General features: G+C 44.1%; 1 protein-coding gene across 2 annotated transcripts; it reads left to right on the top strand.

Annotated features, from left to right (window-relative positions):
- The first annotated feature begins 27,989 nt into the window (after positions 1–27,989).
- Positions 27,990–67,401, top strand: LOC309361136 (U3 small nucleolar RNA-associated protein 14 homolog A-like). 2 transcript variants are annotated; one of them, XM_081896091.1, is made up of 14 exons: positions 27,990–28,315; positions 29,192–29,265; positions 32,787–32,851; positions 36,358–36,500; positions 38,321–38,476; positions 40,998–41,117; positions 41,587–41,681; positions 42,824–42,947; positions 43,491–43,568; positions 44,732–45,029; positions 62,332–62,687; positions 64,888–65,078; positions 65,167–65,266; positions 66,076–67,401. In XM_081896091.1, exons 1-14 carry the CDS (start codon positions 28,244–28,246, stop codon positions 66,364–66,366), a joined length of 2,163 nt encoding a protein of 720 aa, XP_081752217.1. In that variant the 5' UTR covers positions 27,990–28,243; the 3' UTR covers positions 66,367–67,401. The 2 variants fall into 2 exon arrangements, with proteins under 2 accessions (XP_081752217.1, XP_081752218.1); XM_081896092.1 differs by lacking the exon at positions 36,358–36,500 and having other exon boundaries at positions 28,254–28,315.
- Positions 67,402–71,915: the final 4,514 nt, after the last annotated feature.

The raw sequence follows: 71,915 nt of genomic DNA, 5'->3' as shown, positions 1-71,915 counted from the left end.
TTGCTGCAGCATGAAGAAGAGGACCCCCAGACCATTTTCAAGCTCCTAAAAGCTGAGCAAAAAGGGGGAGAAGGGGGAGAACTTCTTCGGTGCTAGTTCCTGCAACCCTCCGCTGACGAGAAGCCCGAGCCCGTGGGTATGTCTGTGGCTACACTTCTAACAAACTGAAGCAAACCTAAACGATTAGCCTATTTTACTTACTGAACTTGCTAATTTACGATTAAAACAAAGCGTTTGAACCTAAAACAAAGTGTTTGAACCTAAATGGCTTTTCGCAACTGACCAAGATTTACTTACAAGCTATATCAGACTGGTTTTTTTAAAAGAAGACGTCTATTCCATTAATACCTAAGACGTTTTAGCCATCTTTTCCTGCTGGAGTTATGAACAAAAAGAATACCTGTGGCTTCATTATTGTTGCGACAGAAATAAACCAAGAAGTCATGAAGAAGAAATAAAATAAGACCTTTCCCAAGTGGTGGAAATATAAAGAGGTTTCCAAACTCTTCAGTACAAAATTAACTGTTGTTCACAAGTTAGTTTGCAACTTTCTGTTTACGCTGGCAAAGAACCAGAGACTCTCACAGAACGGTGGTGAATGAGAGGGGGATTGATTACAAAGTTATAAAACTGTCACAAGACTGATAAGCATCGCCTCCCCTCTCCCACGAAGTGTTGCTATCTTTCCTCTCCGGGGATTTCTGTTTGTCTTTGGCTGTGGACTGCTACGGACGCTCAACGGAGTATAAATCAATTTTACAACGGCTAAGAGTACTTCTGCTGACTCACGCACTCCGACATTTTCATAGACCGACATTTTCCTGGTTTGAGGAACGGAAATGAATTGTATAAGACTGACATAGATTATTATTTATATATACTTTTCGTATTTTCTTCCCCCTCTTTATTCCTTTTCAAATTATAAATTATAAATAGCATTATTATTATTACTTTCTCTTGCTTTATTTCTCTCCCCCCCCCCATCTTTTCTTTGTTTCTTTCTTTGGGGATTTTCTTTTGGGGTATTTTTTGTTTTGTTTTGTTTTGTTTGTTTTGCTTCTCTGTTTCATTTTTGTTGTTTTTCTGGTTGTGTTTCTGTGTGGTTTTCGACTTGTGTGGTTTTGTCTGGTGTTTTTTTTGTTGCTGTTTTTTTTGTTTGCTTTGCCTTTCGCTATCTATTGGTAGCTAATGCAGCTGATATTAGCATTAGATGTCATTAGTTTTGCTGTTAGGTGCTGATTAACTGAACCACTAACCTGTTTAAAGATTTATATATATGAGCTATCACCCTAAATGAGTAAGTGAATGCAAGGATTGCAATCATTTATTATATTTATTTGATCTGATGAATTTGTGATTTTGCTGTATTGATGATTGGCTGTAACTAATTAGATAATTGTTCATAATCAATTTTAAATATATTTAGTGAAACTGGTGTATATAAAGAATTAGTGGATACATAGGCCGGAGATTATTATCAGACTGGTAAAACTGTCGTGATTGTATTAAGAAAGATTGAATTTAATTGACATTCATTAATTATCACATTGGAAATATTGTCACGGTTGCATTAAGAAAGATTGAATTTAATTGATATCCAATCTGTAAGACAGAAAGAAAGAGAACAAATTACCTTATGAGCTAATTGAACTTCTTAGTGATGTATGGTAAAAAAACAACTGTGTCAGGTTCTGCGGCAGTTTCAGCCTCACAAATCAGGAGAACTTCTGTAATTGACATGGCTCAACCACTAGATATGAGAGATTTGATTTTAAGTTTGAAGAAACATATCCAAGATTTTAAAAATAATGTAAATGAAAAGGCAAAAGCAACAGAAGAAAAACTTATTTCAATGGGTGTTAAAATAGATGAAAATGTGAAAATAACAGCTGAGTTATCAACTCAGGTCAACAATTTAGTACAAAAAAATTCAGAACAGACGAAAATAGTGCTAGACCTTAAAGGTAAAACACAGAACCTAGAGGAAGCTCAAAAAAAATTACAAAATGAAAATAGAGAGTTGAAAAGATAATGTGATAAGATAAGGAAAGAAACAGCAGATCTGAAAGCACAGCAGGATTCAACTTTGGACTCTATTGTGATGTTGCAAATGCAGAGAATGGAGAATACCCTAAGATTCAGAGGACTAACAGAGGACGCAGAAGAAATAATTGAGAAAAAAAATCTCAAAAGAGCTAGCAGCTTGGTTAGACCTAGAAGAAGCAGAAGTAGCACAAAAAATAGAAAAAGCATTCAGAGTCAAATCTAATGTAGCAAAAGCAAATAACTAGCCAGCTGACTGTTTAGTCTCTTTTAACTCCATGGATTTCAGAAATAGAATTTTACAACAACAACAATCTTTATTACGGTCCAGAGACCAACAAAACATTACAAATCAATACAGAGTTCATACAGCCTACCTCCAGGTTAATCAAGCACTTTGTTTGGAATATAGGGCTCATTTGTTCTTTCAACCACCGATAAAAACTTTGCCACTGCCAAAGTTCTAGCTTTTGTCCGGTCTTCCAGTAGGAACCTGACATAGTGAGCCTCTGACTTTCCCGGGAAAGGCACCAGCAAGGGTAGTATCAGTTCAGCCCTGGCCTGCTCATACTTTGCACAATGTATGAAATCAAGGCCTCTAAACCGCTTGGAAGGGGACGACCGAGGGGGGGCCTAGTAACTCTGGTTTCCACTCAATTGACGTCACAAGTTATTGAGTGCTCAGTTTTCGAGCAGCTGGCACTGGGGATCACCTTGCATATGGAATCCAAGAGTATTATTTTTGTTTCAGTGTATATTCCACCATATACAGTGCAAACACAGATAGAGAGCACGTGGCGTAAAATCCATAGTTTCCTTTATTCCCTACAAATTAGGTACCCTGGCTCGCCATATTACCTAATGGGAGATATGAATGCCAGAATAGGCTCAAATGATGATAGCCTGGAAATAAAATTCCCAATATTAAGAGATCTAAAGGAAAATAGCGCCCTCTTGCTAAACCCACCCCCACGTAGACATTCGAAAGATTGCCAAATCAACTATGCTGGATTCTGCCTGGCTTTTTTACAAATAAGTCTGGATCTGATCATTGCTAATGGGGCATTCCCCGGGGACAGAGAAGGCGAGTACACATTCATAAATTCAAATGGGGCCAGCACAGTAGACTACTGTCTCACTAACAGACAGGCCTTCGAATCAATTAAAAAATTCACAATAGATAATAGGACTGAAAGTGACCACTTACCTCTTATCATCTCAATTACTGGCCAAAATTCAATTCAGCACTCTCACATAGAACATGAGGAGATAGACAAAGCAAATGATCCAGCATTGCGTAGGAAAAAATGGACACCTGAGATAGCAATTGCAGTTGAGAATAGATTGAATTCACAAACTGCAATTAAGTTAAGATCAATTATAATAAACAACTTATCAATAGACTCCTCCCTGACAGCTTATGAAAATCTCATTGAGTCCTTGCAGGATGTGGTCTCGGTTAACATAAACTCAGCCGGCAAGCCACGCACTGCGAAAGGGCGCAGTTGGTTTGACCAAGAGTGCCACACAAAGAAGGAAGCCCTAAGGAACGCCTATTTGGCCTATAGAAACGCTGGATTAAGCTACTTACCTCAATCTTATTTCAAAATAAAAAAAGAGTACAAAGCCCTTTTGGCCTCAAAAAAAAGGCAGTCCGAACAAAATTCCTGGTCCCTACTATTGAATGCCTCACTAAACAATGAAACTAAACTCTTTTGGCAACTGGTCTCCGACTCAATGAGAAATAGCTCCTCAGCCCCCAGCTGTGTCATTCCAGCTCAGGTTTGGGAGAACCACTTCAGAAATATATTTATGGAAAATCCAAACCTCCCTTCCAGTTTACAGGAGGATGACAGGGTACAATTGTCACTGCTCCCTAATTGGAGGCCGGTAACTGTGGAGGAAGTCCATACATTAATTGGGAAGCTGAAGAGCGGAAAGGCTCCGGGGAAAGACTTTATCCCAGCTGAGGTGATTACATCAAACCAGCACTGGTGGGCCCCGCTTCTGGCAGCACTCTTTACGGTAGTAAATAACTCTGGTAAGGTACCATATAGCTGGAAACATGCTATAGTAGTCCCAATCTTTAAGAGAGGCCACCCAAATGTACCTTCCAATTATAGGCCTATTAGCCTGCTCTCAATAATTGGGAAACTATATGCCCATTTCCTCAGTAGCAAATTGACAACTTTTCTAAATGAACATAATATACTATCTGAAGCCCAGGCAGCTTTCCGTGAGAATCATTCAACAACAGACCACTGTCTAATGCTGTCCTTCCTAGCTGAGAAGTATACCAGACACCTACAGGGTAAACTCTTCGTGGCCTTTATGGACCTGAAATCAGCATTTGACTCCATCCCCAGATCCCAGCTATGGTCCAAATTGAGTCTGATCTTGCAGGACAAACGACTTCTCTTTCTTATAAAAGCCCTGTACAATGGAACCAAACTGCAGGTCCGATGCGGTCGACAGGGACAGCTATCGAACAGCATCGAGATGACTAGGGGGGTGAGACAGGGTTGTATTTTGGCCCCCACATTGTTCTGCCTATTCCTAAATGACCTAGAAGAGAACTTAATGGACCCAGATGGACACATTCCAAAAATAGGAATGAGAAGGACCCCTTTGTTGTTGTATGCTGATGACGCAGCCATCATCTCGCGTTCCAGGCCGGGCTTGAATTATCTGTTGAGGAAATTTTCTGATTACTGTTCTGGAAATGGTTTATCCATTAATTATGAAAAATCTAAAATCTTAGTCTTCGAAAGAAGATTCTCCCAGTCTAAATGGGTGCTGGATGGCCATAACCTCGAACAGGTAAAATACTTCAGTTACCTAGGGCTCACATTCCATCATACAAGATCTTGGAAGCACCATTGGCAAACCTCCCTTCAAAAGGCGGAGATTACAAAGCTAGCCATACATAAATTCTTCTTCACAAAGGGCGGCAAATATGTTCCAGCAGCCTTAAGGGTTTTCAACGCAAAGCCCGTTTCCCAACTCCTGTATGCAGCAAATGTCTGGCATAATGGGGACCTGCCAAAGCTAGATGGCTTTCAGGCAAAATTTATACGATCTCTGCTGCAGGTACCTAACTGCGTCCCCAACTCCGTACTTCTGTTGGAAGCTGGTGAATGCCCAATTTCAGCTAGAATTTTACAAGCTAGTAACAAGAAGAAATTCCAATCGGAAGGAAATGATATTATCGTCCACAAGATTATCCCAAATCGATTGATAAAAAAGAGAGAAGCTTATAAGCCTCTGGCCGAGGCACTAAAGGCAAAGGCAGTGGACTATAGGTGGGAGTATCCTGAAGGCATCTCCTTTTTCTTTAAAGGGAAACGTAGAAAGTGCTTGTCGGCATTAGATGTGGACAAGTTCTGAAGAAAGTACCGGAAAGAACACGGAGGAAAAAGGCAATTGTTGGAAGAATCAGAGGAAATTGAACAAACAGTTGAGAGTTAGGAGACAGATCTAAAAAGGGAATTTATTAAACGTATACTGAGACCTTGAATGTGTAAATTTTTTACTTACTTTTTTAACCCGTTGATGTATCATAAGAAATAAAGTATGGATTATAAATTTATTACTTGGAATGTAAATGGTTTAAATGAAAAATCAAAAAGGAAAAGGTGGAACATATTCTGGTTAAGCAAAAATATGATCTAATCTGTCTGCAAGAAACCCATGTAGCGGAAAAACATAAGAGTATTAATAAACAAAAGATTGGGGCTTGAGTTTATTACATCAAGTAAAGAAAAAAAGAGAGGGGTGGTAATCTTTGTAAAACCGCAGCTGGAGCCAAAACTGCTTTACAATGATGAAAAAGGTTGAACAGTGAGTATAGAAGTTAAGATCAATAATGAAAACGTGATAGTTATTGGAATTTATGCACCAAATGAAAGAAAATGAGAATTCTATCAATTCTTGGAAGAAAAAGTCATAGAATATTTAGGGGGGGGGGGGAATTATATTATTAGGAGATTTTAATGGAGTAGTCAATCCAAACATGGACAGAACAATAAAGAAGAAAGAAAAGAGGCAGAACAAACTCCCAACTACATTTTCCCAACTAATAGAACTCCTGAATTTGTTTGACGCTTGGAGGTTTAAGAATCCAACAGAGAAAGAATGTACACATTATTCAGAGCCACATAAATCGGCGGGACGAATCGATGCAATCTGGACAACAAAGGATTTATTAAATAATATTACAAAAGCAGAAATCCATCCAAGGACAATTTCAGATCCCAGCGCGGTCTGGGTTAACTTTAAAGGAAAAGAAGAAAAGGTTAAAAGGTGGCAACTTAATGAGAGTATGTTAAATGATGAAAAAACTGTACAGAAGGCCAAGCAAATCTTAGAAGAATATTTTAAGTTTAATTTAAATCAAGGAGTAGATCTAGAGATGGTTTGGGACGCAAGTAAAGCCATCATAAGAGACTTCTTTATCCAACAAAACACATTCCAAAGGAAAATAAAGGAGAAGAAAATGGAGATCTGGGAGGAAATTAGAAAAAAAGGAAAGGATCCTTTTCCAAAAACCAGATGATGAACTAATTAAGCAAAGTATAAAAATTTTACAGACGCAATTCTCCATGATAATAAACGAAGAGATAGAATGGAAGATAAAATGGTTGAGACATAGAAATTTTGAATTTGCAAATAAACATGGCAAACTTCTGGCCTGGCAACTAAAGAAGAAAAAGGAAGATAGAATTATCAATAAAATTAAAATTGAAGACAAATGGATTCAAGAACCGAAGGAAATAAGTAAAAACTTTGCTAGTTTTTTCGGAAAATTATATAAAGAAGGTCCAGGGACTCTAGAAAAAATAATTGATTATTTGGGCAAAAATAAACTACCAATAATACCTAAGGAAAAAACTGAAATTTTGAACTCACCAATAACAGCTATGGAGGTGCAACAAGCTATACAGAGAGCAAAAGTAGGAAAGACACCGGGCCCAGATGGTCTCCCAGCTAATTACTATAAAAAGTTAGAACAAGCATTATTTCTTCCCATGAAAGACCTAATGAATAATATTCTGACAAATGGAAAGCTACTGAAAACCTGGAAGGACAGCTTTATTACTCTTATCCACAAACAGGGAACAGATGCCTCAAACATGGCCAATTACAGACCCATTGCACTGCTAAATAACTATTACAAGATATTTGCAGACATTCTTGCAAATAGATTAAAAATGGTGCTGAAAGAGATAATTCATAAAGATCAAACCGGATTTCTTCCCAGACAATTTATGCAATCCAATATTAGATGTGTGATTAATGTATTAGAATATTTGGATATTAAAATTGATAAACCAGCAGCTATTGTGTTGGTAGACGCTGAAAAGGCTTTTGACAGCGTATCCTGGAAGTTTATGAAAAAAATTAATGGAAGAAATCGGACTGGGAGAAAATATTTGTTAAGGAATAAATGCCATCTATTCGGAACAATATGCAAAATTGATCAACAACGGAAGAATTACTGAGGAGTGCAAAATAAACAAGGGAACCAGACAGGGCTGCCCACTGTCACCACTGATATTTATCTTGGTGATGGAAGTCTTGAACAATCAGATAAGAAAGGACCAGCTTGTTAAAGGCATCACTCTGGGAAACAAAACATATAAAATTAAAGCTTTTGCGGACGATTTACTTGTTATGACTGAAAACCCTAAAGAAAGTCTGAAAAGAGTGCTGGAATTGATTAAAGAATTTGAAGAAGTGGCAGGCTTTAAGCTGAATGTAACAAAAACAAAAATGCTTGTTAAAAATGTAACCACGGAAGAAAAGGACGACTTAGAAAAAATATTGGGCTTGAAAATCTCCTCGAAAGCAAAATACTTGGGTATTTGGATCACCCCCAAGAACATAAACTTATTTCAGGATAATTACACCAAAACTTGGTTAGAAATTAGAAAAAACTTTGTAACCTGGAGTAAACTAAAATTAACATTTCTGGATAGGATTTCCATTATAAAGATGAATGTGCTTCCAAAATTAATCTTTTTATTTCAAATGATTCCAATACTGGGCGAAGCAGGTTGTCTCAAGATATAGCAAAGAGAAATTTCAAAATTCCTGTGGGAAGGGAAGAAACCTAGGATTAAACACCTGATCTTAATAGACATAAAAAAGAGAGGAGGCTTTTTTCTACCTGACCTAAAACTTTACTACGAGGCAGCCTGTTTCACCTGGCTAAAAGATTGGTGCACGTTGCAGGATCCGGACGTCCTGGACCTGGAAGATTTTGACTACCGTTAGGAATGGCACGCCTACCTGATATATGGAAAAGCGAAAATCAATAAAATTTTTACCAACCATATAATAAGAAAGTCACTCTTTGCTGTATGGGAAAAATATAAAGACCTGATGGAGCCTAAAGTCCCATGGTGGACTGCTCCAATAGAAGCCATAGCAGTAAAACAGAAAAATACCCAGGAAAGCTGGCCAACATATAAAACACTTCTAAAAAATGAAGATAACCAAATAAAATTTTTAAAACTTTGAGGAAATAAGAGAACACATCTCAGACCGGTTTCAATACCATAGGTTATTTGAAAAATTTAAATCTGACAAACAAAAGGAGTTCTCAACAGAAATTTCTCGATTCGAATCTGATCTTGTAAATTCTAAAAAAAAATTAGAAAACTCTTTCCAAAACTTATTGACTCCTCCTTGACTGTACAGGAGGAGATAACAGTGGCAATGGTGAGGTGGTCCCAGGATTTTGGCCATTCAATAACCATGGCCCAATGGGAAAATTTATGGAAGATCAATTGGAAATTCACAAATTGTTACACGATTAGAGAGAACTTTCAAAAAATGCAACATTGATGGTATCTAACACCATGGAAACTTTCAAAAATGTATAAAAACTTGTCAAGTAATTGTTGGAGATGCAGAGACTCAGGAACATTCTACCATATGTGGTGGACATGTAGGAAAATACAGGTATTCTGGGAGAGTATACATGCAGAACTGTAAAAAATGCTAAAGATCTCTTTCAATAAAAAACCAGAGGCCTACCTCCTGGGAATAACAGATTTGGATATTCCACAAAAGAGGAAGGGTATCTTTTTATATGCGACGGCGGCAGCAAGAGTTTTGATCGCAGCAAAATGGAAAAGTAATGAAATCCCCTGTATACAAGATTGGATTCAAAAGCTGACAGAATATGCCGAATTAGATGGTTTATCAGAAAAAAATAAAGAATAAATCAAAACAGGAATTTGTTTCAAAATGGGAGGTTTTCAAAGAATATCTGAAAAATAAATATAGTAGTTTAAATTCTGTCGCAGCATTCGAGAAACTTCAGTAATAGTTGCAAGGTAGATATAAGAAATTAGATTTATTAAGAATAAGTTTAACTATGATAAAAGTGTGTATTGGCAATAAGTAATATGAATTTGAAATATGGAATAGACGGGAGGTTGGGTCTTTAGTGTTAAGACCAATAGATGTTTTATTATTTGCTAAGAAAATTATGTGTTTACAGTTATTCTTGTGTGTAATTTGGTATTTTTGTTCTTTTTCTTTTTTCTTGTTGTATCAATAAACTTTATTTTTTTAAAAAAAAGTCTAATTAGATGGCTAGGGTTGGGAACGAGGGATCACCAAAGAAGAAGCATGTGTAACTCAGGCAAGTGCTTCTCTTTTTTTATGCTTTATTATACTTAAACAACAACAAAAGAAAAAACCATGCATTGACGTCATCTGTTCCACAAAAGACAAAGTTAACAAAAAGCAGGTAGGTAGCCGTGTTGGTCTGACGCAGTTGAGAGAGATATATATATATTGTCCAGTAGCACCTTAAAGACCAACTAAGTTTGTTCTTGGTATAAGCTTTCGTGTGCATGCACACTTAACAAACTTAGTTGGTCTCTAAGGTGCTACTGGACAATTTATTTATTATTTTATATACTTTAACAAAAAGCAAATTCATATGTTCTTTTCCCCCCTCAATGATTTTTATTAGTTTTCTTTTCTCAAAACAAGTATCATTACTAAACATACCTTTTCCACCCCTCCCTCCCGCTCTGTTGACTTCCCTCAACTACCATTTCTGGTATATTACATCCAATGATATATTCTGCTGTTTGAATGCAATGTACTTCTTGTTCTCTGTAACTAAACTTGTAAATGCTCATTTAAATCCTGCCAGCGAGACCATTTCTTTTTGCTGTTTCTGCAAATATATCGTAAAAGGTTCCCATTCTTTTTCAAAGTCACTATTGCCCCTTTCACGCAACTTGTCCCTTAACGGAAAAAGGTAAAAGGCGGATCTAGACGGATCCTCGTGAATTCATATGATTTTTTCATTCAAATTAAATAAAACCACCATGATACTGTAGACCATGTCCTACACTGTAGACAGCATCAAAAAAATCATGCATCCACTATTTCGTGGGGCTGCAGGGGCGCAAAAACATGGTTAAAAAACATGGATCCTCATGGACCCTCATGATTTTTGCACAAGACCAGCCCAAAGTCACCATCAGATCAAACATCATGGCCAGTGGCACAGCATCCACCACAAAAATCACAGATCCACGGCTTCCTGGCCATACCGTGGCCCAAAAAACGTGGTTCCGAAGCACGGATCCTCATGGATCCTCATGCTTTTTGCATTGGGCCAAACCAAACTCACTGTCAAATCACATATCATAGCCAGGGGCACAGCCTACACCACAAAAAACTCGGATCCACACCTGCCTGGCCATACCGTGGCCCAAAAACGTGGTTCCGAAGCACGGATCGTCATGGCTCCTCTTGATTTTTGCACAAGACCAGCCCAAAGCACCATCAGATCAAACATCATGTCCAGGGGCACAGCCTGCACCACAAAAATCACGGATCCACGGCTTCGTGGCGATACCGTGGCCCAAAAACGTGGTTTTGAAGCACGGATCCACATGGATCCTCACACTTTTTGCATTGGGCCAACCCAAACTCACTGTCAAATCACATATCATAGCCAGGGGCACAGCATCCACCACAAAAATCACAGATCCACGGCTTCCTGGCCATACCGTGGCCCAAAAACGTGGTTTTGAAGCACGGATCCTCATGGATCCTCACACTTTTTGCATTGGGCCAACCCAAAGGTAAAGGTAAAGGTACCCCTGCCCGTACGGGCCAGTCTTGACAGACTCTGGGGTTGTGCGCCCATCTCACTCAAGAGGCCAGGGGCCAGCGCTGTCCGGAGACACTTCCGGGTCACGTGGCCAGCGTGACAAAGCTGCATCTGGCGAGCCAGAGCCGCACACGGAAACGCCGTTTACCTTCCCGCTGGTAAGCGGTCCCTATTTATCTACTTGCACCCGGAGGTGCTTTCAAACTGCTAGGTTGGCAGGCGCTGGGACCGAGCTGCGGGAGCGCACCCCGCCGCAGGGATTCGAACCGCCGACCTTTCGATCGGCAAGTCCTACGCGCTGAGGCTTTAACCCACAGCGCCACCTGCGTCCCCTGGGCCAACCCAAACGCACCGTTAAATCACACATCATGTCCAGGGGCACAGCCTGAACCACGAAAATCATGGATCCATGGCTTCCTGGTCATACCATGGCCCCAAAACGTGGTTTTGAAGCACGGATCCTCATGGATCCTCTCGCTTTTTGCATTGAGCTACCCTAAACTCACTGTCAAATCACACATCATTCCCAGGGGCACAGCCTGCACCACAAAAAACTGAGATCCACAGTTATCTGGCAACGGCATGGCCCAAAAACGTGGTTTTGAAGCACGGATCCTCATGGATCATCACACTTTTTGCATTGGGCCAACCCAAACTCACTGTCAACTCACATATCATGTCCAGGGGCACAGCCTGCACCACAGAAAACTAGGATCCATGGCTTCCTAGTCATACCACAGCCCAAAAACATGGTTTTGAAGCACGGATCCACATGGATCCTCACGCTTTTTGCACTAGATCAGCCCAAACTCACTGTCAAATGACACATCATGTCCAGGGATACAACTTGCACCACAAAAAACTAGGATGCATAGCTTCCTGGTCATAACACGGCCCAAAAACGTGGTTTTGAAGCACGGATCCTCATGGATCCTTACGCTTTTCGCATTGGACCAGTCCAAACTCACTGTCAAATCACACATCATGGCCAGGGACACAGCCTGCACCACAGAAAACTCAGATCCACGGCTTCCTGGCCGTACCGTGGCCCAAAAACGTCGTTTCGAAGCACGGATCCTCATGGATCCTCACGCTTTTTGCATTGGGCCAACCCAAACTCACCGTCAAATCACACATCATGGCCAGGGTCACAGCCCGCACCACAAAATACTCGGATCCACGGCTTCCTGGTCATACCGTGGCCCAAAAAAGTGGTTTTGATGCACAGATCCTCATGGATCCTAACGCTTTTTGCATTGGGCCACCCCAAACTCACTGTCAAATCATATGTCATAGCCAGGAGCAGAGCCTGCACCACAAAAATCATGGATCCACAGCTTCCTGGTCATACTGTAGCCCAAAAACATGGTTTTGAAGCACGTATCCTCAAGGATCCTAACGCTTTTTGCATTGGGCCACCCCAAACTCACTGTCAAATCACACATCATAGCCAGGGGCACAGCCTGCACCACAAAAATCATGAGTTGCACTGCGAAGATCACAAAAATGCCCTTAATTGCACTGTTAATGTCACCACTGCAATATTATTATGAGAGCCGATAGGAGAATATATGATTACCGTATTTTTCACTCTATAGGACACACTTTTTACCCTCCAAAATTAAGGGGAAATGTGTGTGCGTCCTATAGAGCGAATGCAGGCTCCTTGGCTTCAGAAATAGCAGCACGAAGCCCCCGAAGCGCAGAGGGAGCGCTCCCTCCGCCCTCCAGAGGCTATGCGTTGCTTTCGCTGAAGCCTGGAGAGCAAGAGGGGTCGGTGCGCACCGACCCCTCTCACTATCCAAGCTTCAGGGATAGCTGCCTGAAGCCTTTGGAGCGCAGCGCAAGTTCCCGCTGCGCTCCGAAGGCTTGCAGATAGCCAACTGAAGCCTGGAGAATGAGAGGGGTCGGTGCACACCGATCCATCTTGCTCTCCAGGCTTTGCTTCGCTGGAGAGGCGCTGAGCGGATAGGGGGAGAAATCCCCTCTCCCTGTTCTCCCCCTCCTATGGTTCGGTGCGTCCTATATAGCGAAAAATACGGTATATATTGTACCAAGATATGGCTCATCTTCAAGAACAAATCAAATACATGCCAAAGCATTAAAGAGGAGAAAAAATATGAAACTGCTTACATACTGTCAACTAATATACAGATTCAAGAAAGACTGTATGGCAAACATTTAAATCAGTGAAAAGACAGAATTTGAGTCGATCATAACAGAGTTCTACCTTTTGGGTAAAATTTATAAACTATTACTCAAATATGACACCAAGCCCGAGCAAGCAAAACCTTATATGACAAAATGGATGCAAAAAATTTAAGAGCAGTTCACAGTGGAACAATGAGAACAATTATGAATAAAGGAATAAAATTTACTGCAAGTTAAGCCCTAAAACAAAATTGGTACAGTGGAACCTCGGGTTGCAGACATAACCCGTGACTGAGGCACGTCCGCAACCCACAGCATTCGCATCCTGAAGTGCCATGTCTGTAAGGATTTGTATAATAGACCTTAGTTACAAAAATATTTCCTGTTTAAAAATAGAAGTTTTGTGTGTATATGATAAAGAAAGAAATATATAGTAGAAAAAATCTTGTCTGTCTGATCTAGAAATGAAATCATATTTTAAAATAATTCTTGCTTTAGATTTTTATAATCATATATGGTATTTCTCCAATAGCAAACTACCTAGAATTGGAAATAATATTTAGTACACTAACCTTTGATTAACTCTTGATAAATGTCAGCTTGCTGAGTTATTTTGTACGATTGTGATTCAATGTTATATTTGCGCTCAACAAGGGAAACCCACATGACCTGAAGATGTTGCTGTGCAATGCTAGGTCAATGATTCATAAGACCACTGCCATCCATGACTTGATCGTGGATGGAGGACTTGACCTCGCATGTGTAAGAGACTTGGTTGGATGAAGCAGATGGTCCTGTCCTAGCTGCTGCTTGTCCACCAGGTTTCTCTTATACACAGCAACCCAGGTCATGTGGGCGGGGGTGGTGGGTTGCAGTGATTTTTAGGAAGTCACTAGCTTGCATCAGGCGTCCTACTGGGAAGACCCAGTTCTCTGAGTGCATGTTCTGGAAGTTGGGCAATAGGGGCAGTACAGGATTCCTTTTGGTGTACCAACCTCCCCACTGCACCAAGGATTCCCTGCCCGAGCTGCTCCAGGTCATGGCGGATGTTCTCCTGGAGATACCTAGTTTGGTTGTCCTAGGGGATTTTAACATCTATGCCAACATGACCTTACAAGGGGCTGCTTGGGACTTCGTGGAAAGCATGGCCCCCATGGGGCTGTCCCTGAATAAGTTTGGCCCAACTCATAGTCACAGACATGCCTTAGACCTAGTGTTCACCTCTAGTGACGTGGGTGATGTGACACTAGGTAAAAGTGAAACAAAGAAGTGCCATGGTCAGATCACTTCCTGGTGCAACTGGACTTCTCCGTGACCCTTCTCCTCTGCAGGGAGGTGGGACCAATGCGGATGGTCTGCCCCCGCCACTTAATGGATCCAAATGGTTTCCAGAGAGTGGTAGGGGATGCTTTATCCCATGTTGATGATTTCCTGGTGGCCCGCTGGAATGCGGAGTTAACCATGGCTATCGACTGTCTGGCTCCGAAGCGCCCTCTCCGACTGCATGGAGCCCGGACAGCCCCGTGGTTTTCTTTGGAGCTGAGGGTGAGGAAACAATCGCTGAGACGGCTAGAGCGCCGGTGGCAGAAAACTCATCCTGAATTGGACCGGACACAGGTTAGAGCTCAATGTCGAGCCTACGAAGTGGCGATAGCGACGGCGAAGAAGACTTTCTTCACCGCCTCTATTGCATCTGCAGAAAATAGTAGCAGGAGACTCTTTCAAGTGGTTTGCAATTTAACGGAACCACCTTTACCACTGGGGCCTTGTAAAGACCCCAAGATCTCCTGCAATGATTTTTCAAATTTTTATGCAGATAAAGTTGATAATATTCGGAAGGAGGTAGCAGGGTCGGGGCGGGAGAGTGCTAGAGCCCTGTCTGGTCAAGTTGCATGGAATCAATTTCAATCCGTTAGTCCCGAGAATGTGGGCAGGTTGCTTGGATGCGTGAAACCAACCACCTGTCTCCTTGATCCTTGCCCATCCTGGCTAATAAAAGCAAGCCGGGAAGGGCTGGGCGATGGGCTCTGCAGGGTGGTGAATGCTTCCCTCCGTGAGGGAGCCTTCCCAGACCTGCTGAAAGAGGTGGTCACTAAACCGCTTCTTAAAAAAACATCTTTAGACCCGGCCAGTATGGCCAACTATCGCTCAGCCTCAAATCTTCCATTCTTGGGCAAGGTGATTGAGAGGGGGGTTGCTGAACAACTCCAGGCACGCCTGGAGGATGCAGACCATTTGGATCCCTTCCAATTGGCATTCAGGCCTCACCATGGGACTGAAACTGCCTTGGTCACGCTGGTTAATGATCTCCGGTGGGCTAGGGACAAAGGTGAGAGCTGTTTCCTAGTTCTACTGGATCTCTCAGCGGCTTTTGATACAATCGATCATAACATCCTTCTGGACCGTCTAGAGGAGCTGGGAGCTGAGGGCACTGTTATACAGTGGTTCTGCTCCTTCCTCCTGGGCTGTGTCCAGAAAGTGGTGGGGGGGATGAGTGTTCAGACTTACGTGTGGGGTGCCTCGGGGTTCTGTCCTCCCCTCCATGCTTTTTAACATCTACATGAAGCTGCTGGGAGAGATCATCAGGGGGTTTGGGCTTGGTGTCCATCAATATGCGGATGATACCCAGCTCTACCTCTCTTTCAACTCAGAACCAGTGAAGGCGGTGAAGGTCCTGTGTGAGTGCTTGGAGGCGGTTGGAGGATGGATGGCAGCTAATGGATTGAGGTTGAATCCTGACAATATGGAAGTTCTGTTCTTGGGGGACAGGGGGTGGGCTGGTGTGAAGGACTCCCTGGTCCTGAATGGGGTAACTGTGCCCCTGAAGGATCAGGTGTGCAGCCTGGAAGTCATTTTGGACTCACAGCTGTCCATGGACGCACAGGTCAATTCTGTATCCAGGGCAGCTGTCTACCAGCTCCATCTGGTACGCAGGCTGAGACCCTACATGCCCGGAGACTGTCTCACTAGAGTGGTGCATGCTCTTGTTATCTTCCGCTTCGACTACTGCAATGTGCTCTACGTGGGGCTACCTTTGAAGGTGACCAGGAAACTACAACAAATCCAGAACGCGGCAGCTAGTCTGGTGACTGGGAGTGGCCACCAAGACCATATAACACATGTCCTGAAAGACTTACATTGGCTCCCAGTACATTTCCGAGCACAATTCAAAGTTTTGGTGCTGACCTTTAAAGCCCTAAATGGCCTCGGCCCAGTAGACCTGAAGGAGCATCTCCACGCCCATCATTCTGCCCAGACACTGATGTCCAGCACCAAGGGCCTTCTGGTGGTTCCCTCACTGCGAGAAGCAAAGCGACAAGGAACCAGGCAGAGGGCCTTCTTGGTAGTGGCGCCCGCCCTGTGGAATGTCCTCCCATTAGATGTCAAAGAGATAAACAACTACCTGACATTTAGAAGACATCTGACGGCAGCCCTGTTTAGGGATGTTTTTAATGTGTGACTTTTTAATGTATTTTTATTTCATTTTTTTGGAAGCCACCCAGAGTGGCTGGGGAAACCCAGCCAGATGGGCAGGGTACAAATATAGTAGTAGTATAGTAGTAGTAGTACTTTGTAGGATTTGATATTCTTTATAGGTCTTTTAAATTTCTAATCTATCTATCTATCCATTCCCTCCCCCTTTTCCCTTTCTGTACTTCCCTATCCTTATAAAATTGAATATACCGGTATATATATATATACTTAAAATTTACGGCTCCACAGTTTTCTGGGTCACCCCATATTCATACAAACGCTATCTGAAATGGTTCTGTTTTTTTTATATATATAAATATTTATTAAGGTTTTTACAAAATAAAAAATCCAATAATAATCAACAGTATTACTTTGCTTTAACAAAATTTCATATCATCCTTGAACTTCCTCACGCCTCCCGCTCCCATTTACATCATTAATAAATTTTTGTCATGCAAATTATCATCTTATTTCCAAATTTTGTGACCGCTTATTTGATTACAATAAAATAATTCTCCTGCAAATTTGTTTCTTTTGATCTCTCTTATCTTCAATTCCTGATCTATTTTAGTGATGGCCAATTATTTATAACCAAGCATCCTTCTTAACATTCCATTAAATCACAATATTTTTGTAAGTAAGTCTTAAATTTCTTCCAATCTTCTTCCATCCTTTCTTCTCCCAGGTCTCGGATTCTGCCAGTCATCTCCGCCAGTTGCATATAGTCCATCAGTTGCATCTGCCATTCTTCCAGTGTGGGTAGATCTTGAGTTTTCCAGTTCTTAGCCAGTAGTATCCTTGCTGCTGTTGTCGCATACATGAAAAATGTTCTATCTTTCTTTAACACCTTCTGGTCGACAATGCCCAGGAGGAAGGCCTCTGGTTTCTTGGTGAAGGTATACTTAAATACCTTTTTCAGCTCATTATATATCATTTCCCAGAAGGCCTTCACCTTAGGGCAAGTCCACCAGAGGTGGTAGAATGTTCCTTCATTTTCCTTACATTTCCAACATTTGTTATCTGACGAATGGTATATTTTGGCAAGTTTAACTGGGGTCATGTACCACCTGTATATCATTTTCATTACATTTTCTTTCAAAGCATTACATGCAGTAAAATTCAGCCCAGTGGTCCACAACCTTTCCCAGTCCTCAAACATAATATTATGCCCAATGTCCTGTGCCCATTTTATCATAGCAGACTTAACCATTTCGTCTTGTGTATTCCATTTCAACAGCAAGTTATACATTCTTGAAAGTACCTTGGTCTTAGGTTCTAGCAGTTCTGTTTCCAACTTCGATTTCTCCACCTGGAATCCTAACTTTTTGTCACTTTTAAAAATTTCCTTAATCTGAGCGTAATGTAACCAGTTTCGCACTTTATCCTTCATTTTCTCCATACTCTGCAATTTCCAATTGTCTCCGTCTTTTTCTAACAGTTCCCAATATTTTGGCCAGTAGGCTTCCATATTGGCTCCTTTTCGGGCCTTAGCTTCCAAAGGTGAAAGCCACCTTGGTGTTTTATTTTCCAGTAAGTCTTTATATTTTGTCCAGACATTAAACACTGCTTTTCTGACAATATGGTTCTTAAAGGCCTTGTTAATTTTAACTTTATCATACCACAAATATGCATGCCAACCAAAAGCATTGTTATAACCTTCCAGATCTAACACATCAGTGTCCTCAAGAAGTAGCCAATCCTTTAGCCAGCAGAAAGCTGCGGCTTCATAGTACAACCTTAAGTCTGGCAGGGCAAAGCCCCCTCTTTCCTTTGCATCTGTTAATATCTTAAACTTGATTCTGGGCTTTTTGCCCTGCCAGACAAATTTAGAAATATCTCTCTGCCACTTCCGGAAACACTCTGTTTTGTCCACAATTTGCAATGTTTGAAACAAGAACAACATCTTAGGCAGCACATTCATCTTAATTGCAGCAATTCGGCCTAACAAAGAAAGCTTCAGCTTTGCCCAACTTTCCAAGTCTCTCTTAATTTCAGACCAACATTTTTCATAATTATCTTTAAATAGACTCAGATTTTTGGCTGTTATATTAACCCCTAGGTATTTTACCCTTTTCACCAGTGATAATTCCGTTTCTCTCTGAAACCGTTCTGACTCTGTATCTGTCATGTTTTTCCCTAACACCTTCGTTTTTTGTTTATTTAACTTAAATCCTGCCACTTGACCAAAATCGTGTATCAGTTGTAATACTCTTTTCGTACTAGATTCTGGCTCCTGCAATGTCAAAACTAGGTCATCTGCGAAAGCTTTAAGTTTATATTGTTTCGCTCCGACCTGGATCCCCTACACCAGCCGGTCACCTCTGATCAAATTCAGGAGCACCTCCAGAACTGAGATAAATAACAGAGGGGAAATCGGGCAGCCTTGTCGTGTTCCTTTTTCAATTTTAAATTCTTCCGTTACCACATTGTTAACTATCAATTTAGCTTTTTGTTCTGAATATATTGCGTCAATCCCATTTTCAAAACCCCGCCCCACTCCCATTTCTTTTAGATTTCCCTTCATAAATTTCCAAGAGATGTTGTCAAAGGCCTTCTCCGCGTCTATAAATATCAGCACAGCTTTAGTGTTTATATCTGTTTGCAAAAGTTCCAAGATGTCAATAATGTTCCTTGTGTTTGCAAACATGTGTCTACCTGGGAGAAAGCCAGCCTGGTCCTTGTGAATTACTTCATTCAGAACTTTTTTAAGTCTGCCTGCTAGAACATCAGCAAATATTTTGTAATCCACATTTAAAAGGGAGATGGGGCGATAGTTCTTAAGTTGTGTCTTTTCAGCTTCTGATTTTGGTATCAACGTGATAAAAGCTTCCTTCCACGATTCCGGCGCCTTCTTTCCCTCCAGAATTTCATTGCTGACCTCCATCAAAGGTTGAATCAAATAGTCACACATTGTCTTATAATACTTGGAGGTCAGACCATCTGGTCCTGGAGACTTGCCCAGCTTCATATTCTGAATGGCATGTTCAATTTCTTGTCGTGTTATTTGACTGTTCAGGAGTAGTCTATTTTCTTGTGTAAGTTTTTTAAGACTGTTTTTTTTCAAAAATTGTTCAATCTCAACCTCATTTTGCGGCCCTTGAGTATATAGTTTCTTGAAATATTTCTGAAAAGATTTCCTGATTTCCACAGGGTTCTGAATATTTCTTCCTTCAATTTCTAAATTTGTTACTGTATTCAACTTTTGTCTCTTCTTCAACTGCCAGGCCAGCAGTTTCCCACATTTATTTGCCGATTCAAACGTTTTTTGTTTCATTGATTTAATCTTCCATTCTATTTCCTGATTTATCAGTTTAGAATATTGTGCCTGATGGAGTTTAATTTCTCTCAGAATCGGCTGCGACTTCGGGTTTCCTCTTAGCTTCTTTTCTAATTCTTTTATTTTTTCCAAAATCTTATCTTTCTTTTCATTTTGTTTCCTTTTCTTGATAGCATTCTGTTGTATTAAGAACCCTCTCATCACAGCTTTGCTTGCGTCCCAAATTGTTCTTTTTTCCACCGTTGTGTTCAAATTTATTTCAAAATAGTCTTTCAAAACTTTTTGGGCCTTTTTAATAATCTCCTGATCTCTAAATAAATTGTCATTCATCTTCCATCGAAAGGAGCCGGTTGGTAATAATGTCAAATCCATTTTCAAAGCGTTATGGTCGGAGCAGGTCTTTGGGCAGATTTCCACTTTTCTGACCTTAGGTGCCAGACATCTAGTAATCCATATTTGGTCGATTCTTGTCCAAGTCAGATGGGCTTCAGAGAAGAATGTTCCTTCCTTTTCCAAGGGGTTTCTCGTTCTCCAAATGTCAATCCAATCCATGTTGTCTGTCATTTCAAAGAAGGTCTTTGGTAGTCTGCCATCTTTGGTAACTTTTTGGCTTTGCGACTTATCCATGTTAGTTGATACAATCCCGTTCATATCTCCCATCATGATGATATTGTCAAAGTCCAGATATTCCAGCATGCTCTCATGCAACTTCTTATAAAATTCCGATTTCCCTTCATTTGGTGCATAAATTCCTAATAACAAAATTTTTTCTCCTTGATGCTGTATTTCGACTGCCAAAATTCTGCCTTGTTCATCTTTAAATAATAATTTGGGTGAAAGGCTCTCCTTTGCATATATCACGACCCCTCTCTTCTTTACTCTGTCCGAAGATATAAATTCCTGGCCGAGTCTTTTATTTACCAAAATTTTTCTGTGGAGCCTAGTCACATGTGTTTCTTGCAAGCAAATAATGTCCAGTTGTTCCATTTTTAATATATGAAAAATTTTCTTCCTTTTCTCGGGAATGTTACAGCCATTTATGTTCCAACTCAGAAGTTGCAGAGACATCCTGTATAAATCTGGTTATTTTTCAGGGGGTGGTACTTTGTCAACCAAGGGTGCCGGTTCCTTTGGTGCTCCAGGCTCCGGCAATGATCCAAGTCCTTTGTGAAGGTCTTCTCCGTACTGGTTCAAAAATTTATCTCTATCTTCCAATATCTTAAATGGTTCTGCATTACCAAGAACATTGAATTAAAATGGCATTCATATCCATAGCTTCCACTGTGAAGAACAGCACCTGGAAATTTTTGATGCTGCTAAACCTCAAGAATATCCAAGGCAGAGATTGTGATGATCTTACCTGTGAATGTAAATTATCAAACCAACTAGGTGGAGACCACCAAAGTAACCATGAAATACAATCACATGTCTTGCGTCAATTCAGCTACAAATGGTTTTGGGACAAAATTTGGTTGTTTTGCGGGGGTGGTAATTATAAATGGAGGTTTAACTGCAAGTTTTCTTGCCAATAGATTTTGTCAGTGCAAACTTTGAAATAGGGGGTTTCCAACATGGTGCCCATGGGCATCATGGTGCCTGCTGACAGCTTTCCTGGAGTCCACCATGTGTTTTTAGAAAAAGAACAGGATTAGTGGTGAATTGTGCCCAGCATGACTTCAGATTGTTCATAGTACATTTGATTGACTGCAGGGGCATACGAAGGGGCAGCGGGGTGATGGTGCCCCAGGGTGCCATGCTGGGGGGAGAGTGACAGTACGGTCGCTGTACTGGCTGCCGCTTGTGCGTCGTCCGTGTGGGCTGCCGCTCTTGCGGCAACTGTACAGGCAGCCCCTCTCGCAGCGACTGTATGGGCAGTACGGGCAGCTGATCTCGCAGCGACTGTACAGGCTGCTGCTTGTGTAGCGTCCATACAGGCAGCCCCTCTCACGGCGGCCGTACAGGCTGTATGGGCAGCCGCTCTCCTGGCGACCATATGGGCTGCCATGCATGCACAGTCCGTACAGGACATTGTGTGCACACTCATCATCCAGGACTTGTTACCATATTATAGCTGCCACAAAATCTATCGGCATGCCACCAGAACCAAGGAAGCCTTGCCAGTTGCAGCTCACACAGTTGAAATGAAATAAAAGACAGAAGAGTAGATCAGGAAGAAAGTTCCCCAGACTGTAGGAAAAGATAACAGTAGCTCCAGCATCTGATTCAGTGCAGGCTGCTGAGGGGTTGGACTCCTTAAGATCACCAACTGACTATGAGACACCTGGAAAGCACTCAGCCTCAGATGACCTCCACTCCAAAAAGTGGGAAAGAGGATTTAACAGTGACCAATATTGATTCTTTTGATAGCAGCCCCATATTCTCAACACAAAGTGAGAAGTGTTTGGACAAATCACTGATTTGTACATCAGTTCCCCCATGGCACAACTGTACCTTCCCCACACTCAGTCTACAAACCATGGGACTTGTGGGTTCAGTTGGCAACATCTGTGTGTATGACTATGACATAACCACACTGAAAGGATCAAACTGGATAAATGATCGCATAATAGATGCCTTTCTTGCCTCCAGGGTGATCATGGCCAAAGAGCTGGGTCACAATGGAACAATTTTCCCACTTACCGTACTTGCCACTTCATGCAGATATGTCAAAGATTGCCAGTGCAAGCTCTGAAGAACTGTTTGAGATTTGGAGTGCTAAAGAAAGATGTTTTGATTATTTCAGTAGATGACAGAGAAGTCCACTGGATACTGATAGTAATCATTTTTAAAAGGAAGACCATGCTCTATCTAGATTCCAAACACGGATTGAACCACTCTGTGATTGATGCAATAACATCCTTCTTAGCACGTCTGTATGAGATGGATTCAAAATATCCCTATAGTTTTGCGGACTGGTCATTTTTTACACCAACTGATATACCCAGGCAAGGTAATTCCAGTGACTACAGTCCTTTCACATGTACCATTGCCCATCTGATTGCTTCTGCTGCCCAATTACAGTTCATACAAAAGGATATGGCTGCCACTAGACCCTGGCTTGCAAAAGAAATAATACAGTACAGTGGGAAAACCTATTTTGAAGGACAAGACAAATATTTTCAAGTGGAAATTGATGCTGTTCCTCCCAAGAAGAGACAAATATTGAAAGAGAGTCACATTACTGTGTCTCGATCATGCCCACTAACCTATTGCTCAGATATTTTACCTTCCTTGTTTGAAGGCTGCTGGTTACTATGTTTCTTGAAGGAAGAGTGCAGGAGGCCCAGTGGTGACCTAACTATGGTTTACCGTGAAGGAAACTGCAAGGACTGGTTCCACTGCTTTCGCATAGGCATTGATTCAAAAGATCTTCCAGAGGTTTTCGTGTGTCCAGACTGTCAATCCACTGTGGCCAAATAGATTTTGAAACTGCGAACTGTCATATTCCACAGGTTGGTATAATACAGCAAAATCCAAACATATAGTTTTCATCATCATGGCAGGGATGGTCCTTTTCCATCGAATTCTTATTCATGGAGTTGGTTTTTATATCCTGCTTTTCTCTACTTGAAGGAGTCTCAAAGTGGCTAAAAATCTCCTTTCCCTTCCACCCCCACAACAGACACCTTGTGCGGTAGGTGGGGCTGAGAGAGTTCACAGAGAAGTGTGACTGGCCTAAGGTCACCCAGCAGCCTGCATGTGGAGGAGCGGGGAAGCGAACCCAGCTCACCAGATTAGAGTCCACTGCTCTTAACCACTACACCACAGAAACGTATCTCTTAAAACTCTGGAGCAAGCTGTTCAGTTCAGCCTCATAGTGATACTGATTTGTGGAGGGAAGGTAGGTGATGAGCAAGATCTTTTCCCATTTCCCAACACAGAGACCATAGAGCAGTTTCTTTTGGGGGCTGAACCTGCAGAGTGTTTCTGTTCAGAATTTCCATGGCAGAAATTGGCTAAGTGCCTTTATAAACATTCAGCTTCTCAAATAGAACTCCATCACGAAACTTTCAGGTGTAGCTGTTGGAGGTGGAGGGCAGAGAAGGTGCTAGTCCTTACCTCCCTCCTCCCAGCCCCATGATCCATTGCCCAATGGGCTGAATTTCAGGGCTTTTGCATGTAAAGGGCAAGCTTGTTCTTTACTTGTTTAGATCTTTAAACTTGGGAACAGATATTTGGTTCCATGACCAAAATGACCAAAAGGGTCAGCTTCTAGAGGACTGGAAAGATCATGATTGTACTTCCCCTACCCTCAGCCCTAACCCCGTTGAGTATTTTTTGTTATGAGACTGAGTGTTTGGGGCTGATGCTGTAGCATTCTTGTCTGGGGGCTTGATGGAAAAACAGAAAAGTGACCCTCACCTAACTCTCCAATGCCCTTCAGCAAGAATGCTGTAGGAAATATTGCTAAGCCCAAAGGGAGGCAAGAATTTGCTTCAGCTCACCCTGTTAATGGAAGAGCAAAAGCTATGCGTGTGTCATTCTCAATCAGTCTACTTTCAGGGCTGATTTTAGAACCCTCTTATATCAGGCCACATGGTCACTGGAGGTGGCCCCATCATGCAAACATGACTATCCACACAGGGACCATCTACAGTGGTGCCCCGCAAGACGAACGCCTCGCAAGACGAAAAACCCGCTAGACGAAAGGGTTTTCCGTTTTGGAGGCGCTTCGTAAAACGAATTTCCCTATGGGGTTGCTTCGCAAGACGAAAAAAATCTTGCATCCCCCCGCGGGTTTTTTCGCTTTTTTCGCCCTTTTCTTAAGCCGCTAAGCCGCTTATCAGCTGTTCCGCTGATAAGCCGCTTAACAGCTGATCGCTGGAAGCCGCTTGACAGCTGTAGCGCTAATCCGCTAAGCTGTCAATGGGCTTGCTTCGCAAGACGAAAAAACCGCTATACGAAGAGCCTCACGGAACGGATTAATTTCGTCTTGCGAGGCACCACTGTATTTTTATTTTTTTCTGATACTGGATTTTAAGTTACAGTTACATCTTTTAAAACAGCTGTCAGTATATCACACTGTATTCCACTTGCCTTCCAAAGGAATACGTGGCTCTCCCCACATAGCGGGTTAGGTTGAGACTGCTGATCCAAAGTGATCTGTAATTTTTACGGTAATTACAATCCTGCTTTCCCTTGTACCAGCTTACCTTGACTTCAGTAAGGCCTTTGAAAAGGTCCCCCATAATATTATTGCAAAAAAGCTAGTAAAATGTGGGCTAGACAAAGCTACTGTTAGGTGGATTTGTAATTGGTTGATGGGCTGAACCCAAAGAGTGCTCATCAGTGGCTCCCCTTCATCCTTGAAAAAAATGACTATTGGGGTTCCACAAGGTTCTGTCCTGGGCCTGGTGCTATTCAATATTTTTATAAATGATTTGGATGATGGAATAGAGGGTGTGCTAATCAAATTTGCAAATGACTGCAAACTGGGAGGGGTTGCTAATACACCAGAGGACAGAGTCAGAATTCAAAATGACCTGAATAGCCTAGAGAGCTGGGCCAAAACCAACAATATGGAGTTCAATAGGGAGAAATGTAAGGTATTCCACCTGGATAGAAAAAATGAAATGCACAGGTGGGGGACACTTGGCTTGACAACAGTACCTGTGAAAGGGATCTGGGATTCTTAGTCGACCACAAGCTGAATATGAGTCAACAGTCTGATGTGGCAGCTAAGAATGCCAATGCGATTCTGGGCTGCATCAATAGGAGTATAGTGTCTAGATCAAGTGAAGGAATGCTACCACACTATTCTGGTTGGTCAGACCACACCTGAAATACTGTGTCCAGTTCTGGGCACCACAGTTAAAGAAGGATATTGTCAAATTGGAGCATGTCCAGAGGAGGGTGACCAAAATGTAAAAGGTCTGGAATCCAAGCCCTATGAGGAGAGACTTAGGGAGCTGGATTTGTTTAATCTAGAGAAGAGAAGATTAAGGAGTGACATGATAGCCATGTCTAAATATTTGAAGGGATGTCATGTTGAAGAGGGAGCAAGCTTGTTTTCTGCTGTTCTAGAGACTAGGATGCAGAATAATGGATTCAAACTATGGGAAAAGAGATTCCACCCAGGCGCCGTAATCCAGTCAGGGAAAAAGGGAGGCATACTATGTTTAGGGCACTGTTTCCAGCCCCTTGCCAACCAATCATACTGCTGTATTGTTCTAAGACCAATCAGACTGCTGCATTCTGAATCCTATTGTTCTAGGACCAATCAGACTGCTGCCTTTTGGATCCTATTGTTCTAGGACCAATCAGACTGCTGCAGTTTGGATCCTATTCAATTCAGTACATAACATCCAGTTTGTAGGCGTGCCTTCTAGGTGTGATTTGACATTGCATTTGTTGGAATTATTTTTTAAAAAGTGGAGGATCCATGAGGATCCGTGTAGATCCGCCTTTTACGGAGACCCGATGTCGTCTACAGTACAGTATCATGGTGTTTTTATTTTGTTTCAATATAAAAATCATATGAATTCATGAGGATTCGTGCCTCGGATCTATGTTTTTGTGGTGCTGCAGCGGTAAAGTGTTGGATTCACGTTTTTTATAGTCCAGTTTGTAGGCGTGCCTTCTAGGTGTGATTTGACACTGCATTTGTTGGAGTTATTTTTTAAAAAGTGGAGGATCCATGAGGACCCGCCTTTTACCCAGAACCCGCAAACACACACACACACACCACGTTAAGCGACAGCAATGGGGGGGAGAGAAAACCGCGCTCCTGCCGTGCACAGCTGGCTCCACGGAGCAGAATGACTGCAAGGGATTTTCATGTCGTGGTGACAGGGAAAGGGGCCCACTCGCGGACCACGCCCCACGCGTAACAAAAAGAAAGAGGGGAGGGGGGCACCACGCCCAGTGCCGCGACTGGGAGCAGGACAGGCCGTTTGTGTGAGGGGCGGAGAGCACAGTGCGCTGTCCTGAGGGAACACCCGGGGCCCCGACCTCACGAGTTCCAGGAACGGGTATGGGAGTGCTTCATTCTCCTCTGCCATGGCTCTGGGTCTTTTTTACCATTGCCATTTCCTCCGCTCCTCCTCCCTTCCCTCGCACCGGCGCGCTCACGTATTTCGGCCCCCTCATCTGCCGCTCAGCGATGTCGGGGCCGAGGTTGGGCTGCGTGCCGCCGAGGCCTTTTCTCTGGCACATCGGCTGCTTATTGGTTGAGCTGTGCTTCAGCACCGCCTCCCAGTTCAGAGGGGATGGCTCGATTGGCTGAGCTGAGGTTCGCTCACTCACAATGTGGTGAAGGGAAGAGGGTGAGGGCTAAGTTGCTGGGCCTTTTCTCGCTCCCTCCCACTTCATCCATTAGGATCCTGAGTGGGGGACAAGCACTGGTGCGCTTGGCTCAGAGGCCGCTTCCTAAGACCAAGAAAGCGGCATACCAGCAGCGGGGCGGCAGCTTGTTTACTTCAGGATCGTAGTAAAAAAGGGGAGGAGGTTCCCCCGCCTGCTGAGGAGAGGAACTAGGCTTTCCGTTGGGCATCTCGTTCTCAAGTACCGCCTGCTATCCCTGGTTCCGCATTTTCACTGGCCGAACCGCACGTCATTCAAAAAACCAAGCCACGAGGGGGGCGGAACGGCCTGATGAGCAGGGATGAAGGGCAGGAGCCGACCAGAGTTTTTTTGCGTCAATGGATCAAAGGCGGGCATTCACGTGGTTGCTGTTTCCGGCACGTCATTGGCCCTTGCTAAGCCCCACCCTCTGGTCTTGTCCAGATTCCAAATGAGGCGTGGTCATGAGCTGGTCACGCCCCCTTATTAAAATAGCCAGTAGCCTCCGGGAATAAGCCTTTGTACCCTTCTTGCTCGCTTCCCTTTTAGATTGCAAGGTACGGGTTTCGTTGCACGTATTTGCTTTGTATTTTGAATAATTAATTGGCATATTTAAATAAGGGCGTGTCACGTGCGACATGTCCTTGCCCTCCAACAGCAGCACAATAGCGGCCCCTGTGGCCTCACCAGTGGGGGAGAGATGGGAAGTACTGCAAAAATTTAGGTTCACAGCCGGAAGTGCTGCTGTGTTTGACGGTGCGCAGGGTGCTATTTGCTCTCTGCCGGGGCTTGGCCATCCACGTGGTCAACCTCCCTTCCTGGACTGAAGAAAAGGGGAAGGGGATTATTGGGGTGTCTGAGCTCCCCCCATGGCGGCTGCAGAAGAGGAACATCCCTTGAGGAACGAGCTGGTCATGAGTGAGGACGAGGAGGAGAAGGAGGTGAACTTTGAAGCCCAACCGTATTTATTTCCAAAGCTGTACTCTGTGTGATCCTATGTGTGTGGGAGGGGATGGTTTAGAGCCATCCGCGCGTGGGGGAAGTGCTCTGTAAGCTCGGGGGGCTACCTTTGTTCCCTTCTCGGGGTGCTGCGGTATTCCTGTTGAGACGCTTTAATGCAATTGGCTTTAAGGATTTCTTTGCCCCGTGAACGATGCCCAGGACAGCATGCTATAGGCGTAGCCGAGGGTGAAGGGGGACAATCACGCCGGTTCTGCCCCCCCCAACAAAAGTCCTGCTCCCCAACTACGTCCTGACCCACCCCCCGCAAAAATTCTGGCTACGCTCATGCAATAAGGAATAAATATATTGAAGTTCTGCGAGATTAAACAGCAGAACTGGATTGATGCCTCCTTACAAAGGCTTGAATGGCTTTTGAAAATTCTACTCCTAATCCTGAGTTTTGATCCCGACATCTGTGTCTCCCCTTGTCCTTTTCTTTTTGCGTTTTTCCTTACTGCCACTCTTCAAAGCTATAAGCAGTGCTTTTTTCTATTAAAAGATGTGCTGGAACTCACCATGAACTCCTCCCTTGTAATGGCAATGACAGCCACCTGAGAGGTGCAGGAACTTAGTTCTGGCAAGTTCCAACTGGGGAAAAAAGCCCTGGCTATAAGGCAGTAAGTCCAGTGAGCAGGTCAGTCTGATTAGCTGGCAGCTGCATCTCATCACAGGTTAGCACTGCCATGCTAGAGGCTAGGTATGCTCAGTGGTACCCTTTGAAGTTATTATTCATCTTGTTGCAAGGATGAGTCTGGGTTCAGCCCTCTGTGAGATGGTCCTTGGCCCTTATTCATTGGTAACCTTTTGTTCCCCAGGCAGACAATGAAGAAGCAACAAAGAAGCACCATCAGCTTGTGGATTCACTCACTGCCTTGGCTGGAGCGAAGCGGTATGAAGGAAGGCTCCCAATCAAGTGTTAAAAACAATACAGCATTAAGTATTACAAACTTCCCTAAACAGGGCTGCCTTCTGATGTCTTTTAAAGATAGGATAACTGCTTATTTCCTTCACATCTGAAGGGAGGGCGTTCCACAGGGTGGGCACCACTACCGAAAAGGCCCTCTGTCTGGTTCCCTGTAACCTCACTTCTCGCAATGAGGGAACTGCCAGAAGGCCCTCGGCGCTGGATCTCAGTGTCCGGGCTGAACGATGGGGGTGAAGGTATACAGGACCGAGGCCGTTTAGGGCTTTAAAGGTCAGCACCAACACTTTGAATTGTGCTCGGAAACGTACTGGGAGCCAATGCAGACCTCTCTTTTTTTTTAATAATTTTTATTCATTTTTCAAACACATAAGAAACAAACAAAACACAAAACAAAAACATACAAAACATTTAACTCATAATCTTATTTTCATACACCTTCTTTCCTCCGACTTCCCCATACCTCCCTTTCGCTGCATCCTTATTTTGCAGTTCTTTAGCAACCCATTAATCAGTTTATCTATTAGTTCTCTTTCATTAAATTTCCTTAAACTTATTAGTTACAGCTGTAATTCTCTACTTCTTACCCCTTGACATCTTAACACTCCTCAATTTTACAACAATTTTTAAGATATATTTTAAATTTCTTCCAATCCTCTTCCACTGTCTCTTTCCCCTGGTCGCGGATTCTGCCGGTCATCTCTGCCAGTCCCATGAAGTCTGTCACCTTTGTCTGCCATTCTTCCAGAGTAGGTAGTTCTTGCATCTTCCAATACTTTGCCAGAAGAATTCTTGCTGCTGTGGTAGCATACATAAAAAATGTCCTATCCTTCTTTGACACCAATTGGCCAACCATGCCCAGAAGAAATGCCTCAGGTTTTTTAGGAAAAGTCCACTTAAGGACTTTCTTAATTTCATTATAGATCATTTCCCAAAAGGCTTTAATCTTTGGGCAGGTCCACCAAAGGTGGTAAAAGGTACCTTCAGTCTCATTACATTTCCAGCATTTATTATTGGGCAAATGGTAAATTTTTGCAAGCTTGACTGGGGTCATGTACCACCTGTAAATCATTTTCATTATGTTTTCTTTTAAGGCATTACATGCCGTAAACTTAACACCAGTGGTCCATAACTGTTCCCAGTCAGCAAACATAATATCATGACCGATATCTTGTGCCCATTTAATCATAGCTGATTTCACCGTTTCATCCTGTGTATTCCATTTCAACAGCAAGTTATACATTCTTGACAAATTCTTAGTATTGGGTTCTAACAATTCTGTTTCTAACTTTGACCTCTCCTTCTGAAATCCTATTTTCCTGTCCTGCTTAAATGTCTCATTTATCTGATGGTAATGTAACCAATCTCGAACTTTGAACTTTAATTTCTCATAACTCTGAAGTTTAAGCTTCTCACCATCTTGTTCTAGGATTTCACAGTATTTTGGCCATTTAGAATCCATATTAAGTTTTTTCACCGCCTTAGCTTCCATTGGTGACAACCACCTGGGAGTTTTACTTTCCAACAAGTCTTTATATCGAGTCCAAACATTATATAATGCTTTCCTGACAATATGGTTTTTAAAACTTTTATACACCTTTGCCTTGTCGTACCATAGATATGCATGCCAACCAAAGTTATTATCATACCCCTCCAAATCCAAAATGTCTGTGTCTTCAAGAAGTAACCAGTGTTTCAACCAGCAAAAAGCTGCTGATTCATAATAGAGTCTTAAGTCCGGCAGGGCAAAGCCCCCTCTATCTTTTGCATCAGTTAAAATCAGATTTGCCAGACAAATTTAGATATGTCTTTCTGCCACTTCTTGAAACAGTCCATCTTGTCCAAAATCTGTAACGTCTGAAATAAGAATAACATTCTAGGCAATACATTCATCTTAATAACAGCAATTCGGCCTAACAAGGAAAGTCTCAACCTAGACCATATTTCTAGATCTTTCTTTACTTCTGTCCAACATTTTTCATAATTGTCTTTAAATAAGTTCACATTCTTAGATGTTAAGTTCACCCCCAGGTATTTCACTTTTTTCGTTATTTCCAAACCTGTTTCATTCTGAAATCTCTCTCTTTCTTCCATTGTTAAATTTTTTCCCAGCACTTTCGTTTTCTGTTTGTTCAATTTAAATCCTGCTACTTGACCAAATATCTCAATTAGTTCTAATACTCTTTTGGTACTAGTGTCTGGCTGTTGCAAAGTTAACACTAGGTCATCTGCAAATGCCCTTAACTTATAATTTTTGACTCCGACCTGAATACCTTTAACCAACTGGTCCCTTCTAATCATATTTAACAAAACCTTCCAATGCAGACCTCTCAGGACCGATGTTATGTGGTCCCGGTGGCCACTTCCAGTCACCAGTCTAGCTGCCGCATTCTGGATTAATTGCAGTTTCCAGGTCATCTTCAAAGGTAGCCCCACGTAGAGAGCACTGCAATAGTCCAAGCGGGAGATAACTAGAGCATGCACCACTCTGGCAAGACAGTCTGCAGGCAGGTAGGGTAGACAGCCGCCCTGGACACAGAATTAACCTGTGCCTCCATGGACAGCTGTGAGTCCAAAATTACTCCCAGGCTGCGCACCTGGTCCTTCAGGGGCACAATTACCCCATTCAGGACCAGGGAATCCCCCACACCTGCCTGCCCCCTGTCCCCCCAAAACAGTATTTCTGTCTTGTCAGGATTCAACTTCAATCTGTTAGCCGCCATCCATCCTCTAACCGCCTCCAGGCACTCACATAGGACCTTCACCGCCTTCACTGGTTCTGATTTAAAAGAGAGGTAGAGCTGGGTGTCATCTGCATACTGATGAATACCCAGCTCAAACCCCCTGATGATCTTTCCCAGCGGCTTCATATAGATATTAAAAAGCATGGGGGAGAGGACAGAACCCTGAGGTACCCCACAAGTGAGAGCCCAGGGGTCTGAACACTCACCCCCCAACACCACTTTCTGGACACGGCCCAGGAGAAAGGAGCGGAACCACCGTATAACAGTGCCCCCAGCTCCCAGCCTCTCTAGACGGTCCAGAAGGATGTTATGGTCGATGGTGTCAAAGGCCTCTGAGAGATCCTGCAGAACTAGGAAACAGCTCTCATCTTTGTTCCTAGCCCGCCGGAGATCATCAACCAGCACGACCAAGGCAGTTTCAGTCCTATGGTGAGGCCTGAATCCTGATTGGAAGGGATCCAAATGGTCCGCATCCTCCAGGCGTGCTTGGAGTTGTTCAGCAACCACCCGCTCAATCACCTTTTGCCCAAGAATGGAAGATTTGAGACTGGGTGATAGTTGGCCATGTCGGCCGGGTCTAAAGATGTTTTTTTAAGAAGCGGTTTAATGACCGATGGAATTGGCTGGAGAGGGAGCGGTCTTCCAAAACACAGACTGTTTTATGGCCCTGGTAATGGAGACAAAGAATGATTAGCTTGATTTTCCATTCCTAACTAGGTCAATGTCCTTTTTTTTTGTTTGCAGATGGAGGGCAGTTGAACGCACTGAGGCGAGCCGACAGATATTGGAATTTGATCTTTGTGGTGGAGGTGAGAGCTTTCCCCTCAAGCGCTCGCAGCATAGCAATCGCTGGCACAGATGAATCCTCTGTTACCGATGGGTCATGGCTAAGAGGGAGCATGTGACCAGATCCCTGTACCATTTCTCAATCTCTAGCAGAGAGGCATGGCTTTACAAGTTTGGCATTCTAGATGTTACTGGACAACAACTCCCATGAACCCTAGAAGAAGAGTTTGGATTTGATATCCCGCTTTATCACTACCTGAAGGAATCTCAAAGTGGCTAACATTCTCCTTTCTCTTCCTCCCCCACAACAAACACTCTGTGAGGTGAGTGGGGCTGAGAGACTTCAAAGAAGTGTGACTAGCCCAAGGTCACCCAGCAGCTGCATGTGGAGGAGCAGAGACACGAACCTGGCTCCCCAGATTACGAGACTACCGCTCTTAACCACTACACCACACTAGCTATTGACCATGCTCGCGGGGCTGATGGGAGTTGTAGTTCAGCAACATCTGAAGATGCGAGAGGTTCTCCACACTTGCTATAGAACATGGGTAGGCAAACTAAGGCCCGGGGGCTGGATCTGGCCCAATCACCTTCTAAATCCAGGAATCAGCATGTTTTTACATGAGTAGAATGGGTCCTTTTATTTAAAAGGCATCTCTGGGTTTTTTGTGGGGCATAGGAATTCATTCATTCCCGCCGCCCCCCCCCCCCAATATAGTCTGGTCCCCCACAAGGTCTGAGGGACAGTGGACCGGCCCCCTGCTGAAAAAGTTTGCTGACCCCTGCTATAGAACATATGTTTTGCATGCAGAAGAAAGTCCCTGGTTTGGTACCTCCCGGTTAAATGGTCACAAATCAGGTGATGGGGTAGGTCTCTGTCTGAGACTCTGAAAAGCTGCTGCTAATCAGAGTGATGATACTGGACAAGACGATGTTGATACCAAAACAAGGACAAGACCTGACACTAATTAAAAACTATAGGCCCATATCACTGCTGAACAGTGATTACAAAATATTTGCTGACATTCTAACCAACAGATTGAAAAAAATTTTAAATGAAAGTATACACAAAGATCAAGCTGGCTTTCTGCCAGGTAGATACATACACAGCAGCATGAGGAATGTAATAGATTTACTAGAATACCTAGAAGAAATATAAGACAAAAAGGCTGCTTTAATATCAATAGATGCGGAAAAGACATTTGACCAGGTGTCGTGGGAGTTCATGAAAAGGGTCATAAAGGAAATGAAACTGTGGGAAGATTATATTAAAGCTATAGAGGCAATATATAGGAAACAAGCAGCCAAACTTATTCTTAATAATGAAATGACAGAAGAATTTTGTATAGAGAGGGGGACAAGACAAGATTGCCCCTTGTCACCACTTCTATTTATTATGGTACTGGAATTATTGATGAATGTCATAAGAAATGATAAAATAAAAGGTATCTCATTAGGGAAAAAGGAATATAAGATCAAAGCATTTGCGGATGACCTGATTCTGACTGTTGAAAACCCCAAAGAAAGTATAATACAGCTAATTGAAAGAATATTAGAATTTTGGAAAGTAGCCGGCTTTAAGTTAAACAAGAATAAAACTAACATGATAGTAAAAAATATGACCAAGCAAGAAAAGGAAGAACTACAGGAGATATTAGGATTAACAATAGTAAATAAGACCAAGTATTTAGGAATCTGGCTGACCAATAATAATAGTAATCTATTCAAAGATAATTACATAAAAACCTGGAAAGGAATCAAAAGAGATTTAGAAATCTGGAATAAGTTAAGATTATTGCTTGTTGACAGAATATTGGTGGTTAAAATGAATGCATTGCTGAAAATGATGTATCTATTCCAAATGATACCGATAATTGGAGGAATGGGAAGTCTTAGATTATGGCAAAAAGAGATATCCAAATTCATATGGCAGTTTAAAAACCAAGAATTAAACACAAGTTTCTAATAGATAAAAAACATAGAGGTGGACTGGCGCTACCTGACCTAAATTTATATTATGACGCTGTCTGTTTAAATTGGCTAAAAGAGTGGATTGTATTAAAAAATAGTGATTTGTTAGATCTAGAAGGATTTAACAATCGTTATGGTTGGCATGCGTATTTAGCTTATGAAAAAGGGAAAGTACACAGGGGATTTATGAACCATGTCATTAGGAAATCATTATATAAAACATGGACAAAATATAAGGATCTCCTAGAACCGAAAACACCATGGTGGGCATCACCTCTAGAAGCAATTACAATAAAAAAGAAAAATATGGAAGTAGAATGAGCAACATATAAAGATCTGATTAAGGAAAAAGATAATAAATTGGTAATTAAAGATTATGAGGAAATTAAACAACACCTTACGGGTTGGATCCAATACCATCAATTGCATGAAGTGTTCAGGACAGGTAAGAAAAACAGTTTCTCAAACGAACCTTCGTTATTAGAAAAAGTGTTATTACAAAACTAAGGTAATATCAAAAATGTATGATACATTATTGGAGTGGGAGGTCAAAGACTGATCAAGGAGGTAATGATCAAGTGGGCTTTAGATATTGGGAAAACCATTAACTTAACAGCATGGGAAGAATTATGGAGAAAGAACTAGAAATTTACAGCCTGTGATGTATTGAGGGAAAATCTAATCAAGATGTTTTATAGATGGTACTTAACACTTACCAAAATAGCTAAAATGTGCAGCGGTACCTCGGGTTACATACGCTTCAGGTTACAGACTCCACTAACCCAGAAATAGTACCTCGGGTTAAGAACTTTGCTTCAGGATGAGAACAGAAATCGTGTGCAGCGCTCCCTCTAGCTGTTCTAGCTTCGCGTGAAGTCTCCGCAGGGCATGGGGAGCATTCATTTCGCTGCCCTGCGGAGGCTTTGAGCGGCTATCCGCAGCTTTTGCGGGAGGTGGGGAAAGGGACAGAGCTCTGTCCCTTCCCCCACCTCCCGCAAAAGCCAGGGATAGCCGTGCTCCCTTTAAAGAGCGCTCGGCTCTTGCGGGAGGTGGGGGAAGTGACAGAGCCACACACTCTGTCACTTCCCCCACCTCCCACAAAAGCCAGGGATAGCTGCGCTCCCTTTAAAGAGCCACGCGGAGTGTGTGTGCGGCTCTTGGGGAAAAGCCTGCAAGCGCCGCACACACGCTCCATGCGGCTCATGAAAGGGAGTGCTGAGCAGAGCCTGGGATGCATACAGGCTCTGCTCAGCGCTCCCTTTAAAGAATAATTTTTTTCTTGCATTCCCCCTCTAAAAACTAGGTGCGCCTTATGGTCAGGTGCGACTTATGGAGCGAAAAATACGGTAAATAAGGAGGCCAGATACAGTACAGGATAAAGGAAGTCATTTATTTGGTTGTTTGTATTGTTTTATGTTATGTTTATTGTATTTCTGGGGTGGGGTGGGGGATTTTTGTTATCTTGTAAATAAAATTTCCAATAAAAAGTTTTTTAGAAAAAGACAATGCACCCAGATCTGGCCTATCATCCAGTGTTACCATGTGTTGTGCATTGCAGGTGCTAGAGAAAAAGTTCTCCTCTCAGAACTGTTGCAGTCAGCTTCCAGCTCACCAGCTCTGGGTTCCATTCAAAAGCAGCTGAAGAAAGCCCAGCACAAAAAAACCATCCAGCTCCCACTGAGCAAGGAGGAGAATGAGCGGGTGATTTCAGTGGGCTGTTTGGGAGGCAGCTGTGCTTGGGGTGGTGGCAGGGAGGAAGATGTTGGCATTGGAGGTAGAAATGTGAAGGAAAGGACACTGGAGGGAGAAACCAAAAGGAGAGGAACAGAGGAAAAGTGTGTGTGTGTGTTGGCACAAGTAGGATAGACTGGCAAATGTACCTTTTCCTGTGGTACAGGTGATTCTCAACTTACATGGTTACGTTCCGCGGTCACAGCATAAAGCCAAAATCACATATAGTCACAGCACGTTGGGTACAGTGATGAGTGGGATTGCCCTTTTTCCCCAGATGCACCCTGCCTCTTTCAAATTTTTACAAAATTTGTTTGCCAAGCACGTGAAGCTGAGTGCACACAGGTTCAATGTGTGTATGTTGCGAGTTACCTGTACATCTCTTAATTTTTGTTGTCAAATTCATTTTCTCAAGGTTTGCTCCTAGGCTTATCCTTTTAAAAAAATAAATAAAGCGTCCTATAAATTAATGAGGAATAGGTCCATCAGGGGTTATCGGCTGTAACAGAACAATTCAGAGGCAGTATGCTAGACGGAGCATAAACAGGAAAAAGCCATCACCATTGTCCTATGCTGTTGAACGTGGAATGTAGAACTAAATGTTTTTGTCTTGTGTGATAAAGCAAGGTATTTTTTTCTGCCTTGTGAAGAGGAGGGGTTCATGGACATGAATTTAACTTGGGTGTGCTGTGTTAATGGTTTCAAATCAAATAGATGGAGCAGAATTGATACCTGGCTGCATTGCCATCTGTCTCTAAAGTATTGAGATTCCAGCAATGGGATTGCATCATATCCTGGGTGAAGTAATGCCTTCCTAAAGATTTTATACTGAGGCTTATGGGCATCTTTATAGTGGGTGCTCTAAAATATGCCTCTGGGAAAGGTCGCTGTAGCTGGTCCACCATATATATATTTATACATATCCATACATGCATATACAGTGGTGCCTTGCAAGACGAAATTAACTCGTTCCGCAAGTCTTTTCGTCTTGCGAGTTTTTCGTCTTGCGAAGCACGGTTTCCCATAGGAATGTATTAAAAATCAATTAATGCGTTCCTATGGAAACCGCCTTCAGACCAGGTCCGGGGACAGTCTGTCCCCCAACCTCTTCTGAAGGCCGGCGGGGGGCGAAAGTCTTTGCTCCCCCCCCCCCGCCTGCTTTCCCGGGAGAGCGGAGAAACGCTCTCTTTGCTCCCCCCCGCCTGCCTTCAAAAGCCGTCCGGGGGCTTTTAAATCACCCCGGGACAGTCCCGGGGCGATTTAAAAGCCCCCGGGAAGGCAGGCAGGGGGGACAAAGACTTTTGCCCCCCGCCCGCCTTCGGAAGAGGTCCTGGACCTCTTCTGAAGGCGGGCGGGGGGCAAAAGTCTTTGCTCCCCCCCCCCCGCCTGCCTTCAAAAGCCATCCGGGATAGCGGGAAGCGCTTCCCTGCTATCCCGGACTGCTTTTAAAATGCTGGCGGTGGGGAGCAAAGCCTTTCGGCCCCCGCCGGCCTTCCTGGACCTCTTCTGAAGGCCGGCGGGGGGGGGGGAAGGCTTTGCTCCCCACCGCTAGCATTTAAAAGAGGTCCCCGGAGATTTCCCCGGAGATTTCTTGCGAAGCAAGCCTATAGGGAAATTCGTTTTGCGAAGCGCCTCCAAAACGGAAAACCCTTTCGTCTAGCGGGTTTTTTGTCTTGCGAGGCGTTCGTCTTGCGGGGCACCACTGTATATGTATTTCTTTCTCTCTCTCTCTCTCTCTCTCTCTCTCTCTCTCTCTCTCTCTCTCTCTCTCTCTCTCTCTCTCCCTGCAGGTGGTGAGGGAAGCTGACTACACTCAGACATCTCAAGCCCTGGCTAAGTGGCATCCAGTGGTGCAGCAAAACAGACATGCTGAGCAGCTAGTCTTCCCATTGCAACAAGAGAGTGTGAATGTCACGGCCATTGAAGAAGTGATAAATGGATGGCAGGTGGGTGTTGGTTGACCTCAGCAAGAAGTGAGAATTAGGATTGAGCTGGACCCAGCTGTTGCACAGTGCTCTTGCCTCATGTTCAAGCCAAGCTATGCCCCTAGGAGTGTAGGAAGCTGCTCTTCTACTGTGTCCCATCTAACTTAATATTTTCTGCATTGACTGCCAGCAGCTCTCCAGGGTTTCAGGCACAGTTCTCTCCCAGCCCTACCTGGAGGTGTGTGGGTGTGCCAATCTACTGTGGCTTTTGTAGCTTGTGGTCTGGTAGACGGAATTCTGACTTAGCTATTCAACTTCTTAGCTCTGATCTCCTATTTGAGCAGAACTTAACAAGTGGCTGCATATAAGTGACCCTCTCTATCTCAGTTCCTCATGTGAAAAAAAGAGAAAAAAAGAGAGAGACTTACCTGTTTTATTGTGCAGATTAATACCATATAAGTTGTTAGGCAATCCAATGTTACTATGCAGTTACAGACCCATTCAAAAACAAAGAAAACCCCAAAACCATATAACTTATAGCATAAAATTTAATATGGTTCATACGTGTATATGAAACAGGGAAAAGTAAAACAGCCCAAACAACACTTAACTGTCAGAATATTTTCATGAAGGTTTTGTTGTGGGAAATGAATATCTATGAACTGTTTCTGTTATTGTTTTATTCATATTAGCCAATAAGCAAGCTAAATAACACTCAAAAGACCTTCCTGGATATTTTAGTCAGACAGGAATAAATCTGCTTTGCTCATCTCTTTAAAAAATACAAAAATAATACCTATTAGGATTTCTATCGCTCCATCCCCACGGAGGGCAGAATTGTTCATTGTAAGAAAACCCCAATAGGGAGTTAAAGCAATTAAATTTGGACCTAGAGAAGATGAGCCAATATTTGGGAACAATCACATTATCCATATATTTGGAACAACCCTTGAAGCAGTCAGTGGACAAATCAAGATAAATTGGGGAGCAAGTTTTATAAGCAGCAGTCATTGAGAAATTTGCATCAATATCTTTAACTTGAAGTTTAAGAATACATTTTGCCCAGTAGTGGTACTGAGTAGGAAAAAAATCAACAAAAGTCTGATAACTGTAATTTATTGATACAGGCTTTGGAATTTTGTTCTTTTTTGTTGTTGCTAGAAATAATATATGGCAATTATGTGGTAACGCTCTCTTATATGGGTTATCCAGTTCCAGCTGATCTTTATCCATACCTCTAAGACAGCTGAAGAAAAATCTAGAGAATTTAGCCACAGGTGCATTTTTCTGGAAGAAAACTACCCTTCTGAAAGTTTTATAAGTGTTTACATTTTACTTAAGATGATGTGGCACTTTGAAAACTGGAAAGTGCAACAGAAAAGGAAAAGGTAGCAACCAACCACTTCCCTGTTTCTGTGCCCATTCACACTCTGTCGCTTTAACTGCTCTTCCTGCCTCTATCATGCTATTTGGTCTCCATGAGCCTGTTCTTTTATACAGCTTTGCCATTTCAGCCAAGGCAGCCCTCCCTCTCAACATGTTTGGAGAGCACTCATTCTTAAAACTTCCTGTCTGTATTGGAACTAAAACCTATCCTTACTAAAGACTCTGAAAGGTGTGGAATTCTCCATCTCTTGAAAGGAGGGTCCCGTAGAAGTTATTCATGAATTGTTCTTCAGTAGGGGTGCAGTATAAGTGTAACAAATGAATAATAATAATACATTTTAGCTATCTAGCTATCTAGCTATCTGCCTGCTGTGGTTTTTGCTCAGCCAATAACTAACATTCTCTTGGTACGATAAAAGCAGTGAAACAATAAAATAGGAAATAAGTTCTAAAAAGTAGTATTACAACAGTATGCATAGGGACAGAGAAAAGCTAAAACCATAACAACAGCATCTAATGACAAACTAAAACATTTCAGGGGTAAAATAAACAGAGTTTGAATGCCTGGGTGGGTGTTCCTCCCTTTTAAAGGCTTTGCCTGGTTCTAAAACAACATTCGAGTTCAAGCAATCCTCTCTTGTGGAGGGTCTCATGCAAATCGGGGCCACTGCAGAGAAGGCCCTTTTACCTGGTGGTCTTCTCACCATAACTTTGCTGGCATAGGTTTTGCAGAAAAGGCCCTCCAATGATAATCTCAGGGCACTTGTGAGTACACAGTGAGATGAAGCAGTCCTTCAGATACTGCAGCCCTAACCCATGAAGGGCTTGAAATGTCAAAACCAGTCGAGCCTTGGAACTAACTTGGAGCCAGTGAATATGGGAAAGCACCTGTGTAACATGCTCATAACTTCGTTAGTTCCTATGTTGCCTCAAGTTTCCAGATAGTCTCCAGAGGCAGCAATGACAAGCATAGTCTGTGAAGGAGAGGTAGCATCCCTTCACCTAAAATCAGACTAGCAAATAAAATGTTGTGAGGTCGGGGGGTGGGGTCCCCTGTTTTGTTAGTGACCTTTTGCAACCTTGTTGGACTAGTCTTTAGAGTAAGCTGAAACTTACCTCTCTGTGTCCATCCTTCCCTCTTCTCACCCGCTCTAAGGCACAAACACCCCTGGAGCAAGAAATCTTTAATATTCTACACAAAGGAAAGCAGCCAGTGAAGGACCCACTCCTGACGCCACAGGAGAAGTCCTCACTGCAGGCCATGAGTCTGGAGGAGGTGAGTCTAGATCTAGCTGTTTCTTTCCCATTCTCTTTTTTTTTGTCTTTAGGGTATACGGTTTATTTACACATACTGTATATACAACCTGAGTCTACGATGGAGGGGTTCAAAGCATTAACACTCCAAAAGGTTCTTGCCCCTCCCATGGCCATAGTCTTGGATGCCTGCAGAAATCAGCCATCACCCTCTGGTCAGCTTGCTATGTTTAACAGACTGCCACTTTTCTCTCGGGCTTGCTGACACAGCCAACAACTATTTTTTCTCCAACCGACGTCATCCCCAACTGCAATCCTAAAAACAACTGCTCTCCTTCCAGTTCTAAAACTCTACTTCAGAGGCTTTTGTCTTTCTAGCCAATTATGAGTTTCTTTCCCATTCTCCATCTCTCCCTCCCTCCTGGATCCCACACTGCCTTGCTCTGTAAGCTTTTACAGTCAGCCCTTCTCTCCGTTTTTGCGCATTTCAGGCACAGTTGCGACGTATGCAGCACCAGAGGGCTCGAGTCCTGCAGTCCTACTACAAGGCTAAGGCACAACGTCAGCGGAAGATCAAGAGCAAAAGGTAAGCAATTGTTGTAGAGCAGCAGCTAGGAACCTACAGTCCCATTAGTTCTGATAGCCGACCACAAAACTTTCCCCCAACCCCCCACAAGCACAGTTACCTGCTACATACTTGATATTAAATTTTACATTGGGTAAAGACATGGCTGTGGAAGAACAATTGGGAAGCTGCATAGTGTGCTCCCAGTTGTTCCTGTTCCAATAAAGGCTTGCTGTTAGTGCTGATCAGATGATTGGTCACGACAGCAAGGCTTGCAGGGATTGGTTGCACTTGAAGAACTCCTTAGTTCAACTGATCCTTGCCCAAAGCAGGCATTGCTGTAAGTGCTGACCAGCTGACTTAAGTTGGAGAAAATTTGTGAACAGCCATCCAACCCACCTTCACCCTTTTAAGTTGGCTGCTGAAAAGAAATGAGGGTAGGTGAAAAAGTCCTCTTCTCACTTTTGTGGATGAGCCCTGTTCAGTTCCTGCATAGTTCCTTGCAGTCCAGAAAGGACTAGGCATCTTGCGACTTGCTACACTGGGCTCCTTTGGGAGGGAAGGGCAAGACATAAATGGAATTAAAAAAAATTAAATAATAAATAACAGGTGTGGGCTCTGTCTGTTTATTTTTTACACTTTTCTTCCAATGATCTCTCGAGAAGATGGTGTACATTGCTCTCCCTCTCTCTCTCAACGTCCCCATGCCCATTTTATCTTTATCCTGTGAGGTGGGTAAGGCAGAGACAGTGACTCAGTCAGGGTAACCTATTGAGCTAGACAGCTAGCAGGGGTTTGAAACTGAGACTTTCTGGCATTAGGCTGATACTCCAAACAAGGGGTGGGGAACTAGTAGTCCTCAATAAGTTGTTGGATTCCAACCCCTATCATCCCTGGCCATTGGTTGTACTGGCTGAAGTTGAGGGGAGAGCAGCAACATTTAGAGTCACAGTTTTCTTGTCCCTTCTCTAACCACTTCACTGACTCTGCTGCAGGCTCTGGCCCTCCAGATGTTGCTGAACTACAATTCCCATCAGCCTCAACAAGCATTGCCAATGGCCAGGGCAAACAACTCTATTTCAGTGATGTCAGTTAGCTGCGTGTCCTTTCCCTCTGGCCTGGCTGTTCAAACCTCTGACATTGCTATCTTCCTCTTCTTGAAGGTATCACAGAATGCTTAGGAAGATCAGGAAACGCAAGGTGCTGAAAGAATTCGAAATGTTGCGGAAAAGTAACCCTGAAGCAGCTCTAGAAGAGCTAGCTAAAATTGAGAAAGTGCGTATTGAGGTGGGTGCAGCCCTCTTCCTGTGGTACTGTCACGGGGCTGCCAGGGAACACCCCGGAACTGAGGGAGGGGGAGAAACAGGAGCGTGTAGAAGACACAGGAGAAGCAGAGGAGGAAAAGCAGGGGGGAGGGCCTCAAGCGGCGAGAATGCTCTCTGATGCTGAAAGAGCAGCAACAACACTCTACCAGTTCAGGGACAGAGGGAGAGGCGGTGCCCATTCTTTCAGCACAGGACAAGAGGGGGTTAAAGCGTAGGGAACAGAGGTGGCACTTGGGACTTCCCAGGCTCCTCTGCTGGAAGAGGAGCCGAAAGCCCCCACTTCCTGGATCTGCTACCGAGGACTCAGACGCATGAAGCATGTTCTGTACCTTGTAAATACTATGTGAATAAAGACTGTAAATATATCTCTGAGTGAGCAGAGATATTCCTTGCCAAAGGCTTCTAAAACCATCACAGGTACCGAGATGAGGCCCCTCTGCCTAGTGGAGGGAGCTCTCTTACTGTACTCCATCATAGTGACATTTTGCCTTACTTCTCTGTGCAGGAGAGGATGAGCCTGAAACACCAGAACAAGGGCAAGTGGGCCAAATCTACAGTCCTCATGGCAAAGTACAACCTAGAGGTAAGAGATGTGTGGAGGGAGGAGGCTTTATCAGCCAAAACCCACTCTTAACATGTAATTAAACCAAGGCAGGTGCTTGAGAGATTTGATCGAGCTGAAATGTAGCTTCCAGAAAAGGGTTGGCTGAAAATATCAGGCTATTCCCATAGAAGTGCTTTTTAGAGCACCTTTAACAACATTTGCAAGTGGGTGATAAAATACCTTTCTTTTGTCCGCTTGCCTTCCCGCCATTGGGTGGATTTACATCCAAAGCCAAAAACAGATGGCAAATCATTTTCTGGCCAGTTGCAATTCATACCCTTTCTCCTGGGAAATTGACTTTCTCTGGAGAGTATTGTTTAAAATTCTTACTTGGGAGGGGGAGAAAATAGTAGTGAATTATTGTAGGTTGGGCTGTTAAACATTTTACTTGTTTCCTGGGGGGTTATTAGAGGGGTGTATGCTTTGCTGGTCCTCTTGTGGCTGAAAATACGGGATACTGTAAGTCAGGGGAGGGCCAATGATAGATCTACAATCTACTGGTAGATTGTTGGACAATTTGCAGTAGATCAGCAAGCGTTTCTGACTTCTGATTGTTTAACAACAGCTATGTCAAAAAGAAACCTCCAGCACCAGATTGTTCAAGCTCTTATCTGAAATAATACAGAAACAGGTTTGTCTATGCAAACCATCCCAGTATCTATGTTGGCTTTTGGGGTGCAGCAGATAACTGTCTCCTCCCCCTAAGCCTCCATTTTGCATATGGCGACACCTTCAAAGTAGAGTTGTCATATTTCAAAAAGTGAAAATTTGGACACAAAAGTTGTTGAGATTTTGGGCGGTTGTTTTTTTGCCAGAGTTGTTGAGCTGTGTATGTGTGTGACAGACTTTTTAAAGCTATTTTTTGGAAAATAGGCAAAAACGACACTGCTGACATGAGTTACCATATGTCCAGATTTTTCTGGACATGTTGCCGATTTCCACCTGGACACGGCTTCCAACTGCAGTATTCCAGATATGTCCAGGAAATTCCAGATGTATGGCAACCCTATTCAAAGGCTCTACTCTTTGCACCTGGCTTTGGGGGTTGGATGGACCTGGGGTGGTTCTAGTGAAGAAGCAAAGAATAGATTTTGTAAGCCTAAGGTCTGCAAGTAAAGGCTATTGCCTGCCTGCTTTTCTAGGCTAGGCAAGCCATGCAGGAGCAGCTGGCCCACAACAAAGAACTGACCCAGAAAGTACGCCCGGCATCTGATAGTGAGGAAGGTGGCAATGACACTGACGCAGAGGGGGATCTCGTGCCAAGTGTTGTCAATGAGAGGCCTGCTGGGCTGGATCCAGACAACCCCTGGATGTTAGGATGGCCCCACACAGAGCCCAAGGAGGACCTTCCAGCTGCACCAGAAGACAGTGAAGAGAGTGACGAAGAGAAGGGGCCACCTGCAACCAAGGAGGAGACTTTGCTGCAAGGCTTCGTTGCAGGTCAGCAGGGCCAGGGCCATAAAACAATGCATGGTGTGGGGGAAATGAACAGATAAGGTGCTTTTATTCCTTGTATAATACAAGGGCAGGGTCATCCAGGGAAAATGATAGGCTGTATATTCAGGATATTTTTTTAATTATTATTATTATTATTATTAATTTTCATTGCTCATAAAAATTATTCAATATTGTTAGGAAACTGCCATCAGCTCAGAGGCGAGAAGTGGAAGGGCAGTTGAGTTACAGGGAGCCTCCGAAGATCAGATCTTGAGAAGCAGCACTTCCTCCGCGGAGGAGGAAAGCCACGCCTCCAGTGGGGAAGGGGTGCAGGTCTCAGAGGATGCAAGGGAGAGACACAGCACCGAGCATGAACAAAGCGGGGGGGGGGGAGGCAGGTCCCCCTCACGCCCTCTCTGCGCAGTCAGTTTATGCGCAGGAGGGGAGGCGTAGGATGGGGGTCAAAAGACTGCTATGCTGGGGAAAGTTTAAGGACCGCCCACTCCCAGATTCTGCTAGCGACTGAGCAGACATGGAATTGAGACGCTCTGCACTGTAAATGCTTTGCACAGATAATAAAGCCTTGAAAAGACCGGTGGGAGTCTTGCCTGTTTGCTCTCGAGCAACCACACTGGCATACATAACAAATATCATCATTTAACATCCGTTTTCTAGTTTTCCCCCTCCCTGTTGACTTCCTCCAACTTCTATTTCTGGTTTGTTACACCAAATGTTACATTCTGTTTATACATAGTGTTCTGTTATAACTACAGTGGTGCCCCGCAAGACGAACGCCTCGCAAGACGGAAAACCCGCTAGGCGAAAGGGTTTTCCGTTTTGGAGGCGCTTCGCAAAACGAATTTCCCTATGGGCTTTCGTCTTGCAGCGCGTCTTCCCCACTGTCCTCGGACCTCCTCAGAAGGCTGGCGGTGGGGTGGAGAGACCTCCTCCCCCCGCCAGGCTTCGGAAGGCTCCTCCGAAGGCTGGCGATGGGGCGGAGAGCCCTTCTACCCGCGCCAGGCTTCGGAAGGCTGCTCCGAAGGCTGGCGATGGGGCGGAGAGACCAACTTTTGTGTCGGAAGGCTGCTCCGAAGGCTGGCGGTGGGGCAGAGAGCCCTTCTCCCCCCGCCAGGCTTCGGAAGGCTCCTCCGAAGGCTGGCGATGGAGCGGAGAGCCCTTCTACCCGCGCCAGGCTTCGGAAGGCTGCTCCGAAGGCTGGCGATGGGGCGGAGAGACCTTCTCCCCGCGCCAGGCTTTGGAAGGCTCCTCCGAAGGCTGGCGATGGGGCGGAGAGCCCTTCTCCCCCCGCCAGGCTTCGGAAGGCTCCTCCGAAGGCTGGCGGTGGGGCGGAGAGACCTTCTCCCCGCGCCAGGCTTCGGATGGCTGTCCTGAAGACTTGCGGTGGGAGGAGGGTTTTCCTTCCCACCGCCAACATTCAGAATGCTGTTCTGAATGTTGGCGGTGGGGAGGAAAAACCCTTCTCCCACCGCAAGCCCCGGGAACAGAGGAGAAGCGCTGCGCGCCTTCCCCTCTGTTCCCGTACCTGTCCGAAGGCTGGCGGTGGGGCGGAGAGACCTCCTCCCGCCGTCAGCCTTCGGAAGGCTGCTCCGAAGGCTGGCGGCGGGAGGAGGTCTCTCCGCCCCACCGCCAGCCTTCGGAAGACTGCTCCGAAGGCTGGCGGCGGGAGGAGGTCTCTCCGCCCCACTAGCAGCCTTCGGAAGGCTGCTCCAAAGGCTGGCGGTGGGGCGGAGAGACCTCCTCCCGCCGCCAGCCTTCAGAAGGCTGTCCTGAAGACTTGCGGTGGGAGTAGGGTTTTCCTTCCCACCGCCAACATTCAGAATGCTCTTCTGAATGTTGGCGGTGGGGAGGAAAAACCCTACTCCCACCGCAAGCCCCGGGAACAGAGGAGAAGCGCTGCGGGCCTTCCCCTCTGTTGCCGTACCTGTCCTGAAGGCTTGCGGTGGGGAGAAAAGCCCTTCTCCGCACTGCCAGCCTGGCAAGCGGTCTCCATAGGAACGCATTAATTGATTTTTAATGCATTCCTATGGGAAACCGTGCTTCGCAAGACAAAAAACTCACAAGAAGAAAAAACTTGCGGAACGAATTAATTTCGTCTTGCGAGGCACCACTGTAATTCTATTTCTTGTTCTCTGTAAATAAAGTTGTGAATGTTTATTTAAATCCTGCCAACGAGTCCATTTTTTGTTTTGTTTCTGCAAGTATGTTGTAAAGGGTTCCCATTCTCTTCCAAAGTCACTATTGTCCTTTTCATGCAGTTTGTCCGTTAATTTTGCCAGTTCATCAATTTTTCTTGCCATTGTTCTTTAGATGGTATTTCTCCAGTCTTTTTTTTTTTAATCTAAGCATGGGTGGTTTTTTTTAACTTTTAATTTATTTAATCATTTTTTCAATACAAACAACAATCGCAAAAGACACAAAAACCAAAAACCATAATAACACTAATAATACAATTTGACAATTCAGATTTGAATACAGTGGTGCCTCGCAAGACGAAATTAATTCGTTCCGCAAGTCTCTTCGTCTTGCGAGTTTTTCGTCTTGCGATGCACGGTTTTCCATAGGAATGCATTGAAAATCAATTAATGCGTTCCTATGGAAACCGCCTTCCCCCGACCTCTTCTGGCGGGCGGCATTTTAAAATCGCCCGGGACAGCGGAGGACTTCTCCGCTGTCCGGGGCGATTTAAAAGCCCCTGGGAAGGCAGGCAGGGGGGACAAAGACTTTTGCCCCCCGCCTGCCTTCAGAAGAGGTCCAGGACAGGCTTCGTGGACCTCTCCGCAAGCAGCGGGAGCGCTCCTTGCGGAGAGTTGCCAGCGCGCCCAGGCTTCGCGGCCCCGCCGCCCGGCTTCGGGACATCGTTTCGAAGCCGGGCGGCGGGGGGAGGCTTTCCCGCCCCGCCGCCGGGCTTCGGGACATCGTTCCGATGCCGGGCGGCGGGGGGAGGCTTTCTCGCCCCGCCGCCCGGCATCGGGACGATGCCCCGAAGCCGGGCGGCGGAGGGAGGCTTCAAAAGCCGTCCGGGGGCTTTTAAATCGCCCCGGACAGTCCCGGGGCGATTTAAAAGCCCCCGGTTAGGCAGGCAGGGGGGGCAAAGACTTTTGCCCCCCGCCCGCCTTGGGAAGAGGTCCTGGACCTCTTCCGAAGGCGGGCGGGGGGCAAAAGTCTTTGCCCCCCCTGCCTGCCTTCAAAAGCCGTCCGGGATAGGGGGAAGCGCTTCCCTGCTATCCCGGACCGCTTTTGAAGGCAGGCAGGGGGGGCAAAGACTTTTGCCCCCCGCCCGCCTTCGGAAGAGGTCCAGGACCTCTTCCCAAGGCGGGCGGGGGGCAAAAGTCTTTGCCCCCCCTGCCTGCCTTCAAAAGCCGTCCGGGATAGCGGGAAGCGCTTCCCTGCTATCCCGGACCGCTTTTAAAATGCTGGCGGTGGGGAGCAAAGCCTTTCGCCCCCGCCGGCCTTCCTGGACCTCTTCTGAAGTCCGGAGGGGGGGAAAAGGCTTTGCTCCCCACCGCCAGCATTTAAAAAAAGGTCCCCGAGATTTCCCTATGGGCTTTCGTCTTGCGATGCAAGCCCATAGGGAAAATCGTCTAGCGAAGCGTCGCAAAAACCGAAAAACCCTTTCGTCTTGCGGGTTTTTCGTCTTGCGAGGCATTCGTCTTGCGGGGCACCACTGTACACTGATATACCTATGACTACACCTTTTTAACAATATTTCCTACCTCCCTCTCCTCCCCCTACTTCCCACCACTATCCGCCTTATCGCTTAAATATTCCTTCCAGATTTCTTCATATTTATCCATTTTTAATTTGCTTTGACATGCAATTTGTTCATATCTAGCTAGTCTGTCCATATTTTCAATCCATGTGCTCAATGGAATCTTTTTCCGGCTCTTCCAATTCATCAAAACAAGTTTTTTCGCTTCTAATATAGCACGGTGCACCCATTTTTTGACCCCTTGTATTTTCCCACATTTCCGGAATACAATTTAGAATTAAATTTAATTTCACTAAATAACAATTTCTTTTTATTACTCTTGCTATAAATATCCTCAACTCACACCAAAATGATCTTATCATCGGGCAGTTAATCATCATATGTACTAAGTTCGAATTTTTACTTCCACATCTCCAGCAGTTGTCTGCACTTGTTATTTTCTTCTGGTGTAGTTTTGCGGGAGTCCAGTAGACTCTAAATATTATTTTCTTTTGAATAAGTCTTAGTCTTAAATCCATAGAGGCTATTTCTGTTGATTTTATACTTGACTCCCATATATCATTTGTTATCTGTACCCCTAACTCTTCGCTCCATTTTTGTCTATAATATTCTAAATCATATTTCTTTCTGTTGAGTAGGGTTTTATATAGTGCAAGTGTAGAGTTTTTTTGTTTTTGTTGCAGAGATTAAATCTTGTAGCAGCATGGGTGTTTCCGATGCTGCTAGAGCGTCAGGGCCAAATTACCTTTCCAACATATTGTAATGGTTGTGAGGGGTTACTTGTGCGTAAATTGCCTTCAGTTTAGTTAGTTTGCTTGCCCAACCATGCTTAGGGTCAGAGCTCGCCCTCCGTGACCTGTTAGTCACTTGCAGAATCCGAGAGTGGGCGTCTCTTGAACCTCTTCCAGCATAAAAGCTGTTTGACCCCGAGTCTCCTCCTATGTTCCCTGCGCGGAACGCGTCTGCGCAAGTAAGGGGAAGGCAGGGGCGTCCCAGCGCTCTCTCCACTAGTTTCGGGTGAAGGGTCTTGGAGCCCTGTCACCAATTCCTCCATCTCCCTCTCTTCTCTATGGGTGTTACGCTGAAATCCTTCCCCCCTGCTCGTCCCCTCTCCGGCATCGCTTGAGAGCCCTGCCTCCGTTTCTTGCTCTGATGGCAGTTCCCTGACACATATGTTTCAATTGGATGTACTTACATTGTCTTTCACTGGTTAATCCATACTTTACTTGCAAAGTCATATATTCCACAAATTTTTAATTTTCATCAATTAATTTATTCTATGTCAAAATACCTTTTTAAATCCAATTTTCCCAAATTATTACTTGATTTCCAATTTTTAATTTTGGGTTCATCCTTATTATTTTTATTCATCCAAATTTTATAGGTGCTTTAATAGTCTCCAGGATAATAGGATATTTCTTAAAATTGGAGCCCAGTTTAGTCCACTCTACAAGAGGTTCAAAGAAACTATGTTCGAGAGTAGCCCAATTGGGATTCCTGCTAGCTCTCCAATCATTAGTCTTACTCAGCAGGTAGGCCTGGTGATATAGTTCCAGATCTGGGAGACCAAAGCCACCTTCCTTAGTTGCATTTTATGTAGTGATATTTTTGGTGGCTTTGTACCCCACAGGCACAATCTAAATAGTTGATTTATTTTTTGGAAGTAAAATTTGGGAATATGTATTGGTAATCCTCTAAGAATGTATAAAAGCTTTGCAACAACATTCATTTTGAGGACATTAACTTTTCCCCAAAGGGAGAGGTTTAGAGGTCCCCACCTTTCAATATCAAAAGAAATATCATTTATAATTTGGTTCAAATTAAATTTTATAATTTGGTCTATATCTGATGAAATCACTATACCCAACTATTTAATAAAGTCTTTGCACATCCTAAATTGATGGTTTCTATACAATGTAGCCCTTGGCCCAATTGGTAAAATATCTGATTTTGTCCAATTTATAGAATATCCCTATATTCTGCCAAAGGTTTTTATTTTCTCCATAATTTTTGGAATTGTATCTTCTGGTTTTGTAATAAATAAAAGGATACCATCCGAAAATTATACAATTTTGTAATTATCTTTGTTGTGTTTTACACCCTTGATATGCTCATCCTGAATTCTTGCTCTTGTTAATGGTTCCAGGCACAGATTAAATAATAAGGGAGAAAGAGGACATCCTTGTCCCGTTCCTCGATTTAAACTAATCAAATTCGAAATTCTTCCATTTGTAACAATCTGGGACGTTGGGTTTTTATAAATCATTTAGATCCAATTACAGTATTCTATAGGGAAACCAAATTTACGTAACACAAACCATATGAATTCTTTATATATTCTATCAAAAGCCTTTTTTGCATCTAATGACAATATCATAAACTCCTCTTCATCTTTGTTTAAATTTATCAAATCTATTGTTAATCTGATGTTATCTGTAGCTTGTCTTGTTTTTATAAAACCTGTTTGATTATTAGGTATCGAGTCTTGAATAACTTTTTGCAATTTTGCCGCCAATATTGCATTCAAAATCTTTGCATCAACAATCATTAACGATATTGGTCTATAATTTGCACATTTAGTAGGGTCTTTGTTAGGTTTTGGTATAATTATTATTAAAGCTTTATTGAATGTTGTAGAAGATATACTTTTATGAGCTATTTCTTCATAGACCTCTAGTCTGGGGACTAGTATATTTTTGAATATTTTATACCATTCTATAGGAAAACAGTCTGGTCCAGGTGATTTCCCATTCTCCATTGTTTCTATTACATTCTCAATATCTAATATATTTAGGGGTGCTGACAGCATATCTTTTTTATCTTCTTCAATGCTTGGTATTTTGATATTTTGAAAGAAGTTCTCCATCTCATCCTCTGATATATTTTCTGGCCCTTCATATTATTTTTTGTAGAATTAAAAAAAAATCATTATTGATATCTATTGATGAGGTCGCTGCAATGTTATTTTCATTTCTTATTAAGGGTATTATTTGGTTCGCTTTCTTTTGTTTTAGACAATTAGCTAGAACTATTGTTGGTCTTTCTCCCTATTCCCAATATATTTGTCTTAGACTTTGGCTGAACTCATTTTTTTTAGCTAGTATATTATTCAGTTCTAATGTTAGTTGTTGTAGTCTTTCACATGTAACATTAGATGGGTTATTTGCCATATTGCCCCATAGTGTTTTTAAAGAAATTTTTAGATTATTTTCTTTTAATCTTTGCAGCTTGGCTTTGTTGGCAGAGAAGGATATTATCTTCCCTCTGATGTAAGCTTGATATCCTTCCCATTCCATCAGTCTTGATGTTGAAGCTTTGGAGTTATTTTTAAAATATATTTCTCCAGTCTTCCAGTTTTCTGCTATTAGGATTCTTGCTGCCATAGGTAGCGTACATGAATAATGTCCGATTTTTCTCCGGCATTTCTTGTCCTAGAATACCTAACGAAAAGGCTTCTGGTTTTTCCACAAAGGTTATTTTAAACATTTTTTTCAATTCATTATATATAATTGCCCAATTTTTAAAAATAATCTTACAATCCCACCACATTTGATAAAATGTACCTTCCCCTTCTTTACATCTCCACCAGTTCTTTTGTTCTGTTTTGTACATTTTGGCCAGTTTTAATGGTACCACCTGTACATCATTTTCATATAATTGTGTCTCAACAATATACAAGCCGTAAATTTCAAGTTCACTTTCCAAAGCCTTATCCAATCCTCAAATTGTATGTTATGACCTATGTCCTGTGCCCACTTGATCATTACTGCTTTAATTTCTTCAGCTTTAGTTTCCCATTCCAACAGAATATTGTACGCCTTCTTTAACAATTTAGAATGATCATCTATGATATCCTTTTGGAATTTTGAAACTGTAAGTGAATCCTCTCTTGTTATCTTCCGTGAAGATTTCATTTAATTGCCTATAATGCAACCAACTCTGAAGGTGTTCCTTTATCTCATCTGTGATGGGATAATGAGCTGCTTGTGCGTAAAAGCTTGATCCCTCTGGTGTTTGGCAGTTCAGCCAAACCGAGGCACTAACGGAGCCTCCCAAGGCATGACTCCGTTAGTCGCTGGTAGAATCTGACAGTGGGCGTCTACGAAATTTACGCCAACATAAAAGTTGTTTCACGGACATGCGCCTTCGTGACTCTCTACGTGACAGCTTCCGGCGAAGGGTGGGAGTTGCCAACGGGGGTCTTGTTACCTCTGCACTATTCTCACTAGAAGTATCCCAGAGCCCTCCCTCCTCCGACTCCCCTTTTGCCGGAGCTTCTGCTCTCCCCCTGCTGGTTCCCTCCTCCGCTGCAGAATCTCTCCGAGTCTGCTGGAGCCTCTGCACCAACTCTCTTTCCGATGACAGTTCCCTGACATCCACCTCCCCCTCAGGGCCCCCTTCACCCCCCGCGTCCTCTCCCACTGGCGGTGAGGGCGGAAAGCCCCTAAAGGAACTCTCCTCGTCGTCCGAGGATTCAAACACTTCTAACCATGGCGTACCATCTCTCTCCCCGTCTTCCTCTTCTTCGTCGGAGTCGGCTTCCTCACCCACCCCTGACTCTGGGAACCCTCCAAACTCTCCTTCCTCATCAGTGGTCCCAAAGTGTTCCCTTCTAAATCGTGCCACGGGTTGCGGTTTTTTTGGGAAACGCCGATGAAATGTTTCTATTAAAACCTCGTCATTGACTACCTCAGCGGGTACCCAAGTGTTTTCCGACTCTACTTCCCCCTCCCATTCTACCAGATATTCCACCTGATCCCCCTTCCACCTGGAATCAATGATTCCTGCCACGTTCATGTCGCGTTCTCTCTCTTCTATCACGGGCGTTCGGGAGACCTCTCTCTCACGCTCCCCCCCCCCATTCACGTCCCTCTCGGTACGGCGACAGTAATGACCTGTGAAATACTGGGTGCAATTTCATGTGACTGGGCAGTCTGAGTTTGAATGCTACTGGGTTCACCTGCTGTATGACCTCAAAGGGTCCCAATCTTTTGGGTTTCAGTTTCTTACAACCCCCCTTGAAAGGTAGTCCCTGGGTGGATAGCCACACCCGGTCTCCCACCCTTATAGTTTCACCTTCCCTCCTATTTTTGTCTGCTTGCTTTTTATATTCTTCCTTGGCTCTCTCTAAGTTAAGTTGTAGCTGACGGTGGATGGCTTCCATCTCTTCAACAAAATGTTCCGCCGCCGGCACACTCCACCTCTCCCCTCCTTCCCCTGGAAATGCCCTGGGATGACACCCATAATTTGCCAGAAAGGGACTCAGCCCTGTGGACACGTTCTCAGCGTTGTTGTAGGCAAATTCTGCCAGAGGTAACTTATCTACCCAATCATTTTCTCGGTCCTTTACATAACACCTCAGGTATTGTTGTAAAATCCCGTTTGCCCTTTCCGCTTGCCCATTTGTTTCCGGGTGCCGGGCAGTGGAGAAATTGATTTCCACGTGCAGTAAGCTCATAAGTTTCCTCCAGAACCTGGAAGTAAACTGTTTCCCTCTGTCGCTGACCACCCTCAAGGGGGCGCCATGCAACCGGAAAATATGCTCTACGAACAACTTGGCGGTTTCCTCCGCTGTGACCGCATGAGAACAGGCTATAAAATGACACATCTTAGTTAATAGATCTACCACTACCATGACCGCCGTTTTGCCCTTGGATTTTGGCAGGTCCGTCATAAAATCTATGGAGACTGCCTCCCATGGCCTTTCTGGTGTGGGTAAGGGTTGTAAGAGCCCCGCTGGCGCCACCCTCTCCCCTTTCGCTCGCTGGCACCTGTCGCAACCCCTGACATATTCCCGTACATCCTCCCGCACCTTGGGCCACCAAAATTCCCTGGTAACCAACCACATGGTTTTGTGCTGTCCAAAATGCCCCGCTGTGGGGCTATCATGCAACTGCTTGAGTACTCTGCCCCTCAGTTCCCCATCGGGTATGTACAGTGCCCCTTTGTAATACAACGCCCCACTCTTTTCTTCAAACCCCCCTGTGTTCTCCACTGTCCTCCTGAGTTCTCTGAGTTTCTCTTGGGCGTATTCGTCGTTCTCCGTACCCTCTAACAGTTCTTTCTGCCCCACCAAAGCCGCCCCACACACCCAGCAGTCTTCAGGGATTACGTGCCTTACTTCCGGCGCCCCCTCCCCCTCTAAGTACTCAGGCTTTCTGGAAAGAGCGTCCGCCCTTACGTTCTCGGACCCTGGCACGTAACGAATCTCAAAATTGAATTTGGAGAACTCCTGGGCCCATCTCACTTGTCTCTGGTTCAGCACTCGGGCTGTTCTCCAGTACTCCAGATTTTTGTGGTCAGTCCGGACTTGAACCTTGTGCTGCGCCCCAATCAGCAAGTGCCGCCATCTCCGGAATGCTTCATGAATGGCGAGCAGTTCTCGGTCGTATACTGTGTAGTTCCTCTCGGATTTGTTCAACTTCCGCGAGAAGAATGCACACGGTCTCCATTCAGACGCATCTTTCCCCGGCTGGAGAAGCACGGCCCCTACCGCTCGGTCTGACGCGTCCGTCTCCACTCGCATTGGTTGCCGTAGATCCACGTGCAAAAGTTGCTCCTCCGACGCAAACGCTGCCTTTAAGCGTTCGAATGCCCCTTGCGCTTCTTCCGTCCAAGCAAATTTTTTCTTGCTGCTAAGACAATCCGTGATGGGCACTGTTAAATGGGCAAAGTTCTTGATGAACTTCCTATAGAAGTTTCCGAAGCCCAGGAACCTTTGCACGTCCTTCTTGGTCTTTGGTGTTTTCCATTCCAGTACCGCTTGAACCTTGCCGGGATCCATAGCCAACCCCTTGTCAGACAACCGGTACCCCAGGAATTCCACCTCCCTGCTATGAAACTGGCATTTCTCCAGTTTCACCCACAGCCGATTTTCTCGCAGTTTGCTCAGTACTTCTCTAACATCTCGCACATGCTGCTCCTCATTCTCTGAGTACACCAGGACGTCATCTAAGAACGCCACGCAGTTCTTGTAGAGCAATGGCCCCAGGACGTGATTCATAAATGATTGAAAGCAGGCGGAGCCCGCTTGTAATCCAAAAGGCATAACTAAGTACTCAAACGCCCCCAAGGGGGTGAACATAGTGGTTTTCCACTCATCCCCCTTCCTCACACGTATCAAGTTATATGCCCCCCTAAGGTCCAGCTTGGTAAAAATCTTCCCTTTTCTCACCCGTGTCAGAATGTCATCAATTCTGGGCATAGGGAAAGTCACTGGTTCTGACACAGCATTTAGGGCCCTGAAATCACACACAAGCCTGGGTTTGCCCGTGTTTTTTTTGTCCACAAAGAACACTGGGCTGCCCCCCACCGCTCGTGACTCTCTGATGAAACCTCGCTTGAGGTTCTTGTCAATGAACTCCCTTAACTCCTGCATCTCACGGTCTGACATAGCATACAGCTTGCCCACTGGCAATTGTGCTCCTGGGAGTAAGGTGATTTGACAGTCAAAGGGTCTGTGCGGGGGCAGTTTATCTGCTTCCTTTTCACTGAAGACGTCAACCAAATCAGCGTATTGTGGTGGCACCTTCCCCTTGTCAGTCACTTCCATCCCTGCTAGAGTGGCTCTGGCCCCTGCCTGACCCTCTCCCTCCTTGCAGTGTTCTAGGCAATGTGCTGAACCAAAGGAAACAACCCTCTGATGCCAGCCTACTAGCGGATCGTGTAGTGCCAGCCAGCTCATTCCCAGAATGATGGGAGCTCCTCCCAAGGTGGCTACATTAAACGCTATCAGTTCTGTGTGTCTTGCCACCCTCATAAGCATTGGTACAGTCTGTTGGCTCACTTCTCCCCCCAACAGTTCCCTCCCATCAATCGTGGTTACTTGCAAAGGCTTACTTAATGGGAGAGTTTGTATCTGGTGTTCAGCAGCAAACTCCTTACTCATGAAATTACAGGAGCTGCCTGAATCCAATAGCGCTTTTATCTTTAGTGGGTGTCCGTTTGGCAGTTCCAGCAACACCTCTATCACAAGCGCTGGTCTTGGAGGTTCCGGCGTGGGCACATTCACTACTCCCTGGCCTGGCTGCTGTGCCCTGATGTTGGCAACCAGGCGTTGGCTTTTACTTGCTCCTCTATTTCTCCTTCCTCCTTTCCCCCAACAGTTCCCGCCATGCCCTGCCATTCCTTCCTTTGCGGACAAACTCTGGCAAAGTGCCCTGGCTGTTGGCAGAGATAACATCTCTTGGCACTCTTTCCCTCCTTCTTCCGCCCTTCACTGGTGTTTGAAACTGCGCGCGCGCGCGCTGTTCCCAGTTCCATCGGCTCTGCGGGCGGGAAAGACTGCTCCGGAATCTCTGGAATGCGGAAGTCCTTCCAACGTTCCCCCTTTCCTTCCCGCTTTTCCAAAGCTCTTGCTTCTAGGCGCGCTCCTATGGACAGTGCAGATTTAGTCAGCTGGTCCATAGACTCCGCCCTGGGCGCCCGGGAAAGTTCATCTTTCACGGTCGGAGAGAGCCCTTCTTCAAATAACATTTGAATAGGTTCACTTGCTAGATCCCACCCCAGTCTATGAATAAGCATAGTGAACTCAGTCCAGTACTCACGTACAGATCGGCTCCCCTGTTTGCACCCCATCAACTGCCTCCGCACCACCCCCTGCTCAATCTCGCTGGAAAACATCAAGTCCATGGCGCGAAAAAACTTCCTCGTGTCCTTTAAGATATCATTATTCGCTGCCATCAGGGGTCGAACCCAGTCCCTCGCCCCTCCCTCTAGATGGCTAATTACGTACGCCACTCTAGAGTTCTCATCGGTGAAGTCATCAAACAGTAGATTGAGAGCATATTGCATCTCCGTTCTAAAGGCTTGATAGTTCCTGGGATCCCCCCCAAATCTCTGCACCAATCCAGGCACCTTTCTGGCAAGTGGGGCGGTTTTCCCCTTATCCGCATCTTGAGCCCTCCTCTCCTCAAGCCTCGCCGTTTGCAGCGCGAGCTGGACCTCCATCGCTCTGTACCTTTCCTCCAGGCTTGGACCTGCGCCCGCTCCAGCTCCTGCGGTTCCGGCTGGTTCGCTCATGATGCCCTCTGCTTGCACAAGCAGCTTACAAAGACTGTCAGATTGCTGTGATGGGATAATGAGCTGCTTGTGCGTAAAAGCTTGATCCCTCTGGTGTTTGGCAGTTCAGCCAAACCGAGGCACTAACGGAGCCTCCCAAGGCATGACTCCGTTAGTCGCTGGTAGAATCTGACAGTGGGCGTCTACGAAATTTACGCCAACATAAAAGTTGTTTCACGGACATGCGCCTTCGTGACTCTCTACGTGACAGCTTCCGGCGAAGGGTGGGAGTTGCCAACGGGGGTCTTGTTACCTCTGCACTATTCTCACTAGAAGTATCCCAGAGCCCTCCCTCCTCCGACTCCCCTTTTGCCGGAGCTTCTGCTCTCCCCCTGCTGGTTCCCTCCTCCGCTGCAGAATCTCTCCGAGTCTGCTGGAGCCTCTGCACCAACTCTCTTTCCGATGACAGTTCCCTGACATCATCGTAATCTTTCAATTTCCACTTTGCTTCTTGTTCTACTGATAAATCTCTATATGTTGGCCATATACCTTTCATTATTAACGTTTTAAGTGATAATGCTTCAGTAGGTGACAACCACCACTGAGTTTTGGATTCCAGTAATTCTTTGTATTTTTCCCATACCCTTATCGGGGACTTTCTAATTATGTGATTGTGGAATCCTTTGTGTACCTTTGCTTTTCCATACCACAGGTATGAATGCCAACTGAATCTGTTGTCGTGTCCTTCTAAGTCTATTGCCTCCTTTTTTCCAATTTAATCCAATCCCAAATCCAAGTAAGGCATGCTGCTTTGTTGTAAATTTTAAAATCTGGAAGAGAAAAGCCTCCTCACTGTTTTAAGTCTGTAAGTATTTTGTGCTTTATTCTTGGCCTTTTCCCATTCCAGATAAATTTTGAAATATCTTGTTGCCATTTTTTGAAGCAAGCATTATTACTTATTGGTATTGTCTGAAAAAGGAATAGCATTTTTGGCAATACATTCATTTTTATTGCAGCAATTCGTCCTAAGAAAGAGAGGTTCATACTATTCCATATTTCCAAATTCCTTTTTATTTCATTCTAATTATTTTTCATAATTGTCTTTGTAAATATTAAGATTCTTTATCGTCAGCCATATTCCTAAATACTTTACCTTCTTGTGGATTTCTATATAGATTCTGATAGTTCTTTCTTTTCTGATTCTTTAAGATTTTTAACTAACAGTTTGGTTTGGTTTTTATTAAGTTTAAAACCTGCCACTTGTCCAAACTTTTGAATTTTTTCTATTACTCTAGGGAGAGAACTACAGTAATAACCAAATTGTCCGTGAAGGCTTTCAATTTGTGTTCATTTTTCTTTATTCTTATTCCTGCTACTTCTTTATCCATTCTAATATTCCTTGCCAGAACCTCCAGGACCAGAATGAACAAAAGTGATGATAACTAGAAACATAAATGCTGCTTGTTTTTCATTTTGCACTTCCAGGTATTCAATTATGTTTAAAACGTTTCTGATAATATCTTTCATTTGTCTACCTGGAAAAAATCCTGCTTGGTCTTGGTGTACATGTTCCTCCAAGTAACTTTTCATTCTGTTAGCAAGGATATATGCAAACAGTTTGTAACCATTGTTTAATAGTGAGATGGGCCTATAATATTTTACTAGTGTTATATCTGAATCTTGTTTTGGTATTAATGTTATATAGGCCTCTTTCCGTGTTTCTGGGACTTCTCCTGTTTTTTAAAATCTCATTCATCGTATCTTCTTTTTTATAATACTTTGCTGAAATTCCATCTGGTCATGGGGATTTGCCTGTCTTTGCTTGATTTATTTCATCTAATATTTCTTGCGATGTTATTTCAGCATTTAATAATGTTTTTCATCTTTTATTTTTGGGAGATTGCTGCTTTTTATATATTCTTCCATCAGTGTCTTCTTTACAATTCTTTTTTTTATAAAAATCTGTAAAGTACTTTCTAATTGTGTAACAATTTGTGAATTTCCAATTGATCTTCCATAAGTTTTCCCATTGGGTCATGGTTATTGAATGGCCAAAATCTTGTGACCACCTCACCATTGCCACTGTTACCTCCTCCTCCTTGACTGTCCAGTCAAGAAGGAGTCGATCAGTTTTGGAAAGAGTTTTTCTTTTAGAATTTACATCAGATTTGAATCGGGAAATTTCTGTTGAGAACCCCTTTTGTTTGTCAGATTTAAATTTTTCAAATAACTGATGGTATTGGAACCAGTCTGAGATGTGTTCTCTTATTCCCTCAAAGTTTTTTTAATTTTATTTGGTTATCTTCATTTTTTAGAAGTGTTTTATATGTTGGCCAGCTTTCCTGGGTATTTTTCCGTTTTACTGCTATGGCTTCTACTGGAGAAGTCCACCACGGGACTTTAGGCTCCATCAGGTCTTTATATTTTTCCCATACAGCAAAGAGTGACTTTCTTATTATATGGTTGGTAAATTTTTAATGAATTTTCACTTTTCCATATATCAGGTAGGCGTGCCATCCCCAACGGTTGTCAAAACCTTCCAGGTCCAGGAGGTCCGGATCCTGCAATGTGCACCAATCTTTTAGCCAGGTGAAACAGGCTGCCTCATAGTAAAGTTTTAGGTCGGGTAAAGAAAAGCCTCCTCTCTCTTTTATGTCTATTAAGATCAGGTGTTTAATCCTAGGTTTCTTCCCTTCCCACAGGAATTTGGAAATTTCTCTTTGTCATATCTTGAGACAAGCTGCTTCGCCCAGTATTGGAATCATTTGAAATAAAAAGATTAATTTTGGAAGCACATTCATCTTTATAATGGAAATCCTACCCAGAAATGTTAATTTTATTTTACTCCAGGTTACCAAGTTTTTTTCTAATCTCTAACCAAGTTTTGCTGTAATTATCCTGAAATAAGTTTATGTTCTTGGGGGTGATCCCAATACCCAGGTATTTCGCTTTTGAGGAGATTTTCAGGCCCAATATTTTTTCTAAGTCGTCCTTTTCTTCCGTGGTTACATTTTTAACAAGCATTTTTGTTTTTGTTATGTTCAGCTTAAAGGCTGCCACTTCTCTGTAAAGTACTTAATGAAGGCTTCCCATATTTCCTTTGGTTTGTCAGTGATCTTACCATTATGTTTTATCTTATTTATATATTTTTTTTGCTCACTTTTCCTCATTTGCCATGCCAGTAATTTCCCTGGCTTGTTGGCATGTTCAAAATACTTTTTTTTCATCATTTTAATTTTCCAGCTTATTTCCTCATTAATCAACATTGAGCATTGAATTTCTAATAGTTTAATTGCCTGTTTAACTGTGTCTTTACTGGGGTTTTTTATTAATTATTTTTCTTTCTCTGGATTTTCACCTAAAATTTCTTTCTTTTTCTTTTCTCTTGCCTTTTTCTTAATTGAGTTTTGTTGTATAAACAGTCCCCTCATGACTGCTTTGCTAGCGTCCCATACTGTTTGCAGCCTGGTTCTATTATTAAGATTTAATTCAAAGTAATCTCCCAGAACCTTTTTTGCCTTTTCTAACAAGATTTTATCATCTAATAGATCTTCATTCTATCTCTATCTAAAGGTGTATTGACTTTCTTTCAGAATTTCCATTATTATAGGACTATGATCTGACAATGCTCTGGGATCTATTTCAATTTTTAAAACTTTTGATTCTAATTCTTTTGAAATCCAAACTGCATCCAGTCTGGCACTACTGCCATGTACATGTGAAAAAAAGTTAACTGTTTATCAAGCACATGTTTTACTCTCCAGATGTCTATTAAATTCAATGTCTCTGTCATATAAAAAAAAAGTTTTGGGTAGCCTACCTTCTTTGGTGTGTTTTTTTTCCTAATTGTTCTGTCCATCTTTAATGATGGTACCCCATTCAGATCTGCCATTAGTATTACCTTCTCATCTGCAATCTCCAAAAGATCTGTTTCAAATTTTTGAAAGAATTTTGATTTATTTTCATTTGGTGCATATATTCCCACCAATACTATCTTTTCTCCTTGGACTTTGATTTGTACCATTAGAATCCTCCCTTTATCGTCTTTTTGGATTAGCTTGGGTTCAAGTGCAGGTTTAATGTAAAATACTACACCACGTCTTTTAGCATTGTCTGCTGAAATAAAATCCATCCCTAATTCTTTTATTAATCAGAATTCTTTTGTGTTTGTTTGCTACGTGTGTTTCCTTCAAGGAAAAAAAGCATATTTTGACTGCTGTAAGAAGCAATCATTTTATTTAGCTAGTTGACAAATGTTTGCATTTATTTTAAAACTCAAAATAATTAGAAAAAATGCATGTATTAAAATGATATGCCTGGGTAGGCTTGCTGGGGGGGGGGGTGTATTCAAAAAAGTTGATTAGTGAAATGTTTGGGTCTGCTGATATTAGCCATGATGGCAATATGGAGCATCCACATTCCAAGGCAATGTACCCTTGAGTACCAGTTGCTGAAGAGCAGCAACGGAGAGAGAGCCTTGGTTTTCCTACCCTGCAGGATGCTGGGCTAGAGTGATGTCTGATCCAGCAGTGCCCTTCAGATGCTATGATAATTTGTGTCGTGTTCTTGCTTCAGGTCTTAACGGTGAGGAAGCAATGTCCAAGATGACGGACGTGCTTTTACCAGCACCTCCAAGTCATGTGCCAGAGGGGCCACTCCTGAGTGAGAAGCTGGAACGGCTTCATACCTTAGAGGATATGGAGGCCATGGAGCCAGAGGAAGTCCCACGGGAAAACAGAATGCCGGAAGTCAACGGTGCTGAACTTCAGCAGCCTCTGGAAGCTGAGTCATCGCTACAGCCCAAGGATAGCAAGACCCAGACCTCCAATAAGACAGCCAAGCACAAGGCTCTGATTGATCTGAAGGCAGTGCTGGCTCAACCACTTCGTCCCATGCAGTGTCCGTTTTTGCCTTCTGCTGTACAGGATGAGGTGAGCACCATTAGGAGGGGTTAATCAGGGGTTCCATGGATCCGGAAGAGCTAAGTGCTAACGCTTTACTTGCACTGTGTCCCTTCAGGCTAACAACATGGGAAGTGTTCATCTTTGAAAGCTCCCCAATGGGAGAAAGCTAGTGTGTCAGGGAGAAGGTTTAATCTCCTTGGCGTGTTTGTTTTTCAGCTGCAGGGAGCCTCATCCCAATGCATCAGGGAAGAGACCAATGGTAGAGAGTATGCTTTACATTAGGGATGGGGCGGGGCTGTGGCCCTCCAGATGTCATTAGTCAACACCCATCAGCTCCAGTTAGCATAGCCAACTATGCTAAGGGTAGTTGTAGTCTAATAACATCAGGAGGTCCACAGGTTCCCCTTGCATCACATGTAGAAGAGCTTTGGTTCATTCCTTGTTTTGTTTCTCGTTAAAAACTGATTTTGGGTAGCAGAGTTGGAAGCAGTATTTGCCTAGAGTTATTGGAGAGCCAGCACTGAGCTAAAAGGACCAACTGTCTCACTGTATGAGAAAGCCAATCATTGCCTTCACAGATTAGCTTTTTCAGAGCAGGCTAGCCCAGTTCAGAAATGAATGGCAAACTAGGGTTTGTTGTTAGAAGAAGAAACCTGAGGCTCATGCACTCCTCCACATGTATGAAAGGAGGATGAAAGCTTCTACTTTACCCCTTTAAAAATGTTTTTATTTGAATGCACACACATTTTGTGTGTGTGTATGTGTGTGTGCACGTATATACATACATATATACTAATAGAGTATTAAGAATGAATAATAACCTGGTGAAAGCACCTAAACATCAACAACAGCAATTACAAAAATCAAAAACTAGGCTATTAACATTAGTACGAATTATATGCCTAGAGAAACTTAGACATTAAAATAGGAGTAACTAATAATACAATGGTACCTCGGTTCTCAGACAAAATCCGTTCGCTTTTTCAAAAACCGAGGCACGGCTTCCCATTGGATTCAAGAGCTTCTTCCGCTCGGCGGAAGCCATGTTGTACGCTCAGGTTCGAAAACAGAAGCATTTACTTCCGGATTTTCGGTGTTCAAGAACCGAAATGTACAACAATGGAGGTGTTCGGGAACAGAGGTTCCACTGTATAACCAAAGGGACATTATTATGCTTTCACTTTTGAATTAATCACAGTTCCCTGTTAAGTCCAAACTTGAGGAACTGTGGTTAGATGTCTTCAATATGCTAGTTTATTTTTTAACGAGCAGTAGATAAAACAAATTTCTGTTCCACAAGTTCAGACATAACAGGGCTTACAAGCAGGTAATTTCAACCTGCTTTCACATAAAGAAGGGGAGAGAGGAAGGGACAGCAGCAGCACACTGACGATAATAGAATCGTAGAAAGGAAACATGGAAGGAACCGTGAGGGTAATCTAGTCCAACCCCCTGCAATGCAGGACTCTTGCCCAACATGGGGCTCGAACCCACAACCCTGAGATTAAGAGTCTCTTGTTATGCAAGTATTGTTATGTGATCAGCCTTCCAGGTGGTGTTTGACTATGGCTCCCATTATCTGTAAGCATTGGGTTTGCTAACTGGGGGATGATGGGATTTGGAGTCCATCAGTATTGTGGGGTAGGCTGCAATGTGACAAAGCATGCTTTGTCATTTAGTTTGAATCATGTCAGCATGTCTCAAGCAGACAGCTTGTGTACTTCAGGAAAGTATTTGAGGACCAAACTGCTCCAGAGAATTCTTGCAAGCGAGCTGAGTCACATGCTGCTGGGAAAGGGAAGGAGGTGTTTTAAAATCCAAACACCAGAGCTCCTGGACAGTCCTCTGGGCAGAGAAATTCCTTCCTGCTCCAAATCCCTGCACTGAGTCAGACTCTGTGAGCAGAAGCAATTCAGCAATCTCCTCGAATGAGCTTTCATTGGATGCAGTTCCTTGCCACACAGCAGTATCTTGCTCCTTGTTGGTTAAGGATGCAAAGTGGGGAGGAGACTCATTTGTCTGTTCTCTTCGTTCATTGTACACCTGTCTTTTGGCTCCAGCAGGGCCTTCAAAAAAGCTTAACAGCACTTTCCGTAAAACAACTACATTTCCAATTGAGCATCAAGATCACTGTTAGATTATACTCTTCCTGTGTTAGTTACCTATTGTCTGGAAATCCTGTGAGACTCCTTGTCCACCTGCCTGCTGATCTTTTTCTCCCTTGCAGCTAGAGATGGGCAAAGACCAGCGACAGGTGATCCGGGAGGCCTTTGCAAGTGACAACGTTGTTGCCAACTTTCTGAAAGAAAAGCGTCGGGCAGAGCAAAACAGCAAACCGAAAGTTCTCAATCTGGTGCTTCCAGGATGGGGCGAGTGGGGAGGTGCAGGACTACGGCCGAGTAAGATGAAGAAGAGACGGTATGTTCAGGGTGGAAGCTTAATGGTCTGTCACTGCCAACTGTTACCTGCTTCACCTCCCTTCTTCCTTTTCTTTTTTGCCTTCTAGGTTCCTTATCAAACCAGCAGCTGGGTCCCCAAGGAAAAACAGGCACCTGCCCAATGTTATCCTGAGTGAACAGCGCAATATTTTAGCAGGGGTGCATCAGGTGAGTTTATCACTCTGGCCTAGGAGGCTGCTGTTCATGCTTTCAGCTGCAGAAACAATGGGGGGGGGGGAAGATACAGTATAAATGTTCTTAGACTCATAGAATTCTACGATGTTAGAATTGACTTCTTCTTAATTATATAGTTGGAAGGGACCTCAAGGGTCGTCTAGTCTAACTCCCTGCAATGCAGGAATGTAATTAAACTCTGTGGATTTAACTGAGGAAAGACCATAGCTCAATCAGGAGAGCATCTGCTCTGCATGCAGAAAGTCCCAGCTTCCATCCCCTGCCTCGCCAGTTTAAAAGGATGAAGTGATGGGAAAGGTGTGTGCGTGGATTGCTGAGAAGTAGACAGTTCTGGGACAGATGGATAAATAGTCCAACCTGTTATAAGGCAAATTCCTATGTACTTGATTGGGTATGTACAGGCAACACCCTGTTTGCATGGGGTTGTGTTCTGGGTTATTGCACGCGTCAGCAGTTGCGCATAAGCCCATTCTGCCCTTTTCTGGGGCCAAAAGCAGCACGCATGTTGGTGGCCAGATGACAGTCAGATGTGCAGAAAATGGTCACTGCCTGTACTGTGTACCTGATACCAATTCTTTTCTTTTGGTATTTTTATAAGGATTGTTTTATCTGCCTGAAGGTTGATAGAGCAGGTTGGAACTACAAAATAATAAAATGCAAGCAGCTCACCAAGACTTTGTGCACGTGCCCCCTCACTCCCAGGAACTGTCTGCTTAGCTGTGTGTTGTTCCTAGCCTTCCACTTTCAGGGTGCCATTAAACTACTTCTTCGCTACACTGCAGGTGAACCAGCTGCCCTTCCCCTTTGAGAACAGCAAGCAATTTGAACGCAGCATCCAAGCACCCATGGGCCCCACTTGGAACACCCAGCGTGCTTTTCAGCATCTGACAGCTCCTCACATTGTCACCCAGCCTGGCCACATCATCCGCCCCATCAGTGCTGAGGACAGTGAGCTGCTCTGCAAAGTGGAAAAGGCAAAAGCCATGGGAAGGGAGCCGGATTTGGCACTATCATTGTCACCCCACAATCATCACCCACACCATGCCTCAAAGAGGAAGGCTCAGCGGAGCTAAGTCCTACAGGGGCTCTGCCATACAGGCCAGACTCCTTGGGCTAACTAGCACTGTTGTCTTCTTATTTTCTTCAGTCAATTTTATTGATTTTCAGTATATAACACAGAAACACATACAACAAATGTCTTCGTTTCCCATCCCTCCCTCCCTCCCTCCCTCCGTTTATTCCCACGGAACAAATCAGTTTATTAAATTCTGCCAGAGTCCATTGAGTGAATCAGGTGGATGCCGGTCATCAGGGTTATCATTTTGAAAACCCAATGAAAGGATGACAAGTTTCAGTAAAGTCATCTATGTCTTCTGTGCTGTTCAGTGCTTGTACTCTCCTTGTTCGTTTTTCCAGTAAGGCAAATTGTCTGTGCATCTTGCTTCCACACAGAATTCTGTAAATGATCCAGTCTCTTCCATTTCTGTGCCACCAAGTGGAAAGTGAATCAATTAACTATTTGTATAAAATCATGGAACAGTAGAGTTTGAAGGGATCTCCGAGGGTGACCTAGTCTAACCCCCTGCAATGTAGGAATCTCAACACGCTGTCCCTTGTCCAATTTGAAACCATATCAGACCCTGCTCAGCTTTACAAATGTGTTAGTAGTTTTGTTGCTGCAATTGAAATTAAGCTTTTCTTCCCTGGAAATGGTTAACAGGCCTAAACTTGATGTGCATTCTGCATGTTGCCCCTTGATGTTGCTTCCCCCACCCTAACCCTGTGAACAACTTTTGCCAAAAAGGATGTACATAAGTCACATGTGGAACATTGTACCAATTGTATTGCAAGCTTACAAACACAAGTATGATAATGATTTATTAATATAGCTGCATGTTAGTGGTGTCAGATGCCATTTATGTAACAGCTTAAATGTAATCACTCATATGAGTTGAGACTGATGCTAAGGGTTTTTTGGCCCATGAATTATTCCAATCCATGTCTTCACTTTCTATGCTAAATACGTTTTGTTAAAGTTTGTGGGTCGTAAATCCTTTGACTCACGGAGTTTGCTGCAACGGCACTGCAATAAATCTGATTTATTGGCACCCTGACAAACTTATTTTTTTAAAAATAACTTTTATTTTCAATGCAAAATTATAACAAAAATTACAAACATTGAATCCAAACTAATACTATACAAACAAGGAAAAAAAACTGAACACCAAAAAACAAAAGAAAAAAGAAAAGAAAAAGCACACATCTACAAATAAAACCATATATTCAGTCTAATCTAGTCATTACATACATATACACATATTGACTTCCTTCCTTTGTTCTAAGACCTCAAAATTTTTACTCTTACTAAAATGTTGTGTCTAATGTAGATTACTTCTATCTTTATACATTTTTACACCATTTTTTCTTTTTCTTTAAGCCTGTAAAGCATCATTCATTATATATGCTTACTCTATGTGATGGGACGATGAGCTGCTTGTGCGTAAAATGCAAGTCCCTCAGAGTTTGATCAGGTTTTCAAACCTCTGCCTGTGACGGAGCCCCTCCAGCATGGCTGCGTCAATCACTAGTAGAATCCGAAAGTGGCTGCTTTCGGAATCGTTTCCAACATAAAAGCTCTTTAACGGAAACACGTCGTCTGGCCTCTCGGCGTGACAGTTTCCGGCGAGGTGTGGGTGTCCCTATAGGAGGTCCTGAGACCTCCCCACTGTTTTCGCTGGAAGCGTCTCTGAGCCATCCCTCCGACTCACTTTCCCTTGGAGTTCTTGCTCGCCCTCTACTGGTTCCCTCTTCCGCTGCTACTCCTCTCTCAACCTCAGTGAGCCTTTGCGCCCCCGGCGCTTTAGATGGCAGTTCCCTGACATCCACCTCCCCTCCAGGGCCCCCTTCACCCCCTCCCGTCTCCTCCCCTACTGGCGGTGAGGAGGTAAAACCCCTGAAAGAACCTCCTTCGTCTTCCGACGTCGCGAACACTTCCCTCCACTTGTTGCTGTTCCTACTCTCTCGGTAATCTTCGTCATCGGAGTCCACTCCCTCTTCCAACTCCGACTCCGCGAACCCTTCCATTTCCTCTTCCTCATCGGTGGTGCCGAAATACTCCCTCCTAAACCTTGCTATCGGCTGAGGTTTCCTCGGGAACCTTTGGTGGAACGTTTCTGTTAAAACCTCGTCATTGACTTCCTCTGCATTCACCCAGGTGTTTTCTGACTCCGGTTCCCCTTCCCACGCCACCAAATACTCCACCTGATTTCCCTTCCACCTGGAATCGAGGATTTCCGCTACATGGTTGCGGCGTTCCCTCTCTTCCAAGGCTGGTCCCCTGACGTACTCCCCTTCACGTCCCCCCCTGTATGGTGACAGTAACGACCTGTGGAACACTGGGTGCAATTTCATGTGGTTGGGTAATCGGAGTTTGAAAGCTACCGGGTTGACCTGCTGAATGACCTCAAAGGGTCCCAATCTTCTGGGCCTCAATTTCTTACAACCCCCTTTGAACGGCAACCCTTGGGTTGACAACCACACTTGATCCCCCACCCTTATGGTTTCACCTTCCCTTCTGTTCTTGTCTGCCTGCTTCTTATATTGTGCCTTAGCCCTTTCTAAGTTGAGCTGGAGCTGATGATGGATCGCTTCCATCTCTTCTACAAAATGTTCAGCCGCTGGGACGCTCCATCTCTCCCCTCCTTCCCCTGGAAATGCCCTGGGGTGACACCCGTAATTAGCCAAAAAGGGACTCATCCCTGTGGACACATTCTCCGCATTATTGTAGGCAAATTCTGCCAACGCCAACTTTTCGACCCAATCGTTCTCTCTGTCATTGACATAACACCTCAGATATTGTTGAAGAATGCCATTTGCTCTTTCCGCCTGCCCGTTGGTTTCAGGGTGCCGGGCAGTTGAAAAATTGACTTCCACGTGCAGCAAGCTCATGAGCTTCCTCCAGAACCTGGAAGTAAATTGTTTGCCGCGATCTGAGATCACCCTCAAGGGAGCCCCGTGCAACCTAAAGATGTGTTCTACAAACAACTTCGCTGTTTCTTCCGCTGTGACTGCATGTGAGCATGCTACAAAGTGGCACATCTTAGTTAACAGGTCTACTACTACCATGATGGCTGTTTTCCCCTTGGACTTTGGCAGATCCGTCATAAAATCTATTGATATCGCTTCCCAAGGCCGTTCTGGTGTGGGTAATGGTTCTAATAACCCTGCCGGCGCCCTTCTTTCCCCTTTGGCTCGCTGACATTGGTCACACCCTCTTACATACTCCCTTACATCTTCCCTCACCTTAGGCCACCAAAATTCCCTGGTAACCAACCACATGGTCTTGTGTTGTCCAAAATGTCCCGCCGTGGGGCTATCATGCAACTGCTTGAGTACTCTCCCCCTCAATTCACCTTCGGGTATATACAGTGCCCCTTTGTAATACAATGCCCCATTTCTTTCCTCAAAACCTCCGGAGCTCTCGCCCTCCCCCCTGAGACCTCTGAGCTTATCCTGGGCATATTCATCATTTTCCGTTTCCTCTACCAGTTCTCGTTGCCCCACCAGCGCCGCCCCACACACCCAGCGGTCCTCAGGGATGACATGTCTCTCTTCGATCACCCCCTCCCCTTCCCAATACTCTGGTTTGCGTGAGAGCGCGTCCGCCCTGACGTTTTCTGGGCCTGGCACATAACAAATTTCAAAGTTGAATTTGGAGAATTCCTGTGCCCATCTCACTTGTCGTTGGTTGAGCACTCGAGCTGTTCTCCAATACTCTAAATTCTTGTGGTCGGTGCACACTTGCACCTTGTGTTGTGCCCCAATTAATAAATGTCTCCACCTCCGGAATGCTTCGTGAATGGCAAGTAGTTCCCTGTCATACACCGTGTAATTCCTCTCGGATTTATTCAGCTTCCGCGAGAAGAAGGCACACGGTCTCCACTCCGACGCACTCCTCCCCGGTTGAAGAAGGACCGCCCCTACCGCCCGGTCGGATGCATCGGTTTCCACTCTCATGGGTTTTCGTAAATCCACATGCAGAAGTTGTTCTTCCGAGGCGAAAGCCCTTTTCAGTTCTTCAAAGGCTCGATCCGCCTCTACCATCCAAACAAATTTCTTCTTGCTGCTGAGGCAGTCGGTGATGGGCGCCGTCAAGTGGGCAAAGTTCTTGATGAACTTCCGATAAAAGTTCCCAAACCCCAAGAATCTTTGCACGTCCTTCTTGGTCTTCGGTGTCTTCCATTCCAGTACCGCTTGGACCTTGCCTGGATCCATGGCCAATCCCTTGTCTGACAAGCGGTACCCCAGGAATTCCACCTCCTTGGTATGAAACTGGCACTTCTCCAGTTTCACCCACAGCTGATTGGCTTGCAGCCTGCCCAACACTTCTCGAACGTCCCTCACATGCTGTTCCTCATCTTCCGAATACACCAACACGTCGTCTAAAAAGGCCACACAATTCTTGTAGAGCAAAGGTCCCAGAACGTGGTTTATAAAAGCTTGAAAACACGCGGAGCCCCCTTGTAGACCGAAGGGCATAACGAGGTATTCAAAGGCTCCCAAAGGGGTAAACATGGTGGTCTTCCATTCATCTCCCTTCCTTATGCGTATCAGATTGTACGCCCCCCGCAGGTCCAGCTTTGTAAAAATCTTTCCCTTCCTTACTCTGGTCAAAATGTCATCAATTCGGGGCATAGGGAAAGCCAGGGGCTCCGACACTGCATTGAGGGCCCTAAAGTCACACACCAGTCTCGGTTTGTCTGTGTTCTTTTTGTCCACAAAAAACACTGGGCTGCCCCCCACCGCTCGGGACTCTCTGATGAAACCTCGCTTCAGGTTTTTGTCAATGAACTCCCTCAGCTCCTGCATCTCCCTGTCTGACATGGCGTACAGCTTGCCTACTGGGAGTTGGGCCCCAGGGAGTAGGTTGATTTGACAGTCAAAGGGTCTATGCGGTGGCAGTTTGTCTGCTTCCCTTTCGCTGAATACGTTGCTCAGATCTGCGTATTGCGGGGGCACCTTCCCTTTGTCCATTACTTCCATCCCGGCTAGGGTGACTCTGTCTCCTCCCGAAACCTTCCCCTCCTTGCAGTGTTCTAGGCAATGCGCTGACCCAAAGGAGACCACCCTCTGATGCCAGCCCACTAGCGGATCGTGTAGCGCCAGCCAGCTCATCCCCAAAATGATGGGCGCTCCTCCCAGGATGGCCACATTAAACGCTATCTGTTCGGTGTGCCTTGCCACCCTCATTATCATCGGGACAGTCTGTTGGCTAACTTCTCCCCCCAACAGCTCTCTGCCGTCAATCGTAGTCACCTGCAAGGGGTTACTTAAAGGGATGGTCTGTATCTGGTGCTCAGCTGCAAACTCCTTACTCATGAAATTACAGGAGCTGCCTGAATCCAAAAGCGCCTTGATCTTTAGTGGGTGTCCGTTTGGCAGTTCTAGTAACACCTCTATCACTAAAGCGGGTCTGGGAGGTTCCGGCATGGGCACTTTCACTGCTCTTTGGCCTGGCTGCTGTGCCCCGACGGTGGCAGCCAGGCGTTGGCTTTTACTTGCTCCTTGCCTTCCTCTTCCTTTCCCCCAACAGCTCCTGCCATCCCTTGCCATTCCTTTCTTT

The sequence above is a fragment of the Podarcis melisellensis genome (genome assembly GCF_964234715.1).
Source record: "Podarcis melisellensis genome assembly, chromosome: W".
NCBI lineage: Eukaryota > Metazoa > Chordata > Lepidosauria > Squamata > Lacertidae > Podarcis > Podarcis melisellensis.
This window is presented reverse-complemented; position numbering and strand designations above follow the sequence as displayed.

What these genes read in the sequence shown, in the direction of transcription:
- LOC309361136 (XM_081896091.1), top strand. Translation starts at nt 28,244, where the DNA reads ATGGCGGCTGCAGAAGAGGAACATCCCTTGAGGAACGAGCTGGTCATG. An exon ending in CGGAAGATCAAGAGCAAAAG is followed by an intron (nt 41,682 to 42,823) that starts GTAAGCAATTGT and finishes CTCTTCTTGAAG; the next exon opens with GTATCACAGAATGCTTAGGA. An exon ending in GCTGCAAGGCTTCGTTGCAG is followed by an intron (nt 45,030 to 62,331) that starts GTCAGCAGGGCC and finishes TTCTTGCTTCAG; the next exon opens with GTCTTAACGGTGAGGAAGCA.